This window comes from Pinus tabuliformis, chromosome 6 (assembly GCF_031772625.1).
Source record: "Pinus tabuliformis cultivar Carrire ecotype Pingquan chromosome 6, CPIR1, whole genome shotgun sequence".
Taxonomy (NCBI): Eukaryota; Viridiplantae; Streptophyta; class Pinopsida; order Pinales; family Pinaceae; genus Pinus; species Pinus tabuliformis.
Window position 1 is genome coordinate 1,769,487,099 of NC_142292.1, and position 72,089 is coordinate 1,769,559,187.

Below are 72,089 nucleotides of genomic sequence, written 5' to 3' on the forward strand. Positions count from 1 at the left end.
ATCTTGAGGAAATCCCTCCAAAGACTACTCCTCCTCCTCAGCAAACAGAAGCTACAGCACCAACTACAGCACCATCCACAGCAGCAACAACTACAACATCAGAACAGGCTGCTAGCTTAGACATGCAAAAGCTGCAAGCTGAGATCCAAGCCATGGAATCTCAAATCAAAGAGCTGGATGAGCTTAAGAAAACCTTGACTAAGGTAAATGAAAGGTTTGACAAGAGCAAACAGAATGAGGCAGCCAAGGACAGAGAGGTAAAAGCTCTTAAGAGAAGAATTGCTGAACTAGAGAAGGAGCTTGCACTAGAAAAGGTGACAGCTGAAATGAAAGCAGTGCTATGGAGCAACATTGGAAGGTCCATTGCCAAATAGTGGCAATATATTGAGACCATGGATGAGCAAATGGTGCTCATCACTAAAGCAAACAAAGAAATACAGAGAGCCAGGGCGAGCCTTGGACACATGCCAGAAGCTGCTACTAGGATAATCAATACTCTGAACTATAAGACTAGCTCTCAATTAGCTGTCATGGGAATCACCAACAGGACAGAAACAATTGCTGTAGCCAAAAGAGTCATTACATTGAGGAACTTGGTTGGAACACTGGAGAGGAGGACACAGGATATGCAAACTGAAATCAACAGATTCCTGGAGAAATTCGTGGCACTACAGAACAGAGGCCTCCCCAGCATTTTAAGCAGTGTAGGAAGACTGCTCACCCTAGAGAATTACAATAAGAGAATTGATGCCCAGGCAGTAGCAGAGATTGCACAACCGCCCAGCACTTCAGCAGAACCAGGGCCAGCCACCGGGCAGAGTATGTATGACAGAGTGGAGAACCTGTTTTTCCTCATGAATGAAGTTGACCATCTGTTTGATACACCACCTAACTTCTTCAAATTCACAGAAGCAGATGAAACTCTAGGGGCAATCTTAGCACACCAACTGCCCACACAGGATGCCTGGAGAAATTTGACACAGACAGTTTTGTCAGGCCAGAATCAGTAACGCCATTTCTACAGGCAAATAAGCATACATGCGCAGGCACAATTTTGAAGAAAGAGATCTACAGGGAAGAGGCAGAAGCTGAGCCAACTCAGCAGGACCATTAACTCGCCACAAGCAGCAGTCACAATCACAGGTGACAAGTCCAGGATACAGCGTACAAAGCCTTAAAGACAGATCTTCCAGCATTTATTCAGAATATCTCGACCGACTTAGCTGTTCCCAAAGGCTAAAATATCTTCTGACAGAGCATTAAAATGCCTGTACTCTGTAATCAATGCTGCATTAAATTTTGATCTTAATATCTTAAGTAGTTGGTAAGAATGTAAAATCTGAGATAACTCAGAACTCAGATATTTTGTAAATCACCGCAAGTATATATTGACCCTTCACAGCAGTTGAAGGGGTTGTTGCAATTTTCTTTTGAAGAGCTCTTGCTCGTTGTAATATTTTCAGAGAAGTAATACAAAGGAAGAATGGAATTTCCAAGGCTTGGTGTTCTTTGATGTATTGTGGTGAAAGATGAATGTTACAGGATTCCAGGGTGTTGCATAAAACAGCAAGTATTCTCACATCTCTTTGTTATATGTTTTCGAGTCTTTTGTTCTCTTTTGTTGTTCAAATGCATTACACTTGATAGCAAGGTGAAAGGATAGTCCCAGGATTTAACCATGTTTACCCTGGACTCAAACTGAGCTATTATACATGTTTTCCTCAGATACAGTGACAGAATTGTAATTCTTAATTGCTGCATTTCAAAACTGTGTCTTTTACTGTGATAGGCATTCTCAGGGATTCAATTTATGCCCCTGAGACCTCCGTCTTTCTCCTCTTAAAGTTGTCTGTTGGAAATATATAAACAATAAGTGAAAATTCTTAAATGCTTTCACTGTTCGTGTTACCTGTTTCCAGTCATTTAATCAAAAATCTGTTCTATTAAGCACTCAAATGGCCCTGTAAGTTCCATCTTTTATCTCAAAGTTTCAAACACATATAGCCACAGACTCCATTTCCCAATGGTACTCAACCTCTCTGAAAACTACATCAATAGAATCTAAAAGGAGTTTCATCAACCAAAAGATAAACAAAAACTAGTGCATAATAGCTAGCCTAAAACCCTATCACAAACAGTTACAAATCATAAAGAGAGAGCCCTCTCTGATCATAGTTTGGCTAGAAACAGTGATCAAAAGATTGGTTAGTGGTTACCCCGGCCGTATTCCCTTGGGAGTCATAGGGAACAACCTGGGTGTTAACAAAGAGCATGATGAAAAATTTCAAAAGAATGGAGTGTCACGGTGTCCTCTTAGTCCTAATCCTATGGACCATGAGAGCAGCAATGATGAAGAGCATGATGAAGAATTTCAAAAGAATGGAGTGTCACGGTGTCTACTTAGTCCTAATCCTAAGGACTATGAGAGCAACAGTGATGAAGAACATGATGACAAATTTCAAAAGAATGGAGTGTCAGGTTCCATCTTAGTCCTAATCCTATGGACTATGAGAGCAGTAGTGATGAAGAGCATGATGACGAATTTCAAAAGAATGGAGTGTCACGGTGTCCTCTTAGTCCTAATCCTATGGACTATGAGAGCAGTAATGATGAAGAATTTCAACTAAATAGAGTGTCACAATGTCCACTTAGCCCTAAGCTTATGGACCATGAAAGCAACAATGATGAAGAACATGATGAAGAATTTCAAAAGAATGAAGTGTCACGGTGTCCACTTAGTCCTAATCCTATGGACTATGAGAGCAGCAGTGATGAAAAGCGTGATGAAAAATTTCAAAAGAATGGAGTGTCACGATGTCCTCTTAGTCCTAATCCAATGGACTATGAGAGTAGCAGTGATGAAGAGCATGATGACAAATTTCAAAAGAATGGAGTGTCATGGTGTCCACTTAGTCCTAATCCTAAGGACTATGAGAGCAATAGTGATGAAGATCATGATGAAAAATTTCAAAAGAATGGAGTGTCATGATGTCCTCTTAGTCCTAATCCTATGGACTATGAGAGCAGTAGTGATGAAGGACAGTATGAAGCACTTAGTCCTAATCCTAATGACTATAAGAGTAATAGTGACAAAGGACAGGCTGTAGCATTTTCAGTGAGTAAACAGTCACATTTTCGACGTAGTCCTGATTCTATGGACTATGAGAGCAATGCTGACAATGCACATTAGGAAGAATATCCAATAAACATCGAGTCAAATCTTCCATTTAGTCCCAATTCTAAATACTATGATAGTAGCACTAAAGAAGGGGAAGATGAATAATATCCTCCAAGTGAGTATTTGAAAAGCACAACTGATCATAGTGTGGATAACATTCCTCTTAATGATGATGAAAATGCTTATACAAATGATGATCCAATGATGAGTATGTTGTCAAGAAATATTGTATCAAGGAGTAGGAGCAGATCTTTTCGTATTAATGTAAGATGTTCTAGTTTCTTTTCCCTGAAAGAAAATTCATAATTTCATTTGGTGAAATTACATGCTGTAGATGCCCATTGGCATATGCTGTATCGTGGCTATCTATCCACTGTTATAACTTAGTATTTACAATGAGACCCCAAAGGGTGTGCTATGCAGGTCCATGACCACAATAAAAGATCAAAAATTCACCCTCGTGGGTGTGTATGTGCTGTCCATATATACAATCATTTGCTCATAAATAAAAAACAGTTACAAAATTTCAAACAAAATGTTGAAAATTAGGGGCTGTTGCCCCTCTGTAGTCTCCTGTCGATGTATGGCCTGTGGAAGTAGTGATAGGTTCCTGCAGGAGTATGTTCAACGATCATCCACTCTCCTAGAGGGCGATGCGTCGCTTCTTTCGATAGCCTGTCTGCAATTTCATTTCGTTCCCTGTAAATATGAGAGCAAGAAATCTGATCAAAAAATGTTTTGAAAAAAACAATTTCTTCCATAATAGATCTCAGAGAGTATGCATTACAAACAACTGTGTTGTTAAACCAATCAGTCACAATCTTTGAGTCCCCAAAAATTTGAATATTTCTGCATTGTTGAAGGATGGCAAAGTAGATCAGGTGGCGAAGAGATATCAGTTCAGCATGATTATTTGTGCCCTGTCCCAATCCCATGCTAATATGGAAATAGTGTGTTTTTGTAAGGTAGAAGCATATGCCACCCCCATAGCCATGCTGTTGAGCAGCTCCATCAAAATAGGCCCAAGGTATTGATTTGTTTATCTGTTCCTGTCTAATATTCCTAGGTCTTTTTTGACTTTCATCATTTGGTATTTCTTCAAATGCAGCGCAGATTTTCGGAGGGACTAGGTTCCAGTTCATCGGCTTGTCTTCAAATATTATGATGTTTCGCTTGAGCCAGATGTGCCATGAGACCAGGAGGGGAAGATTTCTTGTCTTTTCCGCGGCAAAACCCCACCAGCTGTCCCATGTCGTTATAATATCAGCACCCTGCCAACTCATATTCAGATTTAGGGTTTGTAGAACTTGTATCCATATGTTCCTGGTGGTCGGACATGAGAGAAAGAGATGCTGGGTCGATTCCTCCTCCTGGTGGCAGAGTACACACCAGGTAGGTCCCAGAAAGGCCCTCTTTTTTAAATAGGATCCAGTGGGGATCTTATTTTCTAAAATATTCCACATCAACAGTCTGGTGCGCAGTGGGGCTTTAATTTCCAAATGGATACCCACCAACTCCTTAAGGCCTCTGGTTTTGAATCTGCAATAATGGTATCGTAGCCCTGCTTGGAAGACTAGTGTCCAGTTTTTGAGTGTGCCCATATGAGTTCATCCGCTTCATTCTTTAGTCTAGCATGTGATTCTGTGAGTGCATGTATGTAGTTTTGCCATGTTCTGTTCCATTCATTGGGGATGTTCCAGTTTTGTCCAGGCAGCCATGCTTGTGTAAGAAAAGTGGTGTTCTGTTGATCTCCTATCTGATCAATATACTTAATGCCTCTGCTGTTTAAGTGATTTATCAGCCCAATTGGAAGCTGATGAGAGTTTCCACTTCCAGTCTAGGGATCAATTCCAATGCGTACTGAGGCTCCATTTCCAATTTTCCATAACATTCCATCCTTGATAATGGGAAGAGTATTAAGTATGGCCCTCCAGATCACCGAAATGCCTTTTCTGTTCCAGGATGGACTTCTAATCTAGTCAATGATAGTTGATGGCCAAATGTATTTGTGTAGGATAACCTCAGACCAGAGACTTTTTTGCTTTAGTAATAACCAACTCTGTTTTGCAGCCAATGCTTGTGCAAAAGCAGGAAGTAGTTTAAGGCCCCAACCTCCCCATTTTTTTGGAGTGGCTATTCTGATCCATTTAACCCAGGCAAATGGTTTTCCCTCCTTTCTTCCATTCCAAAGAAATTTGCAACAGATTTGTTGAATTATGTGGAGAACCCCTCTTGAAATCCAGGCCAGTGACATCCAAAAAACCGAGGTGGCTTCTAGGACTGATTTGATAATAATTAATCTTCCTACCCTAGAGAGGAACCTGTGACACCAATAGTTTATTCTTTTCTCCACTTTTGTGATAAGCCAGGTCCAATCAACGATTTTGTACCCATCAGGTTTTAGCCTGAAGCCCAGATATTTGAGCCCCTCCATCAGCTCAGTAACATGAAATGGAAATTTTTGTAGGGAGAGTTGTGATTCCTGTTGTGTACAATCAAATAGAGAAATGGTGGATTTATCACAGTTAATTTCCATTCCCGTTGCTCTGCAGAAGAGATTTAGGATCTCATACAATGATGTGGTGTCCAGAACACTACCACTCAAGAATATTAATATGTCATCCACAAATAGTAGGTGTGTCAGATTGAAATGATCCATAATTTTTAGTCCTCTGAGACCCCCTCTTCTTTTTTCAGAATCAATCAACCGGCTCAATCCTTCCATAACTAAGAGGAATAGTAACGGTGATAATGGGCATCCTTGCCTTATCCCTCTATCAATATTAAAGGATGTAGTGGCTGACCCATTGATGAGTATGGAAAACGATACAGAGGATATGCAACCCATAATCCAGTTGATGAGAGCCGGGGGAAAACCCAAATGTGTGATTATCATTTTGATATATAACCAGCTCACTTTGTCGAAAACCTTTGATAGATCAATTTTGAGGGTAAGTCCCTTGAGTTTTTTGAGCTTAATGGAGTGCAAGGCTTCCTAGGCCAAGCCAATAGCATCCTGAATGTGTCTATGGTGGAGGAAAGCAAATTTCTCCTGAGATATATGGTTGGATAAAATGGGTTTAATGTGGTTGGCTATGATTTTGGAGATAATTTTATACAGGCAGTTGCAAAGTGAGATAGAGGGGAAGTCATTAAAAGAGGCTGGTGAGTCAGTTTTAGGGATCAAAGCCATGTAGGTGACTTTTAGGGGAGGGTGGATGTGCCTAGTAGTTATACTTTCTTCAATGACCGCCAGCACGTCCTATCCCAGTAGCTCCAGAAATGCAGTGTAGAATTCAACCGGCCAGCCATCCGGACCAGGACTTTTGTCCTTCTTGAACCATTTTGTGTGCCCTCCAATTCCTCCATTGTGACAGGTTGTATCAGGTCTTCCACTTCATCCGGATCAACAAACCTAGGGAAGTGTCTAGCCAGGTTAATGATGTCTGGGAGAGTGATGGCTGCCGGGGCAGTGAATTGATTTTTGAAATGAGTGTTCCCCAACCTGGCTAATTGTGGGTGGGTGGAGGCCCATCCATCTTGTTCGCAAGGTAGTTGCCAAATGGTGTTAGAGGCCTTCCTACCATTGGCGAAATTGTGGAAAAACTTAGTGTTTCCATCTCCAGCTTGGAGCCATATAGCCCTACTTTTTAGCCTCCACTGTTCTTCCTTTTCGAGAAGAATATTTGCCTTTTGGTTTTCAAGATTCATCAGTTGGAGTTTTGTGTCATTTGTTAAGTAACCAAGCCCCTTTTCATCCGTGAGCTGGGCTATCTGCATTTCGATGTCCTTCAGGTTTTGTTCATCTCTCAATTTTTTCTTCTTAGACCATTCCTCTGTGATAGTCCTGAGTTTTTTTAGACGACCACAAAAATCTGCTGCCATTCTCTGCTCCCTAAGAGGGGGTTGTGCCCGCCAATATTCTGTTACCAGGTTGATGTATTCCGGGTCTTTTAGGAATCCAGAAAAGAATTTGAAGGGGGCACGAGGCTTTTTGGAGGGGCCAGAGATTTGTAGATATATGGGGAGGTGATCAGATAGACCTCCAGTTCCAACCCATTTCCTGTATAAGGGAAGGGTACGGAGAAGTTCTTCATGTATCAAAAAGTGATCCAGTCTCCGACCCAGGGCAGCCTCACCCGTCCTTCTGTTATGCCATGTGAGCATTTTCTTGTTCATGGGAACATCAACGAGTTTGAAAGTATCCAGTAGTGTGCTCATCTGGTCCGATATAGGGTCGATCTGTGAGTGATGGCCCCATGATTCCTCCATTCCCAATGAAAAATTTAAATCACCCCCAATAATGGTGTTGCCCGAGACAAGAGAATGGTCCAACATGTTGTGCCAAAACTCAAGTCTGTTATGATTAGGAGCATATATGTTAATCACTTTTAACTGGATCCCCAGTTCACTCGCAAATATATCCATACCAATGAAGCCCACACCGCCCCAGGATGAAATATGCTTGACAGTTTTAGGGTTGATTCCTATAGCAAGACCCCCCGATCTACCAACCGCATCCAATCCTTGAAAATACCAGCCTGGTAGGATAGAGAGTAGGGTTCTGGTTATGATGTCAGATGTGCCAAGGGTTTCCTAGAGGAGAAGGATGTCACAGTTGGAGTTGTGTAAAATACGTTTTACAACCAATCTCTTTTTGGTGTTGGCTAGTCCCCTGCAGTTGTAGGAGAGCCAGATCATGGGGAAACAAGGATTGAGGGCTCAATTGCTCTAAGTGCCATTTCAATAGTGGATTGTTGACCCCTCGCTACATCAGCCACCACAGTCCTGATGGCTATTTTGATCTTGGATTGGCACCCTCTAGTAGGTTTAATTTTGGTCATTTCGGGTTAGTGGCCCAAGCCAAATTGAGGTGATATTTTCCGTGATCTGGATCTGAGGTTGTAGGGATGAGATCCCACCCCTGATGGGGAGGATGTATGAGAGAGAGGAGTGCAATTACCCCGGAGAGAGGTAGGTGTAGTAGAGAATGTGGTGGGAGGGGGAATAATGGTGCAAGAGATGGTGGGGATAGAACAGAGGGAGGTGATAGGAGGTGTCATTGGTGAATGCAATGAAGTAATCATAACATCTGATAAAAATATAGAGGTTATGGGAATAGATTCATTACCCGGATGAGGAGTCACTTCCGCAGTAGATTTGGAGTGTGTACGAGGTGGAGAGGTAGGAGTCTTTCGCTGATTTTTTGCCTTCTGTGTAGCCCCAACTGCAGCCTCATGTGGAGCCTGTCCTTGTTGCTGATCACCCTTGTTCGGCTCCTCTGAGATATGGTGTTTAGCCCCATGTGATGACTCTGTTGTCGCCGATGAAAGTAGTGGACAGTCCTTGTATAGGTGACCCACTTTGTGGCACCTCCTACATCGAAATGGGACTCCTTCATAGTCCAGGAGCTGTCTACGAGAGAAATGTCTCCTGTGTAGTGTGATCTTTTCTTCAAGTCCCTCCCTGGTATCAAGGTGGACCAGAATCCTTGCCATAGTCATAATTCCAGTCTTTTCATAGGACTGATCGTGCTCAAGGTAAGTCCCCAATGCGTCACCAATGCGTTTGAATACCTGGGGGGTCCAGAACTGCATGGGAAAACCAGGAAGTCTGACCCAAATAGGTCCTGCTCCCAACTGTTCACGCTCCGGATTGAAGAGAGGATCCCATCTCTTAAGTAGTACAGGAGCAAGCTCTATATGCCAGTAGCGCGATAGTATCCAGTCCGTATACTCCTCCCTATGAAAGCAGAGGGCAAACCAACCTCCGGCCAAAGCCTTAATCACAGGGAGTTCTTTCAACAGAGAACCCCAAATCTCCATGGTCCATTGATGTAGACGCTCCACCGAATAGTTCCTGCCACGAACTCACCCAACAAGAACCTTCCTCGCCGTGTCCATAGCGTCTGCCATAGGAACGTCTTCACCAAAGGTCAGATTTATGTCTATGTCCACCGCTCTGAGGCACCGACCCTTTTTGGGCTTGTCCGTGCGACGTCCCATGGGATGTTCTCTAAGTAAAATTCTGCATGCTTTCGAGGAGCCTTACGGGGTAGATAATGTAGGTCTAGGGTTTGGTATGGGTGAACTGAAGCATCCAGATCTTATCGGAGAGTGAGGGTTGTAACTACACGAGCCCAGGTGCGCGAAGGATTGAGCAGGGTGCGGGGGGTTTGAAGGACCAGCCGGAGCGAGTGAGTAGGAAGGTGTGTTCAGAGGCATGGAATGGTGCAGAAGCTGAGTCAGGGGAGAGTCGAAGGTGGGCGAGGCCTGTAGACTGGTGCTGAGCAGGTTCAAGGTAGCCGGTGAGAGTGGAGGGCATTCCAGACCGGGGATGTCTTCAATGTTGACAGTGGGGGGGAGCCGTTTACCGGTGGAGGGCATGTGTTGTGGCATCTATAGTGCAACTGTCATCCGAGGCGCTTTTGTCTACCAGGGGCCCGTGTCGGGGCTAGCTTGATGTGCCCAAATCTCCTGTTCGGGCATCGGGTCCTCCTCGTAGTCCATGAGGTCTTCTTCTACCATTGCTAACCGACAGTTATCTGACCTTCGTATAACCAGGGGGTGGTAGTCTACTGTGAAAACGATGTTCGCTAAAATGACAGACGTAACCCAAAAATAAAACAACAACCGACAAACCTGTTATGGTCACGAGGTCAAAACAAATATTGTATTCATAATGCGCAGTCAGACCCACGTGGTTAAACCTCCAGCGAAAACCATTGCCATTGCCGCGGGAATCAGGTCCAGGTCTCCATGGTGACCTAGGGTTTCGCCATTACTAGGGTTTCAGCCTCAAGATGTTCTAGTTATATAAGGGGTAGAGCATAATATCTAACGAGAAGAAGTTCTATCACCACTCTCATTTCAAGTGAATGTTGTCAAAAAGATTGCTTGAAACATATGGATTTCACATTTGGAATAGAGAAAAGGAAGAGATATTTGTCAATGAATAAAAGCATGCAAAATTCATATTTAGTTGGGTCCATGTAATCTACATTATCAGGTTATGATTATCATATTGGGTCTTTATTTATCTGTAGAAAGGCTTTCAAAATGTTTCATTCGATGGGGAATTTTCGTCTCTCGAGAATTCAAGAAAATTTGGCAACTGATCCCACATTTTATTCAGAAATACGTCATAAACGATATTTTGGGCCATTATCAAATACTGCAATGTCATAGTTGAAAGATTTCTTTTCAAAGCATGGAAAGTTTATGCCAAATAGAGAGACAATACATATTCTAGATAATTTTTCAAGACAAGGAATTTACAACTTATACAAAGAATACGCAGAAGGTGCTGAGGGACATGGTTGGTTTATTGCATATCAATATTTTGTGAAGGTATGGAAGAAAGAATTCAACAATTTCTGTATTCCTAAGAAGACAAGGATGAGGATTTGCAGTACATGTGCTTCTCTTAAATAAAAAAGGGACGAATGTGAAGGGTCAGAAAGAGGTAAGCATTCATATCTTTAACTTTTAAAATTATATAGTCATCAACTATGAAAACGTATTTCTTAATGGCTTTCTTTTATGTTGTGTAGATTCAATTGTCAAAGAACTTTAGGAGCATCGCGAACAACAAACAAGTGAAAGGAAAAAGTTGTACAACCATTGAAAGAAGTGTTATGGTAATCTGAATAAATATTTGGGTTTGATAATTGATGGTATGGCCCAGAAGAAAACACTTTTACCACATTTTTTTCGCACACCCAAAAATTTACAGGAGGAAAATTTTATTCAGTATCACTTGGTCGGTTGTATGGTCTTCAATGGGAAAATGTTGCCAAGGGTGTACTTCATAGCTCCAAATATTCGTAATGATCAAAATCTAACAATAACCATAATTCATGATGTGATTTCTCATTGGTCTGGTAATCTTCCTGAAGTTTTGTATCTACAATTGGACAACACTTGCCGTGAAAACAAAAATCAGGTTGTTTTTGGATATCTAAACATGCTTGTTGAATTGAGAATTTTTCAGAAGGTAAAGGTTGGTTTCCTTCTTTTTGGGCACACTCATGACCATATTGATCAGATGTTCAATTGTTTTTCAGTCGCATTGAGGAGGAAGTAAGTTGGGAGCTTGCCATCATTAATTGAATGTATTAAGAAATTATACATGGCAAAGCCTACTTTTGATGTGTTTGAAGAAACTTTTGACATGCGAAGGTTTATTCTGGGATCGCATGGTGAGGAGAAATACATTGAAAAACTTAATGACATTAGCTTCCAACATCAATTTCATATCAAAAAAATTGATGGGAAAACACTAATATGGGGCAAGAAGTATTCAACTACTGCAAAATGGGCACCATCATCAGGTTTGGAATTTTTGAAATTCATTCCAGATCATCCAATATTTACATCAAAAATATTGTTATTACAATCAGTTGGTGAAGTTCATAATGCACGCAGACAGAATAGAGATATAAATTATTCTAATTGCCTAGAAGAAATTAAAAAATATATTAGATATGTAGAAATTTTGAATAATTTAACACATATTCAACAGAGATTATCCTGATCATACAATTTAAGTGGAACATGTATAATACATAATCTCCTCTACGTTGATCATCAATTTACAGAAGCAGAAACATCCACAGGCACACATAGAAGCATCAATCAAACTCATAAACACAGTATGTATCCCGGGGAAAGCATCTCGCTAAAAACCCCAACTATTTGTATATTATATTGATTGAATCATGTAACATTACACAACATAATACTTCTCACAAGTATCTCCACCTGTTACACACAATACAGCTAAGATTTGATCTCCAAATCTATTCCACTGCTTGCCTGCCTCCACTGCTCAATACCTGCTCAAGAACTGATGAGAATGGCTCACCAAACTCGATTTTCACCTGCAAAATAGTCACTCACTCTTTGTGGACGTGAGCAAAGGCTAAAATGTGGGCCAAATACGTGAGCAAACTCATTGGCATACTCAATCCCTTGATTGTGCAAGATCTGATGCACAACTATAGTCACAACTGATAGCAATCTGATTCTCTACCACTTGTCCCTGTTGAACTGAACATGCACTGACATGCAACTGAGTTAACTGATGTATTCTTTAGTTGTATTATGAGTTAATAATTAGTTTAACAACTCATCATTAGTCTATCTGCAGTTAGACTAACTACAACTAGTTTAACTAAGTCAAACTGAACATAACTCCATCAACTGTACCTCCAGTCCACTAAACTCAACTCACTTGAGTTCTAACTGAAGTCATGCATGCAACAACTCAACTGACTCATAAGAAAAGCGTATTTCCTTCTGACAGCTGCATGTGCCACCTCTGTAGCTCAAACTGAAGTGCTCCAAGAGAATAAGATCAAGTTTATAGTCCAAATATTATTGTGAGATAATAATATTTGACTTTTCTATTTTTGACAGCCAGTCTAAAAATAGACTTTGATCACTCACACTGTGATCACTCACACTTTCATCAAAAATAGAAGTCCATCTATTTTTCCCAACTTGATCAATCATCCATAAACATAGACATGATCCATATGTCTAAAAATAGACATAGTCTAAAAATAGACTTGCGCCAAAAATAGCCTGCGGGCCCACTTAGTGAAGGCGACTCTTTTCACTAAGCTCCATCATCTTGTTGCACTCTCAACAAGCATTTCTTGTTGCACACTTTTCAACACTCCCTCTCAACAAGAAAGGCTTCCTCTCAAACCCGATCCTGTAACTCTGGAATGTCCTCCATGCAACACATCTGGCCGGTCCACTTGCTCTGTCATCAAAGTCTCTGACTGCTATTGCCTCTGTCGACTGAAACTCTGCATCTCTGTGCTCTTCAGTATCTGACTGCTCTAGCCTCTGTCACTTTGATCTCTGACTGCATCCGTGCTGCTGCTGGTTCTATCTCCCAGCATTGCATCCGCACTGCACCTCCCAACTGACCTCCCTGTTGGGCTAGAAACACCCTCTGATGCTGAAGCTCTACCTGCTGCTGACAAGTGCTCCCTTTCTGACATCTGCGCTACTGCAACATCTCCATGCATCGCGCACCATTGCACACCTCTCTGTGCCACCTAGCACTGTGCAAAACACTTGTGCCTCTCGCATTGCTATAGCCTGCTAGCTATGCGCTGTCCTGGGATTCCCTGCACTGTCGCTCTCTCTGCCGCTCCATCCGCTTCTGTCTCTACCCAATCAGTCAGTTCCTGCTACTACACATCGGGGCTCTCGTAGCAAGGTCTCATCCAAGAGGTTGGGTACCTCAAGGATCCTGCCCCTCCTCCTTGGGACAATCAATCCACATCACCCCACCTCCTACCTGGAGGTATGGCTGCATGCGATCCCTCAGCCCACCTGGCTTGAAGTTTCCCCCTACTGGAGGTCTCTGGATGAGTAGATGTCTCTACTCGATCTCCTTTCGGCTTCCCCTGTTGTGGCTCCTCCACAACCTCCTGAAGCTGCTGCACCAATCGTGGCTCCTCCACAATCGTCTGAGACTTCTTCTGGCTCTGCATGTTGAGAGGTAATATACGCTCCCTCTCAACCACCAAGTCTCCATCAGTTGCCTTGCTTCTCAAGGCTTTGCATGCATCTTGAACCTCAAGAGCATACAGGTTCTTGACCCGTGAACCAATCTTCTTCACCTGTCTGGTGATGATGTGTCTAAGGAAAACCTTTCCCTTACTGAAGACTACATCATAGCCTCTGTCTTCCAGCATTGCGATCGACACCAAGTTTCTCTTCAGTCCTGGTACATACTTGACATCGGTCAAGGTAAGGCGAGCTCCATGCTCCCTCTGAAAAATAACCGTGCCTACACCTGAGACACTATACTTCTCATCATTGCCCATCCCTATGAGTATCTGGAGATCTTTCTCCTCCAAAGTACTGAACAAACTTTTGTCACCGGTCATGTGCAAAGAAGCTCCACTGTCAAGAAACCAACCACTTCCCATCATGGATGAAACCATGCATGCGAAGAGTGTGAAGTCCAACTCAAACTGTGAAGCAAGTGAGGCTGCCTCACCTTCAGATCCTTCCTCGGATCCCTTCTTGGACTTCTTCTTTGGGCAATTAGTAGCATAATGACCCAACTCATGACAACGAAAGCATCTCACCTTCGCCTTGTCAACCTTCTTCCCATCATTGGAAGAACTGGATTCAGAAAGAGAAACCTTCCCCTTCCCCTTCTTCGCCTTACTCTCTAAGGCACAGTTCTCCTCATCTTGCATGGATGAAGAACCATCTCTGGTGCTCCGCCTGATCTCCTCCTGCACAAGATCCGACCAAAGTCTCTCCCATCCTGGCAATTTCTCCCGACCATTGACAGAGTCCTGATAGGAATGCCAAATCTTCGGAAGACCAAGGAGAGCCAAGCTCACCAAGTCCTCATCATCGACAGTAACCCCCACACTTCCCAGCTCATCTCGACACTGAGTGAACTTCGTGAGATACTTGGGAATACTGTCACCCTTCTCGCATTTGATGTTTCTGAGTTTATCTTTGAGTGCCAGCTTCCTCTGATCGCTCTTGCTTTGGATTAATTCTGTTAATGATTTCCACATCAAATATGGAGTAGCCTTTCCATGGAGGCTGGACATAATGTGATCCTTCACGCCCTCCAACAGAATTCTTCGACATTTTGCGATCTTCTTTTGCCAAGCATCAGCTTGAGTAGCATCAGTAGGCTTTGGGATATCCGTATCTATGAACTCCTTCAGCCCGTTATCATCCAATACTGCCTCCATCCTGTCCTTCCATGCAATATAGTTTGAGCTGCCCTCAAGAGCATACTCCAATCGCAATCCATTGAAAGACATTGCTGCGTTGTCACCAAGAAAATACTGCTGCAAATTCGAATTCCACCAGCAACCAACTCAACTGCTTCCGATCTAGAATTCGTGAGAACACAATATTTCTCGTACAGAGATTGACTGTATGGGCTTTCACCGGATATTTCACCTTCCAAAGGAAGGATGAATCCAGAGGCTACCTGGCCCGATTACAGGCTCTGCCTAGAGAAATAGAATGTAAACACTTCCTGAATAGTAGATCTGATGATCAATCCTCGCTTGATATCCTGTAAAAATCTCTTCTACAAATCAAGCTGCTCTGATACCATGTAGAAATTTTGAATAGTTTAACACATATTCAACAGAGATTATCCTGATCATACAATTTAAGCAGAACATGTATAATACATAATCTCCTCTACGTTGATCATCAATTTACAGAAGCAGAAACATCCACAGGCACACATAGAAGCATCAATCAAACTCATAAACACAGTATGTATCCCGGGGAAAGCATCTCGCTAAAAACCCCAACTATCTGTATATTATATTGATTGAATCATGTAACATTACACAGCATAATACTTCTCACAAGTATCTCCACCTGTTACACACAATACAGCTAAGATTTGATCTCCAAATCTATTCCACTGCTTGCCTGCCTCCACTGCTCAATACCTGCTCAAGAACTGATAAGAATGGCTCACAAAACTCGATTTTCACCTGAAAAATAGTCACTCACTCTTTGTGGACATGAGAAAAGGCTAAAATGTGGGCCAAATACGTGAGCAAACTCATTGGCATACTCAATCCCTTGATTGTGCAAGATCTGATGCACAACTATAGTCACAACTGATAGCAATCTGATTCTCTACCACTTGTCCCTGTTGAACTGAACATGCACTGACATGCAACTGAGTTAACTGATGTATTCTTTAGTTGTATTATGAGTTAATAATTAGTTTAACAACTCATCATTAGTCTATCTGCAGTTAGACTAACTACAACTAGTTTAACTAAGTCAAACTGAACACAACTCCATCAACTGTACCTCCAGTCCACTAAACTCAACTCACTTGAGTTCTAACTGAATTCATGCATGCAACAACTCAACTGACTCATAAGAAAAGCGTATTTCCTTCTGACAGCTGCATGTGCCACCTCTGTAGCTCAAACTGAAGTGCTCCAAGAGAATAAGATCAAGTTTATAGTCCAAATATTATTGTGAGATAATAATATTTGACTTTTCTATTTTTGACAGCTAGTCTAAAAATAGACTCTGATCACTCACACTGTGATCACTCACACTTTCATAAAAAATAGAAGTCCATCTATTTTTCCCAACTTGATCAATCATCCATAAACATAGACATGATCCACATGTCTAAAAATAGACATAGTCTAAAAATAGACTTGCGCCAAAAATAGCCTGCGGGCCCACTTAGTGAAGGCGACTCTTTTCACTAAGCTCCATCATCTTGTTGCACTCTCAACAAGCATTTCTTGTTGCACACTTTTCAACAAGATATACATATGAATACTTTGACATTGCTGATTCAATTTGGTGGCAGTCATTTTTCAATAATCAAAGTGATATCATTTCAAAAACAACAAATGAAGATATACCTTTGAAAAATCCATTTATTTGGCTAAAAAATGTGTCAAATGAACATGAGGAAATAAACATTGTAGCAAAAATCTCAAGGTATTATTAATTCTTCACAGGCAGAGGAAAGAGAGATGTAAATTGGTTCTAGAAGATCTCATGCACAACGTGAAGCCATGGAAGACCTTTATGGGGGTTCAGTACAGGATATTAAGGAGGGTTGCATGATCACAATGCTAGCAGATGGAGATCTCAATGGCTATCCACTTTGGGTTGCTAAGGTTATAAAGGTCTTTACAGAAAATGAGGATGTTACAGGTGTTGAAGTACATTGGTATGCCACAAATACACACCCATTCAATGGTGTGTATAAGCCAGAGATGGTAGTTGACAAAAAAAATGGCGGAAAGAGAAAAAGAAAGGGTACAGATATAAATCGTCGCCACACAGACATCTTAAAATTGGAGGATGTTGACATACTTGTTTATGACTTCAATTTAACAAAGAGAGGAACTCTTCTCTTCAAGGCGATAGAGATTCTGAAAAGGTTGTTACCAGAAGGAACAATGTTGAGATGGGAGTTTGCTGAAACCAGTCGTAGATCTAGAAGAATTTTGAAACCTGAAATGGTGGGCATACATGTGGGCTTAGATGGGGCACTAGTTGATGAATTAGAAGAATATGGAACATCTTCATTAGCATCCAGTCATTCATCTAAAGATGTGAATTCTGATGGTGTGCAAGAAAATAAGAGTGATCTTGAATAATTGTCTAAGATAGTTTATATAACTAATGGTTGCATCGTATCTTGAAATAAAAATTTTGATTTCCATATGGTGTTAAATCAGAAGTTATGAGTCATTTTTATGTTGGTGGATTATATGTCTTAATTATAATAATTTTTATTGTTTAGAATATCTACAATGCAACATTAAATTAGAGATATAATGTATGTTTCATTCAATATACAAATAATGACATTTTGATTAATTTAGTCATGTAATTTGTTCATAATGTCATGGTTTTTTAATTTTATGGTTGAAAAAATTCCAAATTTTTTGTATCTAGAATGTTATGGTTGAAAACATGTTGAATTTATACTTAGGAAAGAAAAATGTTATTCTACCAAAAACATTAGTGTGTTTTTTTCCTCATAAACAACTGTTTTTTTGCACATAAAAATTCGGTTTTACTAGCATTTTTTAAAAATGTTGAAAATTGACCCTAAAAAAAAATCATCATTCCAGTATCAACACTTTTTCGTTTTCAAGGTGTTTTTTGCACGAAAATTTCGTTTTCATTGCCATTTTTAAAACATGTTCAAAATTGACCCTAAAAAAAACCATCATTCCAGTATGCACACTTTTCGTTTTTAGCATTGTTTTTGATGTTTTTTCGGGGTTTTTTTTGCAAGAGTTCTTGTTTTGAGTTTATAGTTCTAGTTTCAAAGTTTACATTGTTCCTAGTAAGAGTTATGAAGGTGAGGGACATCTATTTATGTAGAGAATAAAAGCATCAAGGCCATATACAACACATGAAAGACATTTTGATTATACTGTGGAGATATCCTAGTCATATTGATATCCATTATCATATACAATTTGGCAATCTATTTGAAAAGACACAAAAAACATATTTTTTTATGGTAGCAACTCTAATATGAAATATGGACTTGAACAACTACAGTACAATGCTAAAATATTGTTCCTGACAACCTATATTTTTCAGTACAAACTCTTACTAAGCATTAATGAAGTCTTTCTCGCATCGACTAAATGTAAAATGAAGCTTTTTGAAGTTTTCAAAGCCTGCATTTTGAGAATCTATATGGATGGGATATGGGAATTATCTTTAAATTTCAAGATCCACTATGAGAATCCTTCATTGCTAGCAGAATAATTGTTTAACTATGGATTTCACCTAACAACTAAAGAAAATAGAAAATTTAGAGAGTAAGCCCAATTTTTAATTTGTTGGTAAGCCAAATGAAGTCATTTCCTACTTACTACATAATACCTTAGTCACCAGTGAATCTATTCAAGTAATAGGGCATAACCTAGGTCCTAATTTTACCAGTTTAACCAGAGTTAAATCTTTTGAGAGTCACACAAGGTCTAAGAATAATCTATATAGTATGGAGAGGTAATAAAGCATCAACACAAAATTCGGAAGGCGTCCATAAGCTCTAAAACAAAAAAATTAAATTTCAAGATCCACTATAAGAATCCTTCATTGCTAGCGGAATAATTGTTTAACTACGGATTTCACACACCAACTAAAGAAGATAAAATATTTAGAGAGTAAAAAAACTAAATAAAATAAAATATTTAGAGAGTAAACCCAATTTGTAATTTGTTTGTAGGCCAAATGAAAGCATTTCCTCCTTGCTACATAATACCTTAGTCACTAGTGAATCCATTCAAGTAATCATGGCATAACCTAGGTCCTACTTTTACCAATTTGGTAAGAGTTCAATGTTTTGAGAGTCATACAAGGTCTAAGAAAAATCTATATAGTATGGAGAGGTAAGAAAGAATCAACACATAATTTCATCCTTGTTATATAATACCTCAGTCACGTTTGAATCCATTCTAGTAATAGGGCATAACCCAAGTCCTATTTTTACCAATTTGGTAGGAGTTCAATCTTTTGAGAGTCATGCAAGGTATATGAACAAGTTATATAGTATGAAGAGGTAAGAAAGAATCAACACATAATTCAGAAGGCATCCATAACCTCTAAAACAAAACTTGTCCATTTGAATTTTTTTAATTTTTTTTGCAATTACTCTCCAAAATTTTTTCATGGAAATTTTTTAAAATGATGTTCGGATCATAAAAACCCAACACATCCTTGATCAAGTCCCTTATTAAATTCCCTTTTCAATTATGATATTAAAGAGATATGTCATGTATCTCACACCACCACCTTCACCCCACCCTTGCTTTGAAGGTATCTAAATTAGTGTATGCCTGTAAAGATGGAACACACACACACACACACACATATGCACACAATCAGCTAGCAAAGCCATAAAAAAAAAAAGAACACACCATGAAGAAAAGCACACCCGAGTAAAGAAATCCATGTGATAACAAGAGAAAGTAATAAAAGCTCACCTTATCCATGTAAATGATGAATATGGCATAAGAGATAACAAGGAAGGAAAAAATGGCAGGTGCAAGCCATTACAGTTTCCTAGAAGCAAATTTCAATGGCTCATTCAATGTTGACTCTCTTGCATAAGCATTATTTAACAATAGGTTCCATTCTAGAAGATTTCCCTTATAAGAGGAAGTCACAACTTTGAATTCAGGATGAAAATGTTCATTTTGTTATCGACATAATAACAACATTCTAATTCTACCAACATGGGCATTGTTTGGGATTCAGTAGTGAAGAGAGTATCTTATCATGCCATCCACCAAGGTTTAATTCCATTAGGGGCATGAATAAGTTGTTGGGAGTAGGGTTTATGTGCAATTCCTTGATGCTCAGAAGCCAAAACCATAAGATATTGTTCCTATGAAGGAAAAAATAAAAGATACTAACTCCTATCTATAATAGGTATTCACGTAGCTGCGACAATAAGAAGACTCCCATTAAAAAACCAAACTATGAAGGAAGAGGCTCGACAGGTTCAAATTTGGGTCAGCATGAGCATGCTAGATAATCATGCCAAAGCAATTTTTAACAGAGGAAAATTGCAAGAATTCCAAGTAAAATAAATAGAGCATGCTGGATAATCATGCCAAATAAAGTTTTAATAGGGAAAAAGTGGAGGAACCTCAAGAAATACCTTTGAATATGCTTTCGATGGTGGGGGAGTAGGGCACATTTATTCGTGGTTACGAGGCACTTGTAGTCATTAGTTCGTTCACACTTGTAAGATATATTGATTGATCAAACAGGGGGGAGTAAGATAGGTTTGTAGGAGGAGGTAGGTGACTCTGAACTCTTGTTCACATTTGCTGTTGGCGTTAGTGGGAAAGCACATAAGGTAACCATTAATGGAGGGAGGTGGGTAGTGGAAAAGATGCTACACCAACTTGTTTGCACTATTTGTTAACTGAAGTGGGCAAGCACAGAAGGCGACCATTAATGAAGCCGATCTCTTCTCAATGTTGATGCACTGTTATATGTGGTTGTATAGATGTTAGGTTTTCATTGCAAAGAGGATGATGCAAGTTATTGGATAGGTGTCACATGTGTAACAAAAGGGTGGATGAAAATGTGTTGTGAATAAATTCAAAATGGAATTCCTATCAACTTAATCATATATAAAATCTAAGAGTTTCAATTCATTTATGTCCATTCAATTCATTCATTTGTGTCCATTTGCAAATTTCTTTTGTTCGCATAGTGTTACCTACTTGACATTTGATCCAGGTGGATATTGGTGGCCAACCGCCTCCACATAGACCCCCACCATTGCTTCTTTCAGTTTCCTTAATTATAGTATAATTTCATTTTCCTTAATTGTAGCACAGTTTACTCTTTTTGGCAATTTTTCAGGTCCTGAACTTTCGGAGCCGTTTTGAGGCCCTAAACGAAGTTTTTTAGAAAATGAACGAACGCAAGTCTCTAATTAATGTTTGTAGTCGAAAGTTGTAGTCCTCAGATATATTTTCTGACTAGGTATCGTATGCTTCAAACGAAGATCGTATGCCAAAGTTACGACCTCAAGAAGTTGATGTACCAATTTACCTCAATGGGGCCCATATTTTTGGCGCTTCATCTCCTAGGGTTAGGTGCTCCACTGTTTCTCAATTATAAATAGGCCTTCGAGCCTCATTGTAACATAGTTTAGAGGCATATATCCGACACATCTCTTCTCAAAGATAAGATAACATCGCCTGAGCTAGTTTATTTCCATTCTGTATGTAAGCATAATTTAGTTCTTCGATATTAATGAAATGAAGTTTTATTTTTTCTTTATCTACGTGTTTATGTTTATATATGTATTTTGTTGCGGTCCTATGTAAGTCTGGATCAGTGGTATCAGAGTGGCCTGTTCTTTCTCCTTTTTTCTTTGCACGTCCCCAACGAGATCAGGGTATAAAGAGTTAGGGATCGAAATGGTTCAACCTTTTCAAGCTAACCTTGCAAACCCCGATGACCTCCTATGACAAAAGAAAACAAAGACAAGGGGGCATGAGATCCTTTCAAAATATTGCTCGAGGAGATCCTTTCAAAATATTGCTTGCTGACAATGTGTTGACGGTGCTGGACTTGCCAACATGTTGAGGGGATCTCCCCATAAGAAGTCCCAATTAGACCTCAGACCATTTGGTGTAGGAGTCCCAGTAGTGGGTCATAAGGTAATTCCTTGACCGCAATGTCACACAGAGGCAAGTAAGATAACTCTGTCAGTAGCAAGGGTGTGACTGATGCAAAGAGTCAAGGAATGTGTACGAGAGGTTCCAACACTTCGAAGGGAAAGGAAGGTGAAGGTGGGTTCCACGTTGAAAGGGATAAGTCCCAACTCGGTAAGGAACACACCACACAAAGGACATTGATGCGGAAGTCGCAACATACAAGGTAAGATAACATGAACAACACTCATGGATCAGTCTGAGACGAGTGTGACAGTTGATATAGCAAGGTTCATGAGAAAGTTATGTCTGATGTACGGTAGAGAAATCGACACGGAAGGTGACAACATTAACAACATATGCAACACATTAACAACAAAATTCATATAATTGCATACAAATCAGTTCATATACAAGTACGTAAATTAAAAAAAATATATCATTAAGGCAACCGAAACAGTCGAACTACAATAACAACATATGCATGAAAATGTGTTGGCTCTTATTATTAGCGAAGTGTAAGTCACAATCATATAATGCACCATGTAAACCTGCTAGCCCCAACAGTGGAACGCTACAGCCACATCTGCCTACTCCTCCAAAGAGATGTACTAGTTCCCTGCAGTGGAGAAGCCAAGGCACATTACAATATTGTCCGAGCCTTCTTCAAGATAGTCTTAATAGAAGCTTGGCTGGCCAAAAGCCTATACAATGAGTTATGAGGGACTATTTATAGCAAAGGGTGGGGTGACTCTTGACATTTCCCTTTGTGACCATTCAACTACCCTCATGACTCTTCACCTACTCTATGATTGTTACATTTACTCTTGACACTTGACTTACACTTGACATGACTCAACATTACAATGCACATGTACCCATGTGAACAATGGCTTGAACAAGCCAAACTAGACACCACTCTGACTTAGACAACTATAGAAGTCCAACTTCTCAACATCCTCATGCTGATCAACAGTAACATATTGGTGCCAAGATTGGTAGTCTCTGATAGTGTCCGTGTGTTCCGTTGTGACATCTTTCTGGAACCTGAACCTTGCCTCCATGAAATCCGGGTACACTTCTTGGGCTCCTCTATCCAACTCATCTGAAAGCATGTGCATCATTGTCCTCAATGTGGCCGGACCAACAACATACTTGCGCATGATGTTTGCACTGATAGGCAAGTCTAGACTGGTGGCGACGCGCATCAACTCGTCGAAGTACGAGTCAAGCTCCTGTTGTACATGCATCTTGGGTTTCGATTGGGTGAGATTCCCAAGTGATGGAATTGCATGTGTGTGCACCACAACCTCCATGCTCTTGAATACTCATGCATGGGAATCCTGTATGCCAGTGATGAGTTGCGGTAGGTCCTCATAGTTCCAGATCTGACTCCAGATACATGCTTGCAGCTCAATCGCATTGGCCCTCATCATCTTTGGCAAATGAAGCAGGGCTCCCTTGTACTTCATCATCCATGCCTGCATGTTGTCAACCGCAGCATGTATGTTCTTCAAGATGCGAGCTCTTCTCACACATCGATGCTTCCATCCATGAAGATGAACGATTGCTTGATGCACGGTACCAAAATTGGAGTACAATTCTCGCATGATTATGTCCAAGGAAAATACTTCATCTAGTATTGACTTCTTCATTCAACTTGGGTGGACATTGTAACAAAGTCTCCTCCTTACTTGGCCACCTATAATTCCTTCTCCATTCGCTCATTCTCAGCTATGAGAAAATGAACACTTGAGCTAGTGGCTTCAAAATACACTCTAGTTGCATCGGCAAATGCAACTAGGTCCTTGTTCACATCAGTCATGAGCACTTGTTCTTCAACTTGTGCAAGGGATGTTCGGTCCTCTGGAGTTGGTACTCTATCAGGCTGCACAACTCTATAGTGAGATTCTTCAAAGGAGCAATTGCACATCTCTGCTTCTAGCTGATCACCAAGGATCTCAATGCCTCCCTAGTCATTCGAGAACTACTCATCATCTGGATGCATTGAAGCGGGCAATTCGTCCTCTCTGTGGTCAGGCATGAGGTTGGTATCCTGTTCCAACTCTTGCTGCTCCATATCTACATCCAAATATTCAAGAGCCTGTTCTATCTCATGAGCAAAGTCTTGCCCCTTTGAGGCTCACCCTGTTTTCCTGATGCTAGTTGTTTAGAAGAATCAACTACTTGTAGGGGCACTGCTTCTACACATGATGCGCCCCCTGCTAAATCTGTTGCTGCTGCACTTCCTTCTCATGTTGGCGCATCTCTCGTTCTTTCTGGAGTTGCTCCCTTAACTCATGAAACTCCTTCTTTGCTTCCTCCATTCTCTTGTTATCCCTCTGCCTTCACACAATTCGCTTGTCGCGCTAATGCCTCTTTTGTTGAATAGCCATAGTTGCTTATTCTACAAGTGGATCTACTCAAAACTTGCATCTTTGTTCCTCCTCCATGTAGTCAACAATATTTCTCTTCCCTTTGTCGCGCATAGGTATGCTTGGCTCTGCTGCCTCTGTTGTTGTTGCTACTACTGGTGTTCTTCGTGGTGCTGCTTCATGCTACCGTGCTAACCATTCTATGGCAAAACCAACCTATTCATTAGGTCAGGAGTAATGGTAACAATACCTCCATGAGTCTTCCTTGGCCCAATGAAATGCCCCATGGATCCAATTGAACTAAACTCTCATGCAATGATCCTTCACAATGCAATGGGGGTCATACGGGTTAAAGCTTCAGAGGTCGAACGGGTACTTCCTCATTTGTTAAGCTTTGACATTCACTTGCTTGACACTCTGGATCTTGTATAACCCAATCTGCGATGGAAGAGTGGGCCAATGTGCCTTCTTCTTCTGTTGCAGCCTAGTTGTTAATCCTGCTAAGATATGATATGCTACTTCCGGCATGACAAGCACGTCCAAAGAAAACTTTGGCAGAACATGCAGAGGCTTCTCCACACTTAACACTCAGATGAACGTGTCATCCAATGAGGCATACCAATCTGCAATGCCTAACATTTACCTCGTTTCTTTTTCTAACATGAATGGTGGATCTTGTTCAAATATTTTTGGAATATAATCCTAACATCTACATTTTTTTTAGCCTAAGTATCCTTGACTTAGCCACATGCACTAAAAATCATGTTCACACTTGGTTTTTGGTAAACTAGCTCGGTGGACCAACTTTCCCTTGTTTTTTGCCTTTAAAGGCTTAATATTATGGAAATATTGGTCCAACCACTTTCCTAAACCATTTAGACATCTAAGTGCATGTTCACACCTAACCACACCTCATCCACTTGAGTTATTTGAGGATTGGCGCCCCACATGAAGATTCCCCCTTAAATCAAGGGATTTGGTCCCCCAGACCATTTTAGCATGTTTTAAAGTTGCCTTCCTTGGGAAATGCGCCCCTCCTCATGCTTTCCTCGTGGCTGATAGTTGGCATAGGTTGTCTTGAGTCATTGTTGCTATTTTAGGCCTCCCTTTAGCTTTTCTTAGCCTTTTCTAGTTTTTTACTAGTTTTTTCCTAGTTTTCTAGATTCGACAATTTCTATATAACCACCTCCCTTTGGGATTAGAGGTTTGGTTGCTCATGTATTAATATTGTTCATTAATTTAATACATTGATTTTATGGAGCAAATTATTTCTCTCCTCTCTTGAATATCAGCAAATTACTTGTGTTTAATTTAACTATAATTCTAGATCTATCAGAATTTTTGCAGGAATTCTACATGGTATCAGAGCTAGTTTGAATCTAGTGGATTGTACACGGTTTTATTTTCATGTACAGATCATCAGGAGGCACATCAAGAAGCAATGGATAATATCTCTCAGGCCACAAAACTCGTTCTAAATCCTTTCAATTACTTCGAATGGAAGACAGAGATCACTCTGCTCCTCCGAAGCAAAGGTCTTTATAGGGTAACAATGGTACTGAACCGAATTCTGCAACAGAGAAGATCAAGTATTTCAATAAATTAGATGAAGCAATTGGGCTGATATGCCTATCAATTTCTAGAGAACTCCTCTTTCATGTCAGTGGAGCCACTACTCCCGATGCAGTCTGGACCACATTGGAAGGACTATTCGGCAAGCAGGATGAAATGAGAGTGCATCAACTGGAGAATGAACTCATATCCCTCAGTCCAACTCATTTCAGCAACCTGCAAGAATACTTCACCAAGTTTAAATCCCTCCTCATTGAACTTGATGCATGTGGAGTCAAGAAAGAGGAAGATCAACTCATCCTTTCGATTCTCTCGAAATTAGGCCTTGAATATTCCATATTTGTATCATATTTTCAAGCATCTAAATTGACTCAGGCAAAATGGAAAATGCCTCCATTGAATGACTTCATTGCAGTGTTGCCTCAAGAGCAAGCTAAGTTAGTCCTAATGGGTTCCATCAAGCATTCAAAGAACCAAGCACTTGCAGCTACTGATGCTCCAAAGAGCAGTGGAAGAGACAAGCAAAAAGGGAAGGGTAAATTTAATGAATCAAAGAAGGAGAGACCCGTACAATCTTCAGAGAGCTCTTCTTTGCCTAAGGGTAAGAAGAAGAAGGAAATAACACTTTGCAACTACTGTTCCAAAGGTTTTCATCCCAAATAAAATTGCATGAGGAAAACAATCGATGAGATGGCTAAGAAATTGCAGCAGCACAATCTCACCATGCCCGAGAATGCAAAGAAGAAGGATGATAATAGAACGGGAGATGGGAGAGGGAGAGCACAAGATGGTCATGCTTTAATGGCTATCACATCCACTCCATCAACTTGGATCCTTGATTTAGGTGCATCGAACCATATGGCTGCATTAAAAGATGAATTTTCCTCCATTGAAGAAAGCACCAGATCCCTAATTTACTTGGGAGATGCCACACCCGCAAAGGTGTGCGGAGAAGGAATTGTAGACCTTGAAGGGGGCTGCTTCACAAATGTGCTTCATGTTCCCTCGCTGTCCACAAATCTTCTCTCGATATATCAGATCACTCATTCTGGCTTTGGAAGGAAGGTGGAGTTCACTCTAGACTCCGCAGTGATTACCGACATTTCCATGGGCTCACAACTTGCACATGGAATTGCAAATCACGGTTCTCGTTTGTATTTCTTCTCCCACTTTGTTCCTAAATCTATTAGCATTGTATTTATGTCACAATCTAATGATATCAGCAAGTTATGGCATGAAATATTTGGCCATCTAAACTATAAGTACTTGCACCAACTCAACAAGGAAAACATGGTACAAGGATTGCCCTCTATTAAATTCACAAGCGCTGTATGTCAAGGATGCATTCTTGGCAAGCATCCGGAGCAAAAGTTTGACAAAGGGAAGTCACAGAGAGCTTCTTCACCTCTTGGGCTAATTCATAGTGACATCATGGGCCCATTCCCGCAGCCTTCAATCAGTAAGGCTCGATATGTACTCACCTTCATCGATGATTTCTCTCACTTTACTTGGGTATTTTTTCTGAAATTAAAATCGGAAGTATTTGGATGCCTTATAGAATTTAAAGCACTTGCTGGGAATGAGTCTAGGTGTAAGATTAATATACTCCATATTGATAATGAAGGGGAGTATGTCAAAAAATTTGTGCATCAACTTTGTATTGATGCACGTATATAGCTACAACACACAGTGGCATATACACCATAGCAGAATGGTGTCGCAGAGAGGAAAAATATGTTGTTAAAAGAGATGGCCAATTGTATACTACAATTCAAATCATTAGCTCCTAAGCTATGGGATGAAGCTATTAATTCTAAAGCATACATTCAGAAATGCATTCCTCACAAAGCACTTAAAGGCACCACTCCATTTGAATGTTGGACCGGTAAGAAACCAAAAGTGTTGCACTTTCGCATTTTTGGTTCACGAGCATGGGCTCACATTCTAACAAATAAGAGGAAGGATTTGGAGCCTCAAAGTGTTGAATGTATCTTTTTTGGATATCCTAACAGTGTAAAAGGATATATATTGCTGGACTCTCACACTGAAAAGTTCCTTGTAGCTCAAAGTGTGAAGTTTGAAGAAGAATCACTACATGATTTTTCAGTAGACCCTACCGAGGAACTGCTTGTTGCCACTGATGAGGAGGAGTCTGAAACTTCTTCGAGCACTTCATAGTATCCATCATAGAAGCCTCTTGGGTGTGATTCAGAGGATAAGTAGCAGTTCATGTCTGCTCCAACTCAGATTTTAACTTGGGTAGAGAAAACCCTGCAAGATGCCGTGAATTAGTCGGTGATCCTGAGGATGCGAGAAGGACTAGATCACAGTTTTTTGGGGCTCCTCAAGCCTTGGTTGCCATCAAAACATTGATTCCCATACATTTCTATATGACGCTTGGTTCAGATCCATAGTCACACTTTGAGGCTGCTGGAAATCCGCTTTGGGAGGCTGCCATGGATGAAGAGTACTCTGCTCTCATGAAAACAACACATGGGACTTGGTTCCACTTCCGAAAGGAAGAAATCTTGTTTGATGCCAATGGATCTAGCGAACAAAGATTGTTGCAGATGGTGATATAAGTAAGTACAAAGCTTGAATTGTTGCAAAAGGATACTCACAGGTACATGGCATAGACTACACAAAGACATTTGCACTTGTTGCAAAAATGGAATCCATTCAACTAGTTTTAGCCATTGCTGCTTCTCATAGATGAGAAGTTCATCACATGGATATGAAGAGTGCATTTCTTCATGGAGATATCAAGGAGGAGATATATAGAGCAGCCATAGGGAGACATTTAGAACTCTTCCCTCATTTGCAGATTTAAGAAATCTTTGTATGGCCTAAAACAAGCTTTGAGAGCTTGGTATGCAAAGATGGATTCTTTCCTGCTTTCCATTAGATTCATTCGATGAAAATATAATCCGAATGTTTATTTTCTGAAACATGATGATTCCTTTTTACTGATAGTACTTTATGTAGGTGATTTACTGATGACAGGGAACCTTACCTTAGCTATTGATTCGGCAAAATCAGCATTGCACGATCGATTTTCCATGACAAATTTGGGATTGTTGCACTACTTTCTTGGTCTTGAAGCTTTTCAGTCTACTTCAAGGATCAAGATGGCACAGTCTAAGTATGCATCAAATCTACTTGTCTGCTATCAGATGACAAAATGCAAGCCAACAACGTCTCCCTTTCTTTTGGGGATCATATTTGAGGATGCGGGTACTACACCTTTGGTGGAAAGTACAATATATCAACAGTTGGTTGGGAGTTTATTGTATCTTACTCACACCTTACCGGATATATCTTTTGCAGTAGGAGTTTGTTCCAGATATATGCAGGAGCCCCATGAGCTTCACTGGAAAGCTGCAAAGAGAATCCTTAGATATGTGAAAGGTACTTCCAGTTTTGGTAGCTTTTATGCTACAGATTGCCCACTTTCATTGATTAGGTACACAGATTCTGATTGGGCTGGAGATGGTACAGACCACAAGTCCACCTTTGGTTATGTTTTCAGCTTTGGTTCAGGGACTTTTTGCTGGTCTACCAAGAAAAAATCCACGATTTCTATATCTACAGCCGAGGCAGAGTGTAGAGTTGCAGTAAATGTAGCTACACAAGTTGTTTGGTTGCAGGGGCTTCTCTCCAAGTTTGGTATTCAATATCCACTTCCGACTGTCATATTTTGTGACAATCAAGGGTCCATTCAGATATCGATTGATCCAGTTCAGAGGCAGAGGACCAAGCACATTGAGATTCACATGCATTACATCCGCGAGCTGATCCGTGACCGAGTCATATCACTATAGTACTGCCCCACTAAGCAGCAGGTTGCAGACATCTTCACCAAGTCTTTCACTAAAAATAAATTTTCAGAACTGAGAGCTATGCTTGGAGTGGTGGAGATAGCTGAGTAGGCCCTTCTGGACACTTAGCCCTTTTGTCCTCTTTTTCGGGGGGGGGTTCCCACGAGGTTTTCCCTCTTTCTTCATTTTATGAGGATCTTTTATTTATTGTACCTGAGTACCTAGCATGGCATCTTGGCTGGGACTCAGTTTAGATAAGTGACTTAGGATGAAGTGGGGGTGTTGGAATATAATCCTAACATCTACATTTATTTTTTAGCCTAAGTATTCTTGACTTATCCACATGCACTAAAAATCATGTTCACACTTGGTTTTTGGTAAACTAGCTTGGTGGACCAACTTTCCCTTGTTTTTTGCCTTTAAGTCTTAATATTATGGAAATATTGGTCCAACCACTTTCCTACACCATTTAGACATCTATGTACATGTTCACACCTAACCACACCTCATCCACTTGAGTTATTTGAGGATTGACGCCCCACATGAAGATTCCCCCTTAAATCAAGGGATTTGGTCCCCAGACTATTTTAGCATGTTTTAAAGTTTCCTTCCTTGGGAAATGCACCCCTCCTCATGCTTTCCTCATTGATGATAGTTGGCATAGGTTGTCTTGACTCATTGTTGTTATTTTAGGCCTCCCTTTAGCTTTTCTTAGCCTTTCCTAGTTTTTTACATGTTTTTTCCTAGTTTTCTAGATTCGACAATTTCTATATAACCACCTCCCTTTGGGATTAGAGGTTTGGTTGCTCATGTATTACTATTGTTCATTAATTTAATACATTGATCTTATGGAGCAAATTCTTTCTCTCCTCTCTTGAATATCAGCAAATTACTTGTGTTTAATTTAACTAGAATTATAGATCTATCGGAGTTTCTGCAGGAATTCTACAAATATCAACTTGTACATTGGGGTGGCAAGATGGTCAGGCAGCCATATGATCACTCCTTTGAAGTGGCACTCCAAGAATAGCTTGAAATATGTGCTCACAATAGTCTCCTCCAGTGACCATGCCCACTCGAAGCCCAGGAACTCATGTCAGGCATAGACTTCATCTAGAATGTAGGCAGACATGTGAATCTCTGCATGCATGACTTCGGGTGACTATCGATCCTTCGTGAATTGCTCCTTCAGCTAATGAGCCAGTATGCTGGACCAATTGCACAACCTTCCTTCTCTAGCCAGTTGGTCCAGCATGACTACCCACCTCTAAGGGAAGGTCTCAGTGCTCGCTTGGCCACTCAGTCGACATGCGAATATGACCAAGTATTGGTATGCCTTCCTCAATATCTTCGTCTTATAGATACGATTATGGGTCATCTTGAAACGAGTTGGATCCTTTACCTAATCCTTCAAAATGTATTTGGAGTGGCCTCTATTGTTGGGCAAGTTGAATGGAGGAGTCATGAAATTCATGGGCTTGTTCATCTAATACATCTCATCGTAATCTCATGCCTTGAAGGTTGCAAGCTTCTTCCCACTAAAACTACTCAAGGTCATCGTCTTAGGGTCAGTATGAGAGACGATCTAGTGAATCATGTCCGCGCATGGGAACGCAGGGTATCTGCATGCAATCTGGTACAAGCCAGACTTATGAATGTTCACGTACACCTGATGGTCTTCAAGGTCTTCTCCAAAAGTACCTACGAATGTTTCATTCACCTCTTGCAACTTCAATTTGATGTCCTTGTCAAGATATAGGTTCGTATCTTCGTAGATTGGCAAACTAGAGGACACCTGTTCAATTGTTGTTCCAGCTGTAACACCATCAGTATCCTAGGATCCCACTCTCTTGGAAGCCATTGAGATAGATGAACACCTGAAAGATCTGGAAACAAGCAGCATGCATGGCAAGAAATATGTCAGTGAAAACAAAGCAAATCCGGGGAAGGACACAACACATACCTGGGAAACTGATGAGAAAGATTGCGCAAATTTCTCTAGGAGGCTTAGTGACTGGCTACCAAAATTGCGCAAAAGGCAGTCTAGGTTATTTGGGAGGCTGGACTAGTTGTTGGATCTGCAAAATGCGCAATCCAGTTGGGCAGTTGGCTACTGGGATTGTGCAATGTGCAATTCCAGTGGGGAAAGACTGTTAGCCGAGTGACAAATTTACGCAAATTTTTGGGCCAAGCAGCCACTGACCTCCAGAAATGTGTAATTCAGTCAAGGAGGCTAGTACTAGGCAAGAATGTGCAAATCTGGAGAGGAATATTGGCCTTCCTTCCCCAGATTGCACAATGCCGTCTTGGTGGGGGGCAGAGCCTGGGCCAAGGTTGGCCCGACTTGCCAATGGACAATTGAAAGCAAGTAAGCCAATGAAATGCATGGTGACACTAAGTGATAATAGAAGTGATAAGCAGTGCATAAAAAACATGAATGGAAGATTCAACAAATAGATCAACATGCATGTGGGTGAGGTTGTTCATTGGTTGGGCGAATGTCTGTGTGAAACAGTTTCATGCATGCGACAACAGTGAGATAGGAACGAAAATTGAAACTGAGCTAGGAAAAGCTAGAATATATGTAAATGACAACAGGCATTCAAAGAAACCATGAAAACAACACTCACACAAGAAAATACACAAAAAGCAACAGAAATGCCGAAAAAAAGAAGTTGAGGCCACTTACCCGTGAATAGTTGAGCCTGATGTGTCGAAGAGTCTTGGATGTGCTGTGGGATGTTAGAGCTCCAAGATTTATGTGAATGAATGAACTCTAATGCGTCGAATAAATAAGTTTGGTCTCATGCCGCGCATGCCACAAATCTAGGAAAGACCAACATTTGGAGGGAAACTTCTAAAACAACTTTGCATGTAACCCCCGATTGCTAAAAATATCTCCCTGAATCATGGGATTCCTTTTGCATGTTGTCTCTTGCTATTCCAGGAAGATCAAATCATGCATGCATGCAAGTCAAGTTTCCTCGGTTTGGGGTGGAACTAGTCAACCGGGTTGTCAATGCATGGTAGTGCTCAACTGCTTGGGAAAAATGTGTATTCCTGATTGTAAGTTGGGCTGACTCCCCAAGGGGATTGTGCAATTGTTGGGCAAAGCAACTGTTTTCTACCTAGATTTGTGCAAATCCTGGGCTGAACAGCTTGCTACTGGGAAAAACTGCACAAATCCTACTCGGAGGGTTGGATAGCAGGATTTCACAATCCTAGAGACGAGTAGACTGTCAGAGAGGATTACGTAATTCCTAGAGGGAAGGCTATTTTCCCTCCAGAAATGTGCAATTTTCAAGGGGAAGCTGCTAAGCGTGCAACTGGACCAAGTCCGGGTATGAAGCCTGTGAGGGGAATGGATCGACTGTGATCGACAGGCTACCCTTATGCGAGGAAAACACTAAAGCTTGAGTACTTGATGAAGCAAAAAAAATGTTGTGTAAGGTTGGTAGGGGATGCTCAAAAATAGGCTAATGAAAAATTTTGGAGGGTGATTGTAGCTGTTACAACACTTGGCTACACACTGGTAGAACTCCAGCTCTCTAAATGGACCTTGTTCGTGAAAACGAGTCTAACACCTCTGAAAGTATTGTTCAATTCTTAGCTCATTTTGGCTTCACACTAGCTCGATGTAAGATGTAGCATCTGCCAGAATCTTGGTCAATTGACACACATTCCAAGCCAGGTCAACACAATTGTTTTGATTGGGGTTGAGGGGTATATAGGTGCACAAGCAGTATAGTCGTTAGAGTCTTAGTTTCATCTCTGGTGTTGCTCCACTGCCAGTAGGCCTAGACAGTACCCTAGTGGAGTCACATAGGGAACACAAGCATGGATTCGTTGCCAACGAGCCTGGTCAGTAACCCAACGGAGTTACTTGCATCCTCTCCCTATGCAGGAAACCTTTCTCTTCTTTCGCCTTATTCATTTTTCATTTTGAATTTTTTGACTTTTAATTTTTTTCATTCTTCATTTTCATTGTGCATAGCACTTATTCATTTCAGAGGCGAAAGAGGGATCCCAACTTATTGAGAGAAGAAGAGGTTGTTCCAATAGAGAAGTAGTTTATTGTATCTCTAACGTGCCTGTGAAGGTTTTCCCCCTCACGTTACTCTGCTTAACTGAGTTGACAAGGGTTAACCAAAAAACAATCGACTAGAGAAGGTGACACTAGTTAGGGTGCAAGCGTTGTGCTTACAACAAGGTTCTCTTCTAAGAGTATGTATTTTCCTTTGATGTATCATGGACTAAAAGTAACAAGTTCATCATACAGAGGAAAGATGACAGATAACCAAGTAGTGATAGCTGTACAAACCCTCTTGTACTTTACCATGATCATTTCATGAGTCACACATAGTTTCATGAGAAATAACCTATGAATGAAACAAACGAATGAACTAACAACAAATCCAAGCAAAAGTAGAAGAAAAAATGAGAGCAAAGAAAACAAACAAGCAAGAAAACAAGAAAACAAAGAATGAAAGCAAGCAAGCATTCAAGCAAACAACTAAAAGAAAACACTACTCCTACTCCTACACTAACAATGTATGGGCCTGATCACTTGAAGTGATACTTCCAATGTAGCCATTGACGCATTGGTAGATCCATGTGGGTGAATACCTGTTCCGCAAGTAACCCAGTTGTGCAGACCAACATACAAGAAAGATATAACACTGTAGACAACCACACTTCGTGTTTCAAAGTGCCCACGGGACATAAGTGAGTGCATGTGCATGAAGGACATTCCATGGACTTATCACGGCGTTGTGTGACACTATGTGCAGCTTTGAAGCAAAATCACACTCTTGACTGTGACATGCAAGCAAACGAAAGAAACAAAGATCAATTGTGTTGTGCACGAGTGCTTATAATATAAGACTCCTTCAATGCATGAGAAATGCGATAGTGCAATTCGAGTGGAGGAAGTGTGATATGTGTGTGAGATGGATCTTCAATGCATACAGATGAGTGATGAGGAGCCTTGGGTGATTGAACAATTTCATGATCAAAAGTGAGACTGACCCCAAGAGAGTGAGGACCTGACATAACCATCAACTCAGGTTGAAGTGCCTCGAGAGTCTTGGGTGTCTCAACTTCATCATCACATAGATCATCATACATCAGTGGCTTCGAAAGATCAAATGTGATAGATTCGTGACCGTGATCAAAATCGGAAGAAAATGGATCACGACCGCCACGATCAGAAAAAGCAATGAATTCTTCGGCATCCTTATGATCAGATCAATCAAATAGAGGGGTAGATGAAAAGAGTATGAACTCATCCTATGTGTTTCCAGAAAATACAGATGAAGGATCAATTAGATCTTCAATGAATAACTTATCCTCTATGTTGTCAAATGATGGACTAGCATCCGGTGAGTCCCGCGAATTATCAACAACCTGTGCATCCATGGATGAAGACACACATGCAAAATCATGGATGGCAGGTTCACCAAAGAAGCTAAGAAAGAATGGAGGGGGCTTGGATGAAAGGGATTCATCCTTCACCGAGTGTTGATGTTCAATCTCCCACTCATACTCTTCATGAATGACAACACATGTTGGTTGTGCAACACCAAATCCGCCAGTGGGTTGTTCCTTGTTCACAACAAGTGAAGAGTCTGGAATGGACAAACACAAGACAACATCATCTTGAGGAACACTTGAGTGCGAAGATGGAGGTCAAAGAAAAGAATGCATATGGGAACTAGAAGGACTCACAATAAAATCTGTGTGAAAATGGAGTGGAGTGATGTTAGGAGGGTGAGAAGGACGAACATGTGTGCAAACATGATCCTCAGCATCACTCGGGGATAGTGGAACTATTGAATGAGAGGGAGGTGGACAGTGTGTTGAGACAGTGCCTGTTCCCACATGATATTCCGCAGTTCCATCAACGAAGAAGGTTGAGCGAGGCTTGACATCAAGCTTTCTCTTAGGAAGAGCAGATTTCTTAAGGCAGTACTCGAACCGGTGCCAGAGATACATGAAATTCATCTCGCTCCTCGGAGCTTGAAATTGTAAGGAGCCCTCTGTTGCTGTAACAGTTTCTGGTCAAGATGGTCTGGATCAATATGATAGAACGTGTCTTTAATAAGATCACATAAGTTCACAAATGAGTGAACGTGTCAGCCGGTAGGCTGAGCACCCAACAAAACGGAGATTCACAAAGTGTGAATGCAAATAGCAAACCAACATGTTCTTCAGTAAACTCATCTTCCCCATGAATCATGGAAAGAAATTTATGTACGTACTTAGGCCAGGCCACTTCGCCTTCACCATCATACATGTGAGTGGACAAGAGATCAAAAAGCTTCCCCAAGATGGAGAAATCTTCATGATTGGAAAAACACCTTGAGGGAAGAAGAATGCAAGACTCCATGAAAGATATGCAAAGGTTCAAAACTGGATGAGAGAACTCTGTTGTCATCAGGCCCTCCTTCTAGGACCAGAAATGTTGACAATGTTGGACCCACCAACATGTCGAGGGGATCTCCCTGGTAAGAAGTCCTAATTAGACCTTATATCGTTTGGAGTAGGAGTCCTAGCAGTGGGTCCTAAGGTAATGCCTTGACCGCGATGTCATACAGAGGCAAGTAAGATAACTCTGTCAGTAGCAAGGGTGTGACTGATGGAAAGAGTCAAGGAATGTGTACGAGAGGTTCCAACATTGTGAAGGGAGAGGAAGGTGAAGGTGGGTTCCATGTTCAAATGGATCAGTCCCAACACAGCTAGGAACGCACTACACAAAGGACATGCACAACTTCCAGCAGAGTAGTCCACTCGGATGCAACAGTCACAACATACAAGGTAAGATAACATGAACAACACTCACTGATTAGTCTGAGATGAGTGTGACTGTTGATATAGCAAGGTTCATGAGAAAGGTCTGTCTGATGTCCGGTAGAGCAGTCAACACGAACGGTGACAGCATTAGCAACATATGCAACACATTAACAACAAGATTCATGTAAGTTCATACAAATCAATTCATATACAAGTATTTAAGTTAAACAACATATATCATTAAGGCAACCAGAACGGTCCAACTAAAATAACAACATATGCATGAAAATGTGTTGGCTCTTATTATTAAAGAAGTGTAAGTCACAATCATACAATACACCATGTAAACCTGCTAACCCCAATAGTGGAACGTTACAGCCACATCCGCCTGCTCTTCCAAAGAGATGTACTAGCTCTGTGCAATGGAGAAGCCAATGCGTGTTGCTTGTATACCAATGATGAGTTGCGGTAGGTCCTCATAGTTCCAGATTTGACTCCGGATACGTGCTTGCAGCTCAATCGCATTGGCCCTCATCATCTTGGGAAAATGAAGTGGGGCTCCCTTGTACTTCATTGTCCATGCCAGCATGTTGTCAACGATAGCGTGTATGTTCTTTAAGATGCGAGCTCTTCTCACACATCGATGCTGCCATCCGTGAAGATGAACGACTGCTTAATGCACAGTACCGAATTTGGAATACAATGTTCGCATGACTGTGTCCAAGGACAATACTTCATCTAGTATTGCCTTCTTTAGTTCAACTCAAGCGGACATTATCACCAAGTATCCTCCCTGCTTAGTCACCTATAGTTCCTTTTCCATTCCCTCATTCTTAGCTATGAGAAAACAAACACTTGAGCTAGTGGCTTCGAGCATACATTCTAGTTACATCAGTCAATGCAGCTAGGTCCTTGCACATTAGTCACGATCACTTGTTCTTCAACTTGCGTAGTGGGTGTTCGGTCCTTCAGAGTTGGTACTCTATTAGGCTGCACAACTCTATGTTGAGATTCTTCAAAGGAGCTGCTGCGCATCTCAGCTTTCGGCTGACCACCAAGGATCTTAGTGCCTCCCTGGTCATTCGATACTTGCTCATCATCTGGATGCATTGAAGTGGGCGAATCGACCTCTCTGTGGTGAGGCATGAGGTTGGTATCCTCTTCCAACTCCTGTTGCTCCATGTCTGCATCCAAATGTTCAATAGCCTGTTTTATCTCATGAGAAAAGTCTTGCCCCTGCGAGGTCTCACCCTGTTCGACTAATGCTAGCTGTTCAGAAGAATCAACTACTTGTACGACCATTTCTTCATCTGTCTGCACGTGATGTGCCCCCTACTGAATATGTTGTTGTTGTTCTTCCTTCTCATGTTGGCGCAGCTCTTGTTCTTTCTAGAGTTGATCCCTTAGCTCATGCAACTCCTTCTGTGCTTCTTCCATTCTCTTCTTATCCTTCTGCCTTCACGCGATTCGCTTGTCGTGTTGCTTCCTCTTTTGTTGAATAGCCATAGCTTCTTGTTCTATAAGTGGATATGCTCGAAACTTGCAACTTTGTTCAGCCTCCATGCAGTCGACAATATTTCTCTTCCCTTTGTCACACATAGGTATTCTTGGGTTTGCTGCCTCTACTATTGCTACTACTGTTGTTACTACTGGTGTTCTTAGTGGTGCTATTTCATGCTGTCTTGCTAACCATTCTATGGTGAAACTGGCCTGTTCAATGGGTCTGGAGTAATGGTAACAATACCTCCATGAGTCTAACTCGGCCCAATAAAATTCCCCCTGGATCCAATTGAATTGGACTCTCATGCAGTGATCCTTCACAATGAAATGGGGGTCATATGGGTTGAAGCTTCGGAGGTCGAACGAGTACTTCCTCATTTTTTTAGCTTTGACATCCACTTGCTTGATGCTTTGGATCTCGTATAACCCAATATGCAATGGAAGAGTGGGCCAAGGTGCCTTCTTCTTCCGTTGTAGCCTAGCTGTTAATCCCGGTGAGATATGATAAGCTACTTCTTGCATGACAAGCACGTCCAAAGAAAACTTTGGCACAACATGCAGAGGATTCAACGCACTGAACACTCGGATGAACATGTCGTCCGGTGAGGCATACCAATCTGCAATGCCTAACAATGCCCTCATTAATTCTTTTGACATGCAGGGTGGATCCTTTTCAAATATCAACCTATACATTGGGGTGGCAAGATGTTTATACAACCGTATGATCACTCCTCTGAAGCCGCACTCGAAAAATAACTTGAAAATTGTGCTCACAACAGTCTCCGTCGGTGACCATGCCCACTCTAAGCCTAGGAACTCATGTCGAGCACAGATTGCATCTAGTATGTAGGAATACATGTAAATCTCTGCATGCATGCCTTCGGGTGACTGTCGAGCCTTCGTGACTTGCTCCTTCAGCTGATGAGCCAGTATGTCGAACCAGTTGCATAGTATTCCTTCTCTAGCCAGTTGGTCTAGTGTGACCACCCAACTCTAATGGAAGGTCTCAGTGCTTGCTTGGTCACTTAGTTGACATGTGAATATGACCAAGTATTGGTATGCCTTCCTCAATATCTTCGTCTTATAGATCCGATTAGGGGTCATCTTGAAACGAGCTGGCTCCTTTCCCCAATCCTTCAGAATGTCTCTGGAGTGGCCTTTGCTGTTGAGCAAGCTGAATGGAGTCATGATAGTCACGGGCTCGTTCATATGATACATCTCATCGTAATCTCATGCCCAGAAAGTTGCAAGCTTCTTCCCACTAACACTGTTCAAGGTCATCGTCTCGGGGTCAGTGTGAGAGACGATATGGTGAATCATGTCTGTGCATGGGAACGTGTGGTATCTGCATGCAATCTGGTACAAGCCTGACTTATGAATGTTCATGTACACTTGATGGTCTTCCCCAAAATTACCTGTGAATGTTTCATTCACCTATTTCCACTTCAGCTTGATGTCCTTGTTTAGATACAACTTCGTATCTTCGTAGATCAACAAACCAGAGGACACTTGTTCAACTGTTGTTCCAGCTACAACATCATCAGTTTCTTGGGATCCTACTCTCTTGGAAGCAATTGAGACAGAAGAACACCTGAAAGATCTAAAAATAAGTAGCATGCATGGCAAGAAATATGTCAGTGAAAACAAATCAAATTCGAGGAGGGACACAACACATACCTGGGAAATTGATGAGCAAGATTGAGCAAATTTCTCTAGGAGGCTAAGTGACTGGCTACTAAAACTGCACAAAAGGCAGTTTGGGCTATCTAGGAGGTTGGACTGGCTACTGGATCTGCGAAATGCACAATCCAGTTGGGAAGTTGGCTGTTGGGATTTCACAATGTGCAATTCCAGTTGGGAAAGACTGTTGGCCCAGGGACAAATTTGTACAATTTTTTGGGCCAAGCAGCCACTAACCTCCAGAAATGTGCAATTCAATCCAGGAGGCCAATGTTGGGAAATAATGTGCAAATCTGGAGAGGAAGGTGAGCCTTCGTTCCCTGGATTGCGCAATGCAGTCTTGGTGGGGGCAGAGCTTGGGCCAAGGTTGGCCTGACTCGTCGACGGGCAACTGAAACCATGTAAGACAATGAAATGCATGGTGACACTAAGTGATAATAGAATTGATAAATAGTGCATGAAAAACATGAATGGAAGATTCATAAAATAGATCAACATGCATGTCGGTGAGGTCGTTAACTGGTTGGACAAACGTCCGTGCAAAACAGTTTCATGCATGCAACAACAGTGAGATAGCAATGAAAATTGAAACAGAGCTAGGACAAGATAGAATATATGTAAACGACAGTAGGCATTCAAAGAAATCAAGCAAACAACACTCACATAAGCGAAAACACAAAAAGCGACAGAAATGTTGAAAAAGAGAAGCTGGGGCCACTTACCCATGAATAGCTGAGCCGAATCTGTCGAAGAGTCCTGGATGTGCCGTGGGATGTCAGAGCTCCAAGATCGATGTGAATTAATGAGCTTTGATGCATCAAATAAATAAGTTTGGTCTCATGATGTGCATGCCACAAATCTAGGAAAAAACGACACTTGGAGGGAAACTTCTAAAACAACTTTGCATGTAACCCCTAGCTGCTAAAAATAGCTCCATGAATCACGGGATGCCTTTTGCATGTTGTCTCTTGCTATTCCAGGAAGATCAAGTCATGCGTGCATGCAAGTCAAGTTTCCTCGGTCCTGGGTGGAATCAGTCAACTGGGTTGTCCATGCATGCTAGTGCTCAACTGCTTGGGAAAAATACATATTCCTGACTATAAGCTGGGTTTACTACCCAAGGGGATTGCGCAATTTCTTGGTAGAGCAACTGACTACTTCCCAGATTTTCACAAATCCTAGGTTGAACAACCTACTGCTGGGAAAAAATGCGCAAATCCTATTAGGAGGGTTGGCTGGCAGGATTGCGCAATTCCTGGAGGGAAGGCTGGTTTCCCTCCAAAAATACGCAATTTTCAAGGGGAAGCTGCTCATCCTGCAGTTGGACCAAGTCCGGGTAAGCAAACTGTGAGGGGAATGGATCGACTGTGATCGACAGGCTGCCCTTGTGCTAGGAAAACATTGAAGCTTGAGTAATTAACGAAGCAAAACAAAGTGCTATGTAAGGTTGGTAGGGGAGGCTCCAAAACAAGCTAAGGAAAAATTTTGCAGGGTGGTTGTAGCCGCTACAACACAATGGAAGCATTACACAGTCATCCGCACATACCACCAATCCCTGCAGTTCATACAGACAAAAGGAAAGTTGCAGAACAATCGCCATCAGAAATGGTCCACATATCTGCAACAGTTCCATTTGAACATCAAGTACAAGAAGGGTAGCACTAATAATGTCATAGGTTGTCTCAGTTGACCACTGATTATGGTGTTGACCACTATGCTCGACTCTTGTGGGCAGGAGACTTCGGGATGGCCGCATCTTTACAGGAACGATCCAGAATTTGGTAACACATACTAGATGCTCCTCAAAGGAAAGCAAGTTCCATATTTTCACCTCTAGGGCGTAGTGTTATGCCATTTGGGACACCTATGTGTTACTTCAAGCAAGCATTCCAAGATGATTTGGGAGGCTCACTACAGTCGAGTCGCTGGACATTTCAGAGTCGAGAAAATAGTGGCAGTGCTGTAGAAGCATTTTTATTGGTTGAACCTTCGACATGATGTCAAGGAGTACCTCATACCCTCCACTTTCCACTCCATTGCCAAATCGACAATCATGAAGCAAGACCTATAAATCCTCTACCTATTCTTAGTAGGCCTTGGGAATCCATATCCATAGATTACATGTAGGGCCTTCCTTCTACTAAGCATGGAAATGACTATGTTTTCGTGGTCGTCGACAGATTCTCTAAGATGGCCATTCTAGCGGCCTACAAAAAGATTATCACTGCAGAATCCATCACTAATCTCTTCTTTGAATGAGTGTGGGTACACTTTGTGATCCCACGATCCATTATCTCAAATTGGGACAACACGTTTCTAAGTACATTTTGGTCAAGCCTCTGGTCAATGCTGGATACCAAGCTCATTAAGTCCACCACCTTCCACCCCCAAATTGATTTCCAAACATAGGTCATCAACAGGATGATTGCGCATATTCTACCCATGTACAACTCGAAGCATCCTTGCACATGGGATGAAAGTCTCCCCTATGTCCAACATAGCTACAATAGAGCTCTCCATAGCTCAACTGGTCACAACCCCTTTCAGGTGGGGTTGGGATTCCAATCATTATGTCCCATTGATGTAGCCATACCATTTGCAACTACTCAGGCAGATTCGACTCATGTCCAGTCTAAAGTTGATAGGGCTAATAGCTTCATTGAGCGCATTTAGCACATCCACCAGCAGGTCCATGACATATTGGACAAAGCTAATGCTAAGTAAAAGCAGTGTCATGATCAACATTAGGTGCCACACAATTTCCAGGTGGGTGACAAAGTTTGGTTACATTTGCAGAAGGAGCGCCTCACTGGGCCCAACCGCACGCTTCGTCTGCTCCGATATGGGCCATACACCATCACCAAGGTTGTAGGATACAATGTTTTTGAGCTCAACATCCCACCATTCCTTGGCCTGCACCCAATGTTCAATGTGGAATGCCTTTAGCCATACTTTCTACCAATACTAGACACATTAAACACTACAAAACAACTCACACCAACTGAGTTAAACCTAGACTGCATGGAACATGCCACAACTGATCAGATCATGGACATGTAGAGTAAGAACACTCGCCAATAGAAGATCCAACTATATCGGGTTGTCAAAGTCGACCAACTCCTACACTAAGGCAAGTGGCTCACGAGGGACAAAGTTCAACAGAAGTTTCCCCATCTCATGGAGGCACTCAACGCAATGGGCACCATTGCTTCCTAAGGGGGGAATATTGATCCAGGTGGATATTGGTGGCCACCTGCCTATTCCACTTGGACCTCACCACTGTTTCTTTTAGTTTCCTTAATTATAACACAATTTTAGTTTCCTTAATTGTAGAACAATTTACTATTTTTGGTAGTTTTCGGGTTCTGAACTTCTGAAGCTGTTTTGAGGCCCTAAACGATGTTTTTTTGGAAAATGGGAAAAGAAGAGTCATTATTTGATATTTGAAGCTAAATGTTGTCATTCTTAGATAGATATTTATAACGAGGTATCGTACACATCAAGCAGAGATTGTATGCAAAAGTTATGACCCTGGGAAGTTGATGTACCAATTTACCCCAACAGGGCCCATAGTTTTGGCGCTTCATCTCCTAGGGTTATGTTTTTGGATGTTTAGGGTTTTACATTATTTCTAAATGATAAATAGGCCTTTGAGCCTCATTGTAACACAATTCAGAGGCATGTAGCCAACACATCTCTTCTCAAAGAGAAGCTACCATCACTCGAGCTAGTTTATTTCCATTCGGTATGCAAGCATATTTCAGTGCTTTGATATTTAATGAATTGGAGTTTTATTTATGATGCATCTCTATGTTTATGTTTATATCTGTATTTTTTTGTGCTCCTACATAAGTCTGGATCAACATTACAATCGATGCATTGACATATTCGGTGGTGATCACATTGATAGCAGATCTAAATGAGAACCTGAATATAGCCATGGAAAAATATAGAGGGCTTCAATAATACTACTTCAGCCATGAGCGTGCTTTGTAGTTATCCAGATCCATAATTGCACCCTTTTCAGCACACAAAGATGAGATATTGGCTTCAATGACTAGCTAGTTGTCTCCTCTTTTAAATAACTTTTACTATTTGTATTATTCTCTGTAATATCATTAACAATAGTAATGGTCAGATTGTGGCACATTATTCTTTATTAAGCATCTAACGGATTTATTTGGTTATTCTCATAACCAAATCAAAAAACTCTGATGGTGCCACACATGAAAAACAACAATGGTGTCACAATATTGCAATCATGTCCAGTTTGGCGTGCAAGGCTCTAGAAGTATTTTTCTAGTATAGATTGCATGTATTTATCTTTTGCTTCTATTTAGATCTCCAAATGTCTCTGAACCACATTTGGTGTACCTTTTGTGGCATTTGGATCTCAATCAAATTTTGACGAAATTAGGTATCTCTATTACTAATTTGCATCCCTGAAACCCACTATTCAATTTTTTGACCAGTTTGCAACCACCACCTAAATCTACATTGGGTTTTAATTCACGGTCACATGGATAGACAAGAAATCCCACATCTGTGTCATATGTATGCAATTTCTCTGTTTGATTTTGTTGATGCAAGCTTAAACCCTCTAATATTGGACATTTAATTCAAAATAAGGGTATTATAGCAAGTGCATTAATATTTATGCATAGAAATTGGAGGCTGAGATCTGATAATTAAATTTTCGAGGATAGAGATACTAGATTTGTCGTATTCGTTATCTTTGTAGGAACTAAAAGAAAAGGATCTCAAGCTCATGTCATAGAAGGAACTTTGAAACATCAAAATGCATCAAACCCTGACCTTCACTGTCAGGCATGCCTAATTAAATTAAATTTATTACACTATAAATATACATTAAGAGAAAAAACATATAGTTTTGAAAAAATGTTATCAGGACCAGACCGAACCGATCTGACCATTTTGAGGAAAAAATCAGTTTGGACCGGTGATTTGAATCGTTTTTGGCCGATTTGGTACTGAACCAACCAATTCCATTACATAATCGGCTGGTTCAATACAGATGCATAGAATACATCAACTGGGGCTTGTTTTGGTATTTTTTCTTTCAGTTTTTGTCTTGGCTGGGCACTAGCCCACAATAGGTGCCTAATACTCAAGCCTATGACCCTATTATCGCTATGCAATTCATGGTAATGTTAAATTCTTTAAGTAAAATTGACATTCTCCATTATCTTTCATTTTCACCCTTTCACTTACATTTTTAACATTACCATGAAATGACTCAAGATGTTTGAGAGTTGTTCCGACCTCAATGGATTTCATATGGAGAAAATAGAATTTTAGATATGAGTCAAACTCCAACAGACTTAACAGTTTTTCAGGATTTTAAGATTGGGGGGATTGCAATGCATTTTGTCATGTATGAGGGTATCGAACTAACATTTAATCAAGAGCACCAATCTCTCTATGTACCTTGATGTTAGTGGCATTGTTTATTGAACTCCTCTATCATGATCCTACTAAAAATGTACCCATCGCTCAAACAAAATATTGAATTGACATGCTAACATTTTTTTATCTTATTTTAATGCTTAAAGGGTGATATTGATGACAAAGATCCCAATATAGGCAAAGATTTTGATGATATGTAGGTATTTGTTGTAGCATGATTTTTTTTGGATACTAGAGACCATCTAGGTCTTTTTTTATATGTATTTTTGGTTCAAATATGAATTGCACTCCATGTTATTTTGGTTATGTGCACACCTTTACATGCTCTATAAATGAGAACTTTTGCTTATTTATGTATAAATGGTTTGGATTGATATGGATGCACATGTATATATGTGGTTTTCTTTAAAATTTGAATATTTTAAGTGTTTTTCGTTGACAAGTGTTTTGGTCTAGTTTTCTTTTACCATTTTGCATCTAGTCTTGACCGATTCCCGATCTGATAAGTCTACTGGTTCGATGACTAGTCCACTTCTGATAACATTGTTTGAAAGTAAGACAAGATCCGAAATTACTTTGTTCAACATTTTGCAGTTTTGATTATATCAAATGTGAATAAATACAATATTTTCAACCATTCATTATTCATTTTCTCAAAATTATCAGATATGTCCCTATCTATCAACCATTGTATCTCCATGAAATGCTTCGGACTTAGGTTCAGATTGCTTTGTAATTTTGGTATATTGATGATTGTTGTTGAGAACACCATGTCTTAACATGTTCAATGATTAAATTTATATGGTTCTAACGAATTAAAATATGATGATGCAGATATATTTTGTGCCACATGGATTCTGAGATAATGTAAAGATGTTAGAGTTCATTGATTTAGCCATAGAACCATCAAAGATATGTGCATGCTAAACTAATTTATTTAGGGAGAAGATAGAGCTATGGATTTGATAAAAATGGCAATGTTTTTATTAATAAAAATAAAGCTCACTGGTCAGCTCTACGAAAGAGAGTCTGAACCAAGAGAGTCTGGCTTTGCAGAATGCTCTACATTGTTCATCAACATTACACATTAAATAGAATACATGGTTTTAGGGAAGTTAGAACAACATCCTAAGAAATAGAAACTAATTCCTATCCTGAGGTTACGTGAACCAACTCTACCTATTCCAGGATATTCTCCATTATCTTCAACACTCCCCCTTAATGGAGAATGGCTTCACATATATGCCTAACATCTCCCTAAACATTTGAAACTTAACTTTTCCAAGAGGCTTAGTGAAAATGTCCGTAACATTATCACATGTATTACAATATTCTAGATGAATTTCTTTAGATTGTACTTTCTCCCTGACAAAATGGAATTGAGTATCAATATGTTTAGTGTTTTTGTGAAACACCAGATTGTTGGCCAGCTTGATTGAACTTTGATCGTCGTATCTGATTGTTGTTGTGACTGTCTGTTCTTCCCCAACATCCTGGAGAAGTCTCTTCAACCAAACCGCCTCGCACGTCCCTGCACACATGGCTTGATACTCTACTTCTGCTGAGGACAAGGAGACTGTGTTCTACTTCTTGTTGTTCCATGTGATCACCCCGGATCCAAGACTGAATTCATAACCTATTATATATTTGCGATCATCTACATTTCCCGCCCAATCTAAATATACAAACCCTGGCAATCTAACATTAGAAGAGTTAGTGTAAATAATTCCATAATCTACAGTACCTTGTAGATACCTCAAAACACTCTTCGCTACATTCCAGTGGCTTTCAAGTGGCTTAGACATGAATTGGATTAACACACTGACTGCATAAGCCAAATCAGGTCTAGTGGTGGTTAGGTAGATCAGACTCCCAACCAGTTGTCTGTAATGTGTTGCATCCGCTGCTTTTGAGCCACCTTCACACTGCAATTTGATGTTCTGCTGCAATGGTACTAGTGCAGGCTTACACTGATCCATTTTGAAATTTTCTAACAGGATTTTGACATACTTTGCTTGAGACAGAAATGTTTGACTTGAATCTCTCCGGATCTCAAGACCTAAACAGTATCTGAGTTCACCAAGATGCTTCATCTCAAACATCTGTGACATTTGTTGCTTGATTTCATCAATTAGATATATAGCATCACCTGTAATTATCAAATCATCTACATATAATGAAATCAGCACTATGCACCCTTGTTCATCTTTCATGGTGTAAAGATTAGGGTCATTTTTACTTCTATTATAACCAGCTTGTAGAAAAAATTAACCAATTTTCTCATATCACGACCTAGGAGCTTGTTTTAGTCCATAGAGTTCTTTCTTCAACCTACAGACTAAATGTTCTTTTCCTTTCTGGATAAACCCTTCCGGTTGCTCTAGATAAACCTCTTCTTTTAGTTCTCCATTCAAAAATGTAGACTTTACATCTAGTTGGTGCATCATACAATTTTTCTTAGTAGCTAAAGCTATTAACATTCTGATGGTGTTCAATTTAGCTACAGGGGCGAAGGTTTCTTCATAATCTATCCCTTCTTTTTGTGTATGCCCCTTTGCAACCAACCTAGATTTCAGTTTTTCTATAGTTCCATCTACATTAATTTTCGGTTTATATAACCATTTGCAACCTATGGTCTGTTTTCCTATAGGAAGTTCAACCAATTCCCAAGTGTTATTTCTGATTATTAAATCATATTCTTGTTCCATGGCTGTTTTCCATTCACTAATTTCATTTGCTTCTTTATAACTAGACGGTTCAACCACATTCATCATACTAGTTATAAAAGATTTTTCCCAATATCTTGCAGGCATTTGAGCTTTCCTACCTGATCTCCTGAGTGGTGGGGTGGTGGTTTCAAACCTTATTTGATCATCATTTACTCTTTCTTCCTACTGCTGCTTCTGTTGCTGCTGTTATTGTTGTTGTTGCTATTGTTGTTGCCCCCGACTATTCTCTGCTTCTTCTTCTTCTTCAAAGTACGGGATGTCCCATCCATCATAGTGCTCATCAGATTCTTCATTATACTGCTCATGGAATTTAACATCTCTACTAACAAAGATTTTGTGAGTAGAGGGATTAAATAATCTGTATGCTTTATATGACGAACAATACCCTATAAAAGTACATCTGATGGCTTTTGAATCTAATTTCTTTCTTTCTTCCTTTGGTATGTGAGCAAATGCTTTACATCCAAATATTCTTAAGTGTTTTACTACAGGCTTATATCCATATAAAGCTTCAAAAGGAGTTTTAAACTCAAGACTTCTAGTAGGACTCCTATTTTTTAAATAAACTCCAGTATTCATTGCTTCAGCCCAAAAACCATTTGAAAGATTCTTACCTTTCAGCATACTTCTAGCACATTCCACTAGAGTTCTGTTCTTCCTTTCTGTTACTCCATTCTGCTGTGGAGTATGGGGTACTGTAAACTGCTGCAAAATTCCATGGTCTTCACAATATCTGATGAGTTCATCTTTCCTGTATTCTCCCCCTTGATCAGAACGAAGAATTTTTATATGTTTCCGTGCTTGTCTTTCAATCATATTTTTAAACTGCTTAAAGTATTCGAATGTATGACTCTTCTTACTTAAGAAATACACCCAAGAAAACTTTGCATAGTCATCAACGAATAGTAGGAAATACAGTGCACCTCCTAGTGATTTTGTCTGCATGGGACCACAAAGGTCTGTGTGCACTAACTCCATTATATCTCTATGTTTCTTTTCTACTCTAACATGGAGTTCTTCTCTATGCATTTTTCCTAAAGTACATGCATCACAATCATTATGTACTTGTTTTAGCATAGGAAGATCTCTTACCATTTCTTTCCTCTATAGTAACAACAAATCATTGTAATTGGTGTGGCCGAATCTCTAATGCCAAAGCTCTTCTGTAGTCAGGCTCGCTGCTATCAATACTCAAACTGGTGCAAGTCTCACATCCAACTTGTACAGAGCTCCTGTTCGGATTCCTGTAGCAATTGTCTTCATTCCATCTAACAGATATTTAATGTAACAGTTAGATTTTAAAAATTCAACTTTCAAATCTTGATCTGTAATCATTGATACAGAAATCAAGTTCTTTGTTATGCCGGGCACAAACATTACCTTATAAATTTGTTTGATATTACCATTAGGTAAAATAACAGAAACTTTCCCACATCCTTTGATTTGATGACTTCTGTCATCACCTAGGTAAATCTATGCGCCTTCGTTGATCTCTTTAAAATCCTCCAGCCAGTGCTTGTTCCCTGTCATGTGTGTTGACACTCCTGAATCTACATACCAGATGTCTGCATCAACATTTTCATCACGATCTGCCATGAACAATCTTAAATTCTTCACTTGATCACCATTTGTGAGATGACCTGCATGTATTTTCGGCTTCTGTTGTTCTTCATGATACTTCTTTTTCCTACACTCCTTGGCAATATGACCCAATTTTCCGCAATAAAAACATTTAGTTTCAGAGTAGTTTTTATTTGGATGCATACCTTGGGTCAAATTTGGCCGCTTCTGTGAACTTGCTCCGTTTTGTTGTTGTGGACCTCCTTTCCCTTTGTAGAAGTTTTTCCTCGCCATCAATGCAAGATCGGCACTCTGGGGCTTCAGAGTCGATCTCCTCTCTTCTTCTTGCATCAGTATACCTGTCAGCTCTTCAAAATGCAGGATCTTCTCTCTCGCATTTATCCCAGTGATGAACATTTGATAATCATCAGTGACACCATTCATTGTAATGGTTACAAGATCTGTATCGTCCATTGTATGACCAATATCTGATAATTTGGTTTTCAGACCCTTGATCCTTGCTACAAATGAAACAATTATTTCATTCTCCTCCATCTTCATGGACATAATCTTACTCTTGAGAAATAGAAGATGATTTGAATTTCTGATTTCATACAGTTCCTTCAGAATTCCCCAGATATCGTTACCTGACTTACCTTCTCTGATGTGCGGTATAATATATTCTTTCACTGACATCTTTAACATTGTCCTTGCTCTGATTTCTCGTTTCTCCTAATCTGGGACCGATGTTGATCCAGCCACAGGCCTTGGCTCATCCCCATTCACAGTCGTCTAAGCACTCTGCGCTTCTAGCAGAGTTTGCATCTTAAACTTCCAATTTGCATAATTGGAACCATCGAGCTTGTTATGCTCGTTCATGCATGCTTCAAATATATTGTTATTCATTTTGCAAAAAAAAAATAAAAAATCGACAGCTAAAAGATGTTAAATTTACCCCAGAGCTGTGACAGAGACACATCACTGTTGTTTGATCTCGTAGCACACGCGCAGATCACCGTGGCTTCCTTCTCAGCGTCTAGACAACCTTCTGTTGTCAGCTTCAACCTTGTTATTGGCTTCCCCACGCAGCTTCTTTGACAGCTATAACCTTGTTCTTGGCTTCCTCATGCAACCACAACCTTGTTATTGGCTTTCCTTTATCATCGCAGAAGTCCCTGTCTGTTTTGCGACATCGTCACAGAGGTACACATCTTTCCTGCGACAATCTGCGATGAAAAATTTGCGCGAAGTGCTACAGTGCCCTCGTCGCAGAGGTACACGCCTTTCCAATGACGATTTCGGAATCGTCACAGTTATCCGCCTTACAACTGCGATGATCTCAGTTCAGCGAACCACCCACCAACTAGCGTACAGGTTCCTCAACCCTGACGCTATGATACCATAATAAAAATGGCAATGTTTGTATTAATAAAAATAAAACCAACTGGTCAGCTCTACGAAAGAGAGTTTGAACCAGGGGAGTCTGGCTTTGCAGAATGCTCTTCATTGTTCATCAACATTACACATTAAATATAATACATGTTTTTAGGGAAGTTAAAACAACATCCTAAGAAATAGAAACTAATTCTTATTCTGAGGTTACATGAACCAACTCTATCTATTCTAACATATTCTCCATTATTTTCAACAGGTTTTCGCTCTTATTTACTGTAATGTGCACAAACGTTGAAGGGATACAAAGACTAAGTAAAAGGATATTAGGATGGCGTGGTGATGAATACATTTTGTGCCTCGAATATTAACACCCCAAAAAATTTAACGTACTATTAACAACATATTATTAAACTACTTTTCCTTGGACAGGTTTTTCATTTCATCATCTAGCGTGTTGAGAATATTCTCAATGAAAAATTAACGAGTTTGGAACAAAGTCATTGTCCTTTGAACCATATTGGAATACTATTTGCCTTCGAACCAATAACTTTCTGCTTAGCAAACAGACGCTCTATCCAATGGCCTACAAGCGCTAACACAAAATAAAGCGCATCGTTTAATTATTTAATTTATACAGGATAAGTGATTGAATATATTATCGGCCACTAATTAAAAAACACGTGTTTCGATTTCTGTCGTCCAGGTTTTAATGTTTTTGGGAATCATATTTTCAACTTGTTTTGTGGCTTTTCTCTGAATCGGATTTAGTTAAATAGAACTCGTTTTATGGATTTTCAGAGCATCGGATCATGTTGTTAATATTCAGAAAATTTCCCAACCCCTGACGTGTTGCATCGGTTGCTTTCATCGCTCAGTTCGTTAGACCACACGCTTAATAAGCGGCCCGCAGGTCATGCTTTCCACTCTCGATAAAGCATTCATATACTGTCATGTTTACTTCAATTATTTCGATGTTATCTACCTCAACTATCTTGCATATGTCTACTGCTCAGCATTTCATCTGTGGGGATAACTCAGTTGGGAGCTTTAAATGGCATTTCTTTCTCCGGGGATAGCTCAGTTGGGAGAGCGTCAGACTGAAGATCTGAAGGTCGAGTGTTCGATCCACGCTAAGATCGACTGACGTGGTCGAGTCGCTAACTTGTCTTTTAAAGGTTACGTGAATGATGTTGGATCACTGTATGTGATGTTCTGTCGATTCCATTTCCTTAAAATCACCAAAGGGGTTGAATCTTATCATAGTGGGCTCTCGTCACATGTTTACCTTGGCTGGCCGATTGGTTGGATAGATGTGGTATCAATATAATATTTTTTTTAAAAACGCTCGCCATTACTACCATCCTTTCAAGTCACATAGCGAAATAAAGTGAAATCATTTTGTAGAATCTCTCAAGGTGATTTATAAGACATCTGATTTTAAAATATAAATTATAAAAGTGTAATTCTACTTGTGAACTTGACCCATTTTTTTTTTTTTATAATTAAAGCACTTTAAAAAATATAAACAATATTAATTTAATCACTAATAATTTTGAGTTTATTTAATGATTTATTTCCAATAATTAATTTACTTAATTTGATTTACAATATTATTGTATGATTTTCTTGTCTACTCATCAAAGTGATATTAAAACTTTAGATAACAACTATGATTACATCATAAATTAAAATTTGAAAATATAAATAATATTTTTCTTTTAATATTTTCAATATGTGGTGGGATCCTCAACAATTATTTTTTGCTTTTTCCACAAGCTAAAAATGCTAAGATTTGCTGAAGGACTACCAAACACATGAATAAGATTTGCTCCAGGGCTACGAGACACATGAATAAGTATCACATTTAAAAAGTTCAATGGTTGTTGTATGTACTAACAACACTACAAACTCACACATCAACTTTATTGATAAAATCATTCATTTCATTAAATGTTAATAAAACAATGTTGTAATAACAATGTTAAATATGAATAAGTGTTTGGTATATTTTATGTTATTATTGCTAGATATTGTTGCTATATTCATGCATGATTTTTAAATAGGTGTAGCTATTTTTATTTTCTTTTTAAATCATTTAAAATTAAAATCTCTAAAGACAGAAATAAGAGGTAAATAAAAAGATGTTGTCAGGTCTCGATCCTAAGACCTGTGTATAAAATTAATAGTGTGAATCATGAGCACAAGCATCATTAGAGGGATCAACTAGCTTCTACAAGATGACCAAGTCAGCCATGGCTTACGATGTCAGGGTTTTACTCATATGTTTTTATGACAGAATATCATTTTTTCCTATGGTTTAATATTTTATTATATTACGTAAAAATTGGAAAGAAAAATGTTTGTAATGAGATACTCTGTTTTTACATTTGATTTTAATTAAATTGTAAAAATTATTATTATAATATTAATTATATTTCTAATGAATTAAATATTTTTCAAATCCCAACTATCCTAACTCCACCAAAAAGCACTCTTTGATTTGTGGCAAAGATCTTCCCAAAGTATTTAATTTGGATTAAAAAAATGGATTATGGGATAGATTTTTTTTTTTTTTGTTGAATATTAAAAATATTTAATTTGTTTTTTTTGTTTTTAGGTCATGGACTATGTTTTTTGGTTTACTATTAAATAACCATGAAAAGATAAGACCTACATAGATGATTTCCAAATGATATCCACACCCAGAGTATATGTAATTTTCTCACCCGGTTCATTGTAATCAAGTCATATTTTGGGAAAAGTCAAATTTAGAGTGTGTAAGCATGTCGAGTTATTTTGGGCGAGTAACTAGTCCAAAATGTATAAATAGCTCTCACTCGGTTCATTGTAATCAAGTCTAATCAAGCATTGTAACAATCAAATTTGTGTGATCAATAGAGAAGATGCAACTCATATTGTTTATGTGTATCAATTATTGTGTTTCTTCTCTCTGTTAGGGTTTTGTAGATGAATAGGAAACCAAATTGTCTTGGCTCTGTCACTTAGAAACAAGGATATAATTTGATGGGTAAATTGTTAATCACTCAGTAATTTTCTTATCAAATACAAATAAAAAATTAGCATGATCTTTTGTTGAAATTGCAAAAATGAGTTAGTGAGGTGAATATTTTGAAATTCCAACCATGTGTGGGAGTCTGAGTTGATCATGAGCTTGCCATGGCTGACTGAGAAATAAATTGAGAAGGAAGAGCAGAAAAGATAGAGAAGATGAGAAATAAATTGAGAAGGAAGAGCAGAAAAGATAAAGAAGATAAGAAGCAGTTTCACTTTCAACTGTTTTCCGAAATCATTAATTTTTTTTTTTTAAGAAAAATATATTTTTTTTATTTTATTTAAAAAAAATTATATTAATAAATAAGTGTTTTAAAATTGATTTTAATCCATCAAAACTAAACTGGGCGGTATCGGATGTAGAGGAGTAACTTAATCGCACCAAGTAGGGGTCGAACCTATGACTGTAGTGGGCGGTATCCACTGAGCTACAGACGCTAATTGCACACAAGGTGCATCGTTTAATTATTTACTTTCTACCCCATACGTGATTGAATATGTTATTGGCCACTAATTAGAAAACACCTGCACTTTACCCTCACAATTTAGATTCCCTGTTATCCACGTTTTAATGTTTTTCGTAACTCAGATTTTCCTCCAAACCCTGCAATTCTGTCGAAGGTTGAAGACATGGGCTTCATCGTAACACATGCTTACGGCCTCACTGAAGCCACCGGCCCTGCTCTCGCCTGCGAGTGGAAGAGCGAATGGGACGATGCTCAACTCTCCCCAGCCCAACGAGGTGCCCTCAAAGGGCGGCAAGGAGTGGGCGTGTTGAGTCTCGAGGAAGTGGACATGAAGAATCTAGTGACCATGTCCAACGTGGCAAGAGATGGGCAAACCATGGGCGAAATCATGTTGAGAGGAAATGACATAATGAAGGGGTATCTCCGCGACCCGGAGAGCACCGCCAAATCCTTTGCAGGCGGTTGGTTACACACTGGTGACGTTGGCGTGGTCCATCTCGATCGGTACGTTGAGATGAAGGATCGTTCAAAGGATGTCATAATCTCTGGTGGAGAAAACATCAGCAGTTTGGAGGTTGAGTCTGTTCTGTACACTGTGGGTTGCCATGCCCCATCCCCGGTGGGGCGAGACACCCTGCACCTTTATCAAGACAAAGTGCAACGATGACACCATCATAACAGAAGAAGGTCCCGCACTACATGGTTCCCAAGGTCTTCTTGATGGAGCTGCTGAAGAATCCCACAAACAAAATACTGAAAATTTGTTGAGAGATCATGCCAAACATCTTTCCCGCAGCTTCAAGAGCAAAATCTTCTACCCGAGGTGTCAGCCGAACCCAGTGAGCTTAAGTCGATTACAGATTCCCGGAATATTTTGAGAATCTGCAATAGACTTAAGGATGGCTCAGGAATCTGCAATCAACTTAAGAATGACTGGCCAAACCAAGCCACAGTCATCGAGACAGAAAAATCGGCCACAGTTTGACTTTCATTAAACAAATCTCTCCATGTTTTTAAGGAGAAACATAGATACTATAGAATAATTTATGATTCAATCATGTCACATAGCAAGAAAATCTGTTGAGCACAGCAAGCTCAACTCAGTGGAGATTCTATATAACAACTCATACTACCCAGCTAGGTGTTTTGATCGGGAAACTCCCCATATGCGTTAGAGACTGTGTTGGGTGTGGATTCATTGGCACAGATATCCACATGACCTGGGAGAATGCGAGGAGATTTTGAACAATAGAACAATGTTAAGGTCGCCACTGTAAGCAGGTCTTGCCGAAAGGACACTTGGTTTTCCTATGTCCGCCTGGGTATGGTAAGTTTTCAGTTTCAGGTATGGTATGGTTATGTGTCTAAGATTGGGATCTTGTCTATGATGGATAAGGCTTAAAGCTGCAGGGGTTGAGATTTTGGCTTATTTATTCTTTCAGGGGTATATCTTTACGTCTCCCCTCAATGTCTAAGATGAGGATGGCAGTGTAGGTGTTTTCTTACTCCCTGGTTTTTTAGTTTCAATTTTAATTTAGTTTCAACAAGATTTTTCTCATATGATTTGTTAGGGGTTGGTGAATTAAGTGATGCCTCATAGATGCCTATGCGGACATGATCTTTCGAGGGTTTGGGGGACGATCTTCCTAGTATTTCAGTGCACCCTGTTATTGTTTTATATTGTGGCTTACTCACCCGGAGGAGGTATGCTTAATTAGTGTATATATAATTTCCAAAACAAGATGCCCATGTTGACTATAATTGGCTATGGTTGAGTCTTGTTAACTATGGTTGCCTTTTGTTGACTATAGTTGATTATGCTAACTTGTGTTGACCATTATGATTGACTTTTGTTTACTATGGTTGATGTCCATGTTGGCTTTTGTGACTATAGTTGACTTTTTTAGCATTATGGTTGACTTTTGTTGACTGATGTACATATAATTTACAAAGCATGATTCCCATGTTGACTTTAGTTTACTTTTGTTGACTAAGATTGATTTTGTTTGACTATGGTTGACTTTCATTGACTATGACTATGTTTGATTTATGTGCATATGATTTCGAAAACATGATATGCATCTTGACTATAGTTGACTATGTTTGACTAATGTACATATAATTTCCAAAACATTATGCCTATCTGGAATATAGTTGACTATGGTTCTAATTTTTTTTTTTTAAATTCATGTCCATATTGACTATAGTTGACTATGATTGATTATATATAATTTCCAAAACTTAATGCCCATATTGACTATAGTTGACTATGGTTATATAATTTCTAGAACTTGATGGTTATATTAATTATAGTTGACTGTGGTTGATTTGTATTAACTATTATTAATTGAATTCATAAACCTACTAATTCAATATACAATTAAAAAAAACATAAATTAAACAATAAGATTTTTAATATATATATATATATATATCTATCTATATATATATATATATATATATATATATATATATATATATATATATATAATTGAGATTGTCTTTCTCATAAATCACATCATTAGTTTTTGGTGAATGTTTCTATATACATTGTTTTTATAAATTCTAATACAATTTTCGTTCATAAATAGGAAAAAAAAATATTTTTTAATAATATTATATTTAAATTAAATAAAAATAAATAAATATTTATAACAATAATTTCACATTAAATATAAAAATATAATATTGAGTATTTTTATAATGATGAAGTATTTATGATTAATATATAACCAATCAAGATCCATCTTAACTTTCGATTTATCAAGAGTCTAGAGGGATCAAATCTCCTTTCACTTTAAAAGGGGTTTGTATAAGAAATTTGATCCCTCTGGGTGTTTGGTAGATCCGACATAAGATGGATCTAAACTAGTTTAATTATTAATTATAATTATAATTATTAATTTTGTGTTTTTTATTTTATTAGTGAAGTTTACTTATAAACCTCAAATATAAAGAAAAAAATTAATAAAAGGTGGATTGGGTGAGAGGAAATCTTGGATATAATATAATATTATCCTATTATATTTTACCCAATATTTATTACTACTCTCACGCAGTAAAAGTGGCCATGGGTGGGAGAATCACTAATTAAAATGTAATATTATTACATTTTACCTAATATTTCCTAGGAGCCCCAACCTAAATATTACATTTCACTCAATATTTCCCCTCACCCCTGCGAATTTTTTAGTTGAGTTTGTTTACTTTTAAACTTCAAATATAAAGAAAAATTACTATAAAAAATCAGTGGAGGGGAAATATGGGGTAAAATATAATATTATAGCATTATATAAAATGTAATAATTACATTTTACCTAATATTTCTCCCAACTCCTCTACTCACCCCATCTCAGTTTCATGGTTAAGTTTATTCATTTCTAAACTTATCATCCTAGATCTATGAGAGCTCTATTTCTATAGAACATTATTACACATAATTTAAGAGAGTATATTACATATATTATATTAAAGTGATTATCAAAGAAGCTATTAGAAGTAACTATTGTTTTGTACTTTTTGCAATCATGTTTAATCGTACACTTTTTAAAAACACCTTCCTGAATCATCCAATAGCCTCCAGGAAGATCTAAAGCTTATACCCATATATACACATTATGTATTCATCCATTCAACAATAGAAACAAAATATACAAATGCGAAGTGTGATTGCACATCCATAAAAGTGTTTTACCTTTACATGCTACATGGATTCAACCCCATCATTTTTTACAATTAATTATATATCTAAATATAACCTCAAAGTAAGATGGATCTAAGCTAGTTTAATTTCCCCTTTAAATAGGTTATATTTCACATGAATACCATGGTTCAATATCATAATACCATGGGTCATTTTTTTTATTATTATGATTTTTCATAAGGTTATTTTTATTTTATTTTCATTGAGTTCAAATGTTTACATTATATTGGGTTACATTAAGCTACACATCTTTACCATATTTTTTTTCTTTTACCGAGTCAACGTTTACATTAACATTACACATCTCTAGCATTCCCGCAAAGAACCCCTCTCAACTCAATAAAAAATGAGTAATTTTATTAAAAAATAAAGATTATTATTCTATATTTTAAAATATTATATTCAAAGCCTAGAGTCCACCAACCTTAAATTAACTATTTTACTTTAATTATTTCACTCTTTCTCAACTCAATAAAAAATGAGTAATTTTATTAAAAAATAAAGATTATTATTCTATATTTTAAAATATTATATTCAAAGCCTAGAGTCCACCAACCTCAAATTAACTATTTTACTTTAATTATTTCACTCTTTCTCACATAGAAAATTCTAGTATGCATTGTTCTATGAAACCACTTGCATACTTTACTTTAAGTATTTACCCAAACGTATTTATGATAAGGAAACTTTGGAAATACTACATGCTCTAATGTAATGATATCTTTATGTAATGGGAAGACACTTCAAGGTAAAAACATATCATGATAGGCTTAAATGCTTTTTGGAATAAAGATTATCTTTAAAACAACAATAAAAATGGGTCACAAAAATTTTGGGTTCTGATTTTGAAATCATATACAAAAAGGGAAGAAAAATGCTGTTACATATGCACTCTCAAGAAGGGATGAGGATGTGAATCTATTGTGATGTGCCATTTTTATTATTCAACTTGATTGGATAAATGAAGCAAGCAATGTATGAAAGAATAGCAAAGAGGTGTGGAAACTCATTCAAAAGTTGTAGCATGATCCTAGTGCATTTGATCAATTTATCTGCAAAAATGATTCACTATGGTACAAAGGTCTATTATATCTATTTAAGAACTCCCAACTCAAATAGAAGGTTATTTTGGAATATCACACCTATCTTATAGGAGGGTACTCGGGATTTTTAAAAGCCTGCCACATGGTCCAGAAAGAGTTTTTTTGAGATGACCTTAATGTTGATATTCAGAAGTTTGTGGTAGAATAATTGTTTTTCCAACAAAACAAAGTTGAGACAATTAAGACCTAGGTCTTTTACAACCATTGGTCATTCCAAGTCAATGTTGGGAGGAGGTTTCACTCAATTTTATCATAGGTCTACCCAAGTCCAAAGGAAAGAGTCTTATCATGGTGGTAGTTGATAGACTTACCCAAGTATGCAAATGTTTGTGCATTATCTCATCCTTTCAAATCTAGCACAATGACTTCTACATTTGTGGAAACAGTTCAAAAGCTACATGGTAACCCAAAGATTACTGTAAGTGATAAAGATCCCATTTTCATTGGAAAATTTGGGACATAAGTATTTTATTGTCTTGCTACTCAATTATCTCATAGTTCATCTTATCATCCTTAATCTGATGGGTAAACTGAGATAGTGAAGAAATTTTTGGAAGGATACCTTTTTCTCTTTGTATCTAATAAACAAACATAATGGGTCAACTGGTTACCTCTCACAAAATGGCAGTATAACAAATATTTCCATACAACAACCAAAATGATGCCATTTATGGTGCTTTATGGATATTATCCACCATCCATCACATCATCTCTAAGAGACAATTCTAAGGTTCAAGCAGTGGAAGATCACATCAAGAATCGCCACTAAGTTCTCCAACTCTTAAAGGATAACTTGACTCTAGCGCAAAATCAAATGAAACAATAAGCATATCAACATTGTAGTGAAATACGTTTTGACGTGGGTGATTGGGTACTTTTGTGACTACAACCATACAAACAAATTTGCCTTGAGTAAGCTAATAACAATAATAAATTATCACCCAGGTACTACAACCCTTACAAGGTGTTGTGAAATATTGGTACTATGGAATACAAATTGGAGCTACCTGCATCTTTGCGAGTACACCTAGTTTTCCATGTTTCATGGTTAAAGAAGGTTATAGATGACAAGCTCTGAGTTCAAACTATATTTTCGGAACTTGACGAGGAAGGAAAAAACATATTGGACCCTGAAGAAATCACAGAAACGAGAATCCAATAGCTACAAAATCAATCAATTTTAGAGTATCTCATTAACTGGAAGAACATACTTGCTAAAGATTCCACATGGGGGGATGGGTAATTAATATAGAAGCATCCAAAGCTACTCAATCCTTAAGGATAATACTTTTTTGAAGGAGAGGGGAATGTTAGGTCCATATAATACTAGTGTCATCGATATATTGTTATTGTGTGCCCCATAGACACCCACTACTGTTATTGTTATTGTTATGCCCTTACATTATTGTTGTTATGTAGGCCCTAATTATATTGCGACCCTTTAGACTCCTATATATATTGTAACGGGCCCTAGTTGATTTTCTATGTAAATAAAATAAAGTCAAGGTCATGGCACACGTATTCCAAGCTGAATGGTAGACAAACACTATAGTGGGCATCACTTGTGGTTTATTTATGGCTACAGAAATTGGCAAAGACATTGGCAAAGGAAAAGAGGAAATAATTGGAATTTAATTATGAAAATAAAGGAAAATAGGAGAAAAGGAAGGTGAAGAGACACAAATATGCATGAGAGGGAAATTAGAGGAAAAATGAGGGAAAATGAAGAAAATAGAGGCATCAATAATAAAAAGGCATCAAAGAAACAATTCACATATTTTGTCAGTTTATTTTTGGTTATCTCCTCTCATGCTCTCATACTCTTGCACACTTAGAGAATTCATGGAGCACTCTAGTATTCACTTGGATTTGGTGAAAAGAAAAGGACAAGAAAAGGACAAGCAAGAAAAGAAAGGAAGCGTAAGGAGACAGTTGGATCAACATCTACAGTTGGATTTCCTTGCAGGTAATAGGATGCATGTATGATATCCTTGTTGGTTTTTGGATGCATGGTATATGCATGTGGTTCTATAGTTATGTGTTGTCATTGGCATGGAGATTTGCCTAGATTGACATTGATTTCAGCCTTGCCTTACCATTTCCTGGATAACCATGGTGCAATGGGTTCCCTATTTGGATTTTCTGATTGGTTCTAAGGTTGCCTATGGCTATGGGTTGGAACAAAAGCTCTGGAGTTGTGTAATAACTTGGGTTCCCTGGAGGTTGTGGGTTGAGTTATTAGTCCCCAGAGTTTGCGAGTTAGGACAAATGTTCTGGAGCCCTGAAACAACTTGGGTTTCCTTGGAGGCTATGAGTTGAGTTACTAGTTCTTGGAGCCCTAGACACCTTGGGTAGAGATCGATCTAGCTGTTGTTAGTGATTTCTGGAATGTTTAGCTGAAATCACTATGGTTGAGGGTTGAGGTGGTTTTGCCTCTTCAAGCCCCGGTTTGTTTTTTTTATTTAACCCTTATGATCCCACATTCATGCTTGGAATATGGTGCGAGGGTGATTGGATGAAAGAGAGATTTGGTTCAACTATGGTGAGGTGTTACGTGGAAGTCCTTGACTTAGTTGGCTTTTTCATATGTTAATATGAGATATCTTCCTATTGTGATTAATGAGCATTTGTAATGATTATGATGGAGATTTCATGACTAATTTGACATGGTTTCTATTATGGTTATATGATGTATTCTATTTATGGCCCTTGACATGTTTTGGTAAGTTATTGAATGGTTGATGAATGCATGGGCTAACTAGTGTTGTTGAAACTAGCTAGAGAGGGCATAAAGCCTTCTTGGTGATTCTTAGATGAACTTCAGAAGTTTATAATTAGATATGCATTCATGACCTATAACATACATGTTTACTATCTATTTGATGAAATGTCTATCATGTACCAGGCAATTCTAGGTTAATATATGGCTTAATTTACGATTTTATCTTTTTTATCATTATTGTTATGATTCTGGAAAGTTACAAGCACTTTGGACATTGGTCACGAGGATACCCTCAAAGAGTGGCATATATCTCATGACCGTTGACACTGAACTCAATAATTTTGTTCATAACTGCATGGAGGTAGATCTATGCATGTGGTTGGGACCTCATAACTACAATGATGTTGCGTTATGCGTGCGGTTGGGGAGTTTCCCTTGTGAAAAGAGATCTAGCTCAGGGATTGACCATCTGGGGTGGCTTGTAGGCTCCCGAGTCGTCTGTAGTATCTTAGGGATGTCTGTTAGTTTTCAGTGTGTCAGCCCCACTTCCATAACTAAAACTTGGAGGCCGGGTCATATCATAGTGACACTCGTCTTATGTTTACCCCGACGATTTTGTAGAAATGGGTAAATGGGGGAGGAGGTGTTACATATTAATATTAGAACTTCCAAGTTCAAACACTTGGATTAGATGGGCTAGACATTATTGTTATGCATGCATGTCAGTTGTATATGTGTCCATTATTCATGCATTATAGTGGCTATGGTTATCATGTATATTGTTAATGTTACAATTTTGCGTCATCATGCATGATGTTATGATGTCGATATGTTGGTGTCACTATGTGTGTGTGTGTGTGTGTGATGCTAATATGGACTGGTTTGTGCAGACGTAATAACCTCCCCTAAGATACATTGAGGTATGATTTTGATTATGTTTATATTTGGTTTAGATAACATGGTATGTTTGGAGGAGATAGAGGATCAAAGATTAATACAATAATCATGGATTATAGTTCACATGACTCTCCTTACAGACCCGCTGAGAATTCAATGGGATAGATCAATTGAGTAGCAAGGAGAAGAGTATTCTCCTGATATAGCAAATACATTGAGAAGTTTGAAGGCAGAAATCAAAAGTTGTAAGGAAGATAATAACAGGTTGATTAAGGCACATGAAAGGCTTTCTAGAGCTTAGGAAAAGAAAGTGGAATTTAATGCAATGATTCTTCAGAGTCTTTTAGATTTTTAGAAATAGGGACAACTAAGGATTAGTCATGCATATATGCATTAGGAGAAGACAAATGGGGCATACGGTAGTAGGTCTTGATCAAGATACAGGTTGGATAGAGAGGAAACAATAATAGGTGGTAGATATTTGGATACACTTAACAAGAGAGGTAGTGCTTATTGGTTCTATTCTAGTTTTGGTTCTAAGAGACATCATCACCATCATTTCCATCATCCTTATAGGAGGAGTGAGAAGCATTATTTTCCATAGGAGTTCAAGAAATCCAAGCCTCCTACATTTTATGGAGAAATGAAGAGATTAGAGGATGCAAAATAATGGTTACTTTGGATGAAGAAGTTTTTTAAGATTTCATGCCTATTTAGAGAATATGAAATCCAAGATAGCTACCTTCAGCCTTAAAGAGAAATCAAACATTTTGTGGGAATACACGAAGAATATCAGAGGCATTCGAGAAGAGGAGCTGATTTGGGATGAGTTCGAGAGTCTCTTCAAGAAGAAATACTTGTCTAAAAGGTACTATGGTGAGATGGATAAGGAATTTTATGAGTTGAAGATGGGTTCCATGATAGATGATGAGTACACTAGTAGATTCCTAGAGTTGTTGAGGTATGTTCCTCACTTCAAGGAGGAGAAATAAAATATTCAAAGATTCATTAGTGGCTTACAAGTAGCATTGATGTAGGAGCATTCAGCCCAATAATATCATTGTATTTTAGTAGACAGAGGGGGTCTTGTGTTTTCAAGGAAGTTGGTTTCCTAAGTGTTGAATTAATGTAATTATTAAGAGTTTCGAGTGATTTTAATGAGAGAAGCTAGAATAGGATTTAATTGAATATAGTGAGGCATATTTGTAAATATTCTCGAATATATGAGAATATGAGAGATTTAGGATAGTTGAGAGAACTGAGGGATTTGAGAATTGATTGTAAAACTCAGATTAGGAGTTAGTTCATGATTTTGTGGATTTGAGAGAATCCTTAGGGACGAGGAAGAGATTTTAGGATTTTGTTGAAACGCTTATGGATCTAAACCAAGAATTGGTTTTAGAATCCTTTTGTATAAAGGATTCTAGAGATGCATCCAACTTTTAAAGCTCCACTAGAGATGGAAGCACCAACTTCATGTCTATAGGCACCAACCCACATTTAAATAAGAACTTAATGTCCTCTGTGATTTGGCAGCAACTCTACCTGATCTCAAATTTGATCTCTGCTCACTCTATTTCACATCGTAACTCTCCACATCTCTCTTCAGTAGCCCTATGATTGATGAGAACTAGTATTGCAGCAAGAATGTTGCAACTCCTGGGCTACCAACTTTACTTTATCAACCTGGGGTTCGTACAAACTTGGAGGTGATAATGATGTATACACAAGTAAAAGTGATGGTTCTGCCTTTTGTCATTGTTCAGCTGGCGAGAGACCACTAGGGTTTTCAAGCTAGACTTCTATGGATTCAGAAGAAGCTTGGTTCCTTGATGAAAGAAAGAGGAATCTACTCTAAGAGAGAGCTAATCTACTGCAATAATGAAAAAAACCGAAATTCAGTGCTAAGACACACCATTTCCTACTTAACTGCTATGGAACTATTCTTTGCAATAATGCTAAATTAACATGAATAAAATGCTATTGACCTAAACATGGAAGTTAAACACATCAAACATCCCTATTGTGCATGTAAAGGACTGAAATATTTTTTTTTTTGTATTTTTATTCTTTTCATGAAAAATCAAGTGTGTAAGCTAATCTCTTTTGGTGATGTGACAGGTGGTTTAGGGATGTTGGTGGATGGATGGAAGGTTTGGGAGACCCTTGGGTGGCTTCCTAGAGTTTTTCCCTCAATTTGGCCTCAAAACAAGCCACTACAGGAAGACCTACAGGATGTACTAGAAACCTACAGGATTCCCTGTATTCCTACAGGATACAATTGAGAGAAAAATGATGGGTGTTGGAGGTGATGGAAGGCTTAGGGAAGGTGGTTGATGGGTGGAATGGAGTGAGAAAAGGCCTAGGATCACTTAGAACCCAAACCAAAGTTAGGAGATGGTTGGATTTTCTCCACATGCTTGGAAGAATTTCTATGTAAAATGATGGAATTGGTGAAGGTCCTAGTGAAAGCAAGGAATGACTATGGTTGGATGGAGTTGGAAGGTGATTGCTTGCTATAAGATCTCTTCCTACTTCTGAAGCACCTGCTCTACATCAAACATGTGTAATTACCAAAAAGTCATGTAAACAAGAAGAATTCTAATGAGCTAGAAAAGCAGAATTTAATGGACTAATTGTCTACCTTATGCATGAGGAAAGTTGTTGAATAAAATGGAATCATGGATGAGATCTACTGTAAGACTAAAGATAGAAGAGATGGAAATTAAATCCTACACTTACAAAACTGATCAAATGCTAGTTCAAGTACAGTAAACTCTAAATTTTATGAAAGAAAAGGAAATCTGTCTTTTTGGGGCTGCATAAGGGTCTTTTCCTCAAATCATGATTCCAGAAGGAAGAAGTGAGGCCAAGACACCTACTGACAGCTATGTGGTGCTTCTTTTATCCCTTCTAACTAGCTACTGAAGTAAGGCAAAAATAGAAGCAAACTAATAAACAACTAATCAAAGCTACACTACTTGCAATGAGATACTTCTAAAGACAATTTAACCATGAATCTATGAAACTAAGTTAAGCATATAGATACAAGAAGAGGAACATTTTCTGCTAGGGTTGGACCCTAACCCAAGAGCTTCAGCCCTATGAGTTAACTTAGTGCGGGATCAAGAAAAATATCATTCTTATTATCAAAACAGAAAATTACATCAAAATCTTCCATAAGTCTGGAGCTCGAAAATAACTAGAGTTTTTACAACAAAAATGTGAATCCTAATGAGGCTCTAGGCCTCTCTACTTATACAACTAAAGTCCAAAATGACTTCCTTAAATTTAGGGAGGCTTGGCTCCCAAACGCGAGATGAACTAACTCTTTTTCTATCACTTGCTCAATTGCCTTCTGATCTTCATGACTTGGCTGCTTACACTCTGAGCTGAAGTGATTAATGGGGGAATATTTGAATGGGGGAGGAGTAAATGAGTACGATTTACCTCCTACAATCTCTCTCCCTTGTCTCATTCGAGTTTCAAACCTTAGTCTTGCCAAAATTCCTTGATTTTCTCTTCCAAACCTGCATTCAATGCATATTAGTTCTCTAGGCATAATATCGCACTTTAACTCATCTCATTAAACAAAATATAATCAAAACATGTAATAAGTTGTGAGAAGAGTTGATTTGACTAAGCTAGGAGGTGAATTAAGGACCATATAATTACCCAATGATGAGGCTCATCATCACCCCCTTACTGAAAGTGTTGCTTATCCTCTGAGTGACTCAATCAATATCCATGTCTTTCATAGCTCTAGTGGCCTCCTTAACATCCCATGCCTCTGTTGTGGTTTCCTCTTCTTGTGTATAGAATCCTGCCTTCTTTTCCACCTCCTCCCACTGCCTTCTTTCTTCTTCTTCCTTCCTTCCTTCTAGCATCCCTAAGAGCAGTGGTGGATTAAGTCTCAATCCAATCCAGTTAACTTTGAGCCTTTGAATGGATTGCTTGTACATAGGTGTCATGTTCAGTGCTTCTCTCATCCTTTGAGGAGAGTGGTACTCTCTAATCTTTAAATTGTATGGAAATGTGTTCCATCTCCTCAGGTAAGCTTGCATGCTATCATCCCCTAACAACCTGATGTTGGCTTATATGGGCCTGACCCAGGTTCGGAAAAATTATTTAGCCAAACAAATCCTGTAGCTCCTAGCCCTTTCGGAAACAGCCCGCGGAGCGCGGACTTAGGTCTCACCCAAGGTAGCAGGGGAGAATGTTGGAACCAGGTTTTCGCACCCTGGGGATGTTTAGATGTGGTCTGGATGGTTCGCGCGCCGTCCTGTAGCCCTGCGCTGCTCTACTTCAACGTAGATCCTGATCCAAGTTAATTCGTGATCTTAATTACTTTGTATAATTCAGCTCTACTTAGCTGGGTCTTTAAGCAAACATTTAACAGATTTAACCAGTTTGCACACTTAGAATAAACTCAGATTCACGTCCATTCATAATATAAGCATATGCACATAGATCAATAGTATATTAACCATACAAAAGTCAGATCTGCGATAATTCAGTTTTAACACAAAATTTACAAAAGAAACTTATCTTTATTTCCACTTTGTCACCAATACATTCATATCTCCCTATGCACTCAGCTATAGGGGTCCGCGCACACAGCTGCGGACTCTTCCAGGCCTCTGCACACCTAGCTGCAGAGCCTCTATCCACTACCCAAACCCTTGACTTGGACTTACAGACGCTTTTAGACCTTTTCTCCTCAAAAACCCATTACATCTCAGATCTAAAATCATACCAAAAAGAATTGCCTTTCCCTCATAGAGTCACGCTCTATTTATACCTTCCTATGATTCGTAGACCGACTTACTTCCCATTATTCTATATTATTTCTTGGGCAGTCAACCCTTTGAATTGACTTTTTACATTTCATTCTCCGCATATTTCGGAGGTTTACAATATTTTTATCCTAATTTCTAGGCTATTAGACCCAAAACTATTACGCGAGACCTCTGCTACCCAACAGTTCCCCAACACAATCATGGTGACTCGTCGCGAGTCACTCGTTGGTGCGGCGAGATGCGCTACGTTGGCTTCGCGGTTCACCTCCCTCTGAGTGATGCTTGTCATCCTTCTGCTTCTTCATTATCTCCTATAACGCTTCATCCAGCTCCTGCTTCTTTGTTTCTACCAATTCTTGCAACCGATAATGCTTATTCTTCTATGCTCGGTTAACACAGAACACCCCCTCATAGGATTTTAGCTCGAGCAGGGGAGCCACATACGGGACGTCCTCGTACCACCGTAGCCACTTTTGACTTTCGTATCTACTCTTCGCACTGTTTGCTGTGGCTTGTGTTTCAGTTTTGCAAGACCTTTGCTGCTGTCTGCGAAATCCCAATCCTCAAGGTACCTCAGAGACGACGTATTAACTGTATTGCTGCCAGTGGTCTTCGTCTCCATCCTCTCTCTGTTTTGTTGTAGTTCGCCGGCCTGCCCCTGGGCGGGGCGATGGCATCCAGACCAATTTTGCTTCGTGTCTCCCCTTTTCCGGTACATCCCCTACTGTTGATGCTGCACTCCGCAGGATGCCCGCAGCTGTCAACACCACGTTCCTTAGAGAGTTTTGTTTTTCCATTGGCCATATCAACACCCTTGGGCTGACTCCTTATGCAGAGAGAATGAAAAGCTCCATATTGATAATCAGCATATGTTTTCCAGAAGTGTAGGTCGCCCGGTGGATGCCCCTCGGTGATTTATAATCGATTTGAATTTCAAATTGACTAGTTCCTACCTGTTCTAGCATCCTTGTGTGAAATATGTGGCAGCTTGTTCCATATCTGGCTCATACTCTTTCTCTTAACTGCTCACTGCCCGCTACCTTTTGCCATAATGCAAACATTTTGTCATGAATAGTGACAGGAATGGTCACCTCGCCTCTTAGCAACGCATCAGCACACTGCTTACAGCGCAACCGCGATCTTGGTGATGGGCCAAATCGACGCGTATCTTGGCGCTCACGCCTCTTTCCCCCAGACTTCTTTACTGTCCTGCGCTCTCTTTCAATTGGCTGGGGTAGTGAGACTGTCCTTCGAGCGGTTAGTCAGGCAGTCAGCCTGCCCGTATAGAGCTTCAGGCGACTACCATTCACTCGGCCCGGGGTTTGGCAAGCTGAACCGCACACCCATCAGTAACTTATTTGATGACATAGGGTCCCAACCAATGCATTCAGAGTTTTCCAAGGAATTTCTCGAACTTACTGTCATATAGCAATACTAGATCATTCTCCTTGAAGGTGCGCACCTTGATATGGCGATCATGCCACGCTTTCTCGCGTTGTTTCTATACTTGCTGATGGAATCCAGCCAAAAACCGTTCCTCCTCTAGTTCCTCTAGCTGCACGAGCCTTTCCTCCAAAGCCCCGCAGTCTGCCATACTTGTTATTTCCACGATCCGCAGACTAGGCACAATATATTCCATAAGCATAACGACCTCCTTGCCATAGACTAACCGAAAAGGTGTTTGGCCCGTTAGCTTCTTGCACGTGGTTCGGTATGCCCATAGCACAGTAGGGATGTGCAAATCCCAGTCATTTCGTTGTGCATTATAGACCTTGGTCAACGAGGTCTCCAAGAATTTTTTGAATGCCTCAACGGTCCCATTGGCTTGCGGGTGGTATGGCGTACTCTGTTGGTGATATATCTAGAATTCCTTAGTGAGTGCGCTGATCGTTTCATTAAGAAAATGTGTTCCCTAATCGCTCATGAGAATTTTGGGACATCCAAACCTTGCCAATATATTCTCGAACAAAAACTTCGTAGTTGTCACACCCGTGCAGTCCTTAACTGGTTGTGGCTCTGCCCATTGGGTAAAATATTCTGTCGCGATGATGATATAGCACGCTCCCATCTTTCCTCGCGGCTCGATGGGTCCTACGAATTCAATTGCTCACTTCTCGAATGGTTGTAGTGTCATCTATGGCTAGAGTGGCATTTCATCTCTCCCCGATGGTTTCCCCATTCGTTGGCATATGTCGTAGGCTTGGCAGTATGCTTTCGAATATTGATGCAGAGTGGGCCACCATAATCCTGTGCAAAGAATCTTTTGGGCTGTAGCGTGACTCGCATAATGTCCGCCAGTAACCCCCCCCATGTGCTTTGGCCAGGATCTGTCCTCACTCGATATCTGGGACATACCTATGTAATATTTCGTCGTTGCCCATTTTATAGAGGTGTCCTGCAATCACGGTGAATTCTGTTGCGAGTATCACCAATTCCTTCTTCTGTTGAACCAAATATCCTTACGGCGCGGTTCCTGTAGTTAAGAAATGGATTATATCCTCAAAATGGCCATCCGCTTTGCGCATCGAATATAGCTGTGCATCCAGGGGTCTGTCCTCTAAATTTGTGGGCTCTTCGCCGGTCTCAATTCGGGACAGGTGATCTGGGCCTGCGTTTAGACGTCCCGGCTTTACGACGACCTCAAAGTCATATTCCTGGAATAACAACAACCATCTACAAATGTGCCCCCCCAACACAAGTTTATTGACTAGCTATTTTAACGCAGAGTGATCGGTATACATCTTAAAGTGGCCCCCGAGCAGATAGTGGCAGAATTTTTGAAGCACGTATACCATTTCTAATCCCTCCCACTCGGTAGTGGAGTAATTCTTCTCAACTTTTGACAACCAACGACTTGCGAACGTAATCAGATGGTCAATTCCTTCCGCTCCTGGTTGAGTAAGTACTGCCCCTAACGCGATACATGATGCGTCGACATGCACATGAAATTCGACGTCCCATTTCGGAAAGACCAATATCGGGGCGGATGCCATCTTTTCCTTAAGCATCTCTAGACTTTTGTTGCATTCCTCATTCCAGCAATAAGTAGCATCCTTCTTCAGCAACTGTTCCATCGGAGCCGTGATCTGGGCGTAGCTTTTGATGAACTTCCGATAGTAGCCCGTGTGTCCTAGTGTGGCGCGTAGTTGTTTGACACTTCGCGGTGCTTGCAGATTGAGTATGACAATGATCTTTGCTGGATCCACCATCAGGCCTTGCTTACAGACCACATGGCCCAGCAGGTTCCCGAATGGGACAAGGAAAGTACACTTCTTTAGGTTTAGCGCAATCTAGTGTTGGCGGCAAGTATCCAGCATTAACCGTAAGCTCGCTACATGTTTCTTAACTAGTCCAAACACGGTCCAGTCATCAAGATAGACCTCTAAGAATTTGTGTATAAATTCCTTGAATGCTGCTACCACTATTCGTGAAAATATCGCCGGCGCATTCTTCAGTCCAAAGGGCATCACCGTGTACTGAAAGCAACCCCATTTGGTGGTGAACGTTGTTTTACTCCTATCCTCTGGCGCGATCTTGATCTGGTGGTATCCTGAGAACCCATTCGTGAAGGAGTAGGCTTCTTGCCCCCCACATTTTCCAGTACCTCATATGTAAACAACGTTGGAAATGGATCATTAACATAGGCATCATTGTGCTTCCTGAGATCCACGCTGATGCAAATCTCACCCTTCAGTTTCTTCTCCTGCACAACCATTGGACTTACCCAGTCAAACTCCTCGACTGGTTCAATGATTCCTGCGGCCAACATCTTGTCCAGTTCTTCATGGACCTTCACTTTATATTTTGGATTCAATCGGTAGGGTCGCTGCTTAACTGGGTTCGCATCTGGCTTCAACGTTATCTTCATCATTCCCAAGTCTCCTAGCATCCCTTTTAGCTTCGTGATTTTTTTTGGGAATAAATCTCGATATTCCCGAAGCAATTCGATGAACTTCTCCATTGTGGTGTCGTCCCAATAATCCCCAAGTGTTGCATACTTCAGCTCCTCTTCAGTTTCAATATTGACTTGTCTCATTTTCAACGGCACCGTTATATCTGGATCTTCGATTTCGGGTCCGTGCACCTCACAACTCCCCTCTTATTATGGAATATTGATGTTTCATGGATCATCCTCATCATCTTCTACCTGGACATTATAGCATTCGAGAGCATGGCTCAGCTATCATGACTAGTCGAGCTTCACAGTTTCTTCTAGTCCTAGTGGTGTCTTGAAAATGGCAGCCTTTACCAGCTGTAACATGTCGTCCACGGGATCCGTCCATTGATCTTCAAAGAGGAATGTCAACAAAAACCCTTCGCTCAAGATATCCCACTCGCCTGTGTCATGCCGAAGCTCTGCTTCAGTATACCAGTTTCTAGGAATGATGTCCAAGGTGTGATAAAATAAGTGCACCCATTCTGGCTGAGGTTCCTCTCCGTAGGCTTTCATCCATCTGGTAAGGTGCATGCGCGGGTCATCACGTCCATCGTATTTCTTCGTTATGCATAGTTTTGGCTTCCCAAATCTGATCTTCATCATGTGTTTGCAGCTACACCAATCTTCGAAAGTCCCTTCATGTGTGCCCCA

The 72,089-nt window shown here is 39.6% G+C and overlaps 1 protein-coding gene and 1 pseudogene across 1 annotated transcript; one reads left to right on the forward strand and one right to left on the reverse strand.

The window, feature by feature from the left end:
• Positions 1-6,409: 6,409 nt before the first annotated feature.
• On the reverse strand, positions 6,410-9,003 carry LOC149266040 (uncharacterized). The gene is made up of 2 exons (XM_089406926.1): positions 8,310-9,003; positions 6,410-7,719 (listed from the first exon to the last, which is right to left on the reverse strand). Exons 1-2 carry the CDS (start codon positions 9,001-9,003, stop codon positions 6,410-6,412), a joined length of 2,004 nt encoding a protein of 667 aa, XP_089263052.1.
• A 45,207-nt stretch (positions 9,004-54,210) lies between these two features.
• On the forward strand, positions 54,211-55,045 carry LOC149266041 (butyrate--CoA ligase AAE11, peroxisomal pseudogene; annotated as a pseudogene).
• The last annotated feature ends 17,044 nt before the right edge of the window (positions 55,046-72,089 follow it).

What these genes read in the sequence shown, in the direction of transcription:
- LOC149266040 (XM_089406926.1), bottom strand. Translation starts at nt 9,003, where the DNA reads ATGGAGATTTGGGGTTCTCTGTTGAAAGAACTCCCTGTGATTAAGGCT. An exon ending in GGAAGTGACTCCTCATCCGG is followed by an intron (nt 7,720 to 8,309) that starts GTAATGAATCTA and finishes CTATCCTACCAG; the next exon opens with GCTGGTATTTTCAAGGATTG.